At 36.0% G+C, this 72,089-nt stretch overlaps 2 protein-coding genes across 2 annotated transcripts in view; one reads left to right on the top strand and one right to left on the bottom strand.

The window, feature by feature from the left end:
- The window catches only part of CTBS (chitobiase), a 25,465-nt gene extending 695 nt beyond the window's left edge, over nucleotides 1-24,770 (top strand). The window contains exons 2-7 of the mRNA XM_036890278.2: nucleotides 9,201-9,339; nucleotides 9,847-10,055; nucleotides 19,510-19,678; nucleotides 20,445-20,542; nucleotides 20,913-21,071; nucleotides 24,108-24,770. Coding sequence (XP_036746173.2) covers nucleotides 9,201-9,339; nucleotides 9,847-10,055; nucleotides 19,510-19,678; nucleotides 20,445-20,542; nucleotides 20,913-21,071; nucleotides 24,108-24,299 — 966 coding nt within the window. The 3' untranslated portion in view covers nucleotides 24,300-24,770. The remainder of the gene's footprint in view (nucleotides 1-9,200; nucleotides 9,340-9,846; nucleotides 10,056-19,509; nucleotides 19,679-20,444; nucleotides 20,543-20,912; nucleotides 21,072-24,107) is intronic.
- Nucleotides 24,771-34,043: 9,273 nt separating this feature from the next.
- SPATA1 (spermatogenesis associated 1) lies at nucleotides 34,044-70,460 on the bottom strand. Its single transcript, XM_057499460.1, is given in 10 exon segments — nucleotides 34,044-34,126; nucleotides 35,177-35,299; nucleotides 36,326-36,432; nucleotides 40,814-40,870; nucleotides 41,606-41,723; nucleotides 49,657-49,882; nucleotides 49,977-50,030; nucleotides 52,667-52,784; nucleotides 60,208-60,314; nucleotides 70,452-70,460. Coding segments are annotated over 10 exon segments (1,002 nt in total).
- Nucleotides 70,461-72,089: the final 1,629 nt, after the last annotated feature.

The raw sequence follows: 72,089 nt of genomic DNA, 5'->3' as shown, positions 1-72,089 counted from the left end.
TGAGCATAATTCTTTTTGAGGATTAATAAGCCTATATACACAGCTGAGTGTAAGATTTTTGACCCAAGATTACATCGGCAAAGGAGGCAGATACAATATGGAGACAGATGCCAAGCTTTTTCAATGTGTTACAATTCCCCACTGTCAGTGGTCCATTCCACAATCTTGCAGGATCAGTGACAAAGGGAGGTTGTCGCCTGACTACCTCTGCACAGGGTGGGAGAGGGGTGTCTGTGAAACAAAACCATGTTATTTGATTTCTGAAATCTTTTCTCAATGCCTCATTCAGGCAGAGAGGACTGTGGAATGATTATATGCATCATCTCCTTAATAGTGTCAGTCACGTTTTTAGTATTTTTAGAATCAACTTTGGTTGGACAGAACATAAAGGGTTTGGCCATTATATAAATAAGAGCAGCAAGATCCATCTGAAGTATTCCCCCTAAGACCAAGCAAATCTTTTGGGAATCCACAAGAAGAGCTCTGTAGTTATAAGTACTTACGGATCCCTGGATTTTGTTTTCATAAAGATTGGCAACTTTGAGATTCTGGGCTAGGCTGGCACAGAAACAGTCCTGCCTTTGAAACTTGAAGAAGTTTTACCATCCAGAAGTTAAATTGACAGGGAGCTTTATATTTTATTGACCCAGTCTCAGTCTTGAGAATAGGTCAGTTCAGTGAATTGGTTGTGTCTCACTGCAGGAGGCAGTCTTGCAGGAGGGCTCCCAAAGGGAGACCTGTATTGTGTAACCAATCAGGTAGTACATAAGGGACATTTCTATAGAAACAAAAGAAAAAGAAGACTAATGGTTAGAGTGAATCACAAACCCAGTATCTAGTCCTGACTGCTACCAGTGAGATTTCTAGATGTCAGGCTTAGAGTGTCTTCAAATAGGGTGATGTGGCCCCTGACAGATTTTCCTGGCTTGTAGTTTGGATTCTCTGGTGATCCTTCTGAGTGGCCCATTTGACAATAGGCATCAAGACTGTCTAAATATGGGCTTTTGTAGCAGTTTCTTTGAATTTTATATCAAGTCATCTAGTTTCAGTTCGCTGGGCCTCAGAGCTTCCATTCTCAATGATTCCAAGACAGAATGATGGGAGAAAATTGGAAACATTAGTTTGGAGAGTTACAGTCTGATATCTGAGGAAACCAGAAGAATTTAGTTTAACAACAAATCCTCAAAGACAATCAGAACAAGAATTTAATATCCATAAAGGTCTGTTATTGAAACAATTTTTTTCTCTCTGAATCATCCTCATTTTTATCGAAGATAACCATTTGTTTGCAAATTATGTCCAACAAAAATTTGGCCTGATTATTTTCGTAAGTGCCCTAAGAATAGTTATTGTCTTTTAAATTTGCTCTGCTGGAACTTTTCATAAGGAATCTCAGATAGAATTTTCAAAGGCCTCATAAGGCCACGGAAGCCAAACCAAGGACTTGCCATCAGGCTTTGCCTGCAATACTTACAGATTTAGGCAAATTCCACTCTTCTTGAGGTCCCCCAAATATCTTGATATTAGTATATTAATACCCTAAATATTCCTTAGCTTTCCAGGAAGTGAACTTCCTTCCTTACCTGGTAAGGCTACTGGGAACCCAATAAGCAAAGTACCAGGCTGATTTTCCAAGGGTTTCTGTTGGCTTCATAATGTCAACTTTAATTCCTTAAAGCTGTCTGGACATATCTGAGTCTATGTATATTGCTCTCAAATATGACCTTTCAGTAAAAGTCTTGGTTATATAACCAATGTTTAAATTATCTCCTGTTAAAAGAAGAATATATATATTTTTAAACTTATGCAAATAACTATATTGCCATTAAAGTAGGAATACTCATGGAGAGTTACTGAATTCTGGGGGGATCAGGAAGAGAGAAAAAGATAAACGTTTCAATTCTGCTTATAATTTTCCCAATTGTTGTAAGTCATAGCTTAAGAGAAAGTTTCCTTAACTTTGGAAAAGAAAAACATTTTTTTAAAAATCAGCAATGTATCAAACAAAAAGTCATAGCAATTAAAAACACTTCCTCAGTTCACTCAGTCTCATGTTACTAATTCTTGTTCTGCTAGGATCCAGTTTTCCACTAGTTTCAGAGATTCTCACCCAGTTCAGTCTTATAATTTTAAGATTATCAGAAAATTGCATTTGTCAGATATCCCTTCCATGGATCTCTCTGAACATGGAGCATTTTTATAGGGACACTTTTGGAAAAGTATCTAAATAAAATAAGAACTGTCAGTAAATGACAAAAGACTTAAAAATGGTCTTGGTTAAAGATCTGGTGAGAGTTCATCATCATGCAATTGACAAGGAAATTTGGTTATTTCTGTAACATATAGCCTTTTAATAACCATATTTACAATTGATAACATACCAAAACATATCAGAGATCTAGGAGTTTCACACAACTTCTAGAACATTTGCATTATTAACAGATTTCTACACAAATATAAAGCTCTGCATCATTTGACACTGTTTCCTATATAGTTTAACATACTAAATAAATAAGAGAAGAAAATCCTCTGACATCTTCCAGGGTCCTTCTGGGAAATCTCAGAGTTAACTAGACATAAAAAGGTATTATGTAGAATCAACTCTGGGAACTGTGTCAAAAATATTGAAATAAGTTTTAAAGTACTTACGTAAACAGATCATTAGGAAACAATACTTAGTTAACTATTTAACCAAATGACAATAAAAGATTTTAAATTCATACACAGAGGGTTACATAGTGAAACTGAGCTTTTTTAATATTGAGAAAATTGTTTTACGTAAGATCACTATTGACATTAAAGCATATTTTTTACACCTTTATAACCAGTTCATTTAAATTTTAGCCAGCTTGATCACATATTAAAATTCCTTTTCCAGAAATCTTTTACAACTTCTTTCATATTCAGATTTATTTCCTAAGTTTTCCTTCTTTAAATAATGAGCTTAATTTTTAGGACAAAATTACTTTCTTTTCAACAAGAATGACTTCCCATTGTTCAGACCCTCCTTTACCAAAAGCATATATGTTACTTCTCTCACGTGCAGAGATGTTTTCCTTATTATTTCTAGTGGCTTTAATTACACTTCTTAGAATTATTAACTTATAGATATCTTAATTTCCAGTGAAACTAAGTTGTAAGCAATTGTGAATTGTAAGCAATTGTTAATCATTCTTTAGATTAGCAAATTTATAAATACATTTCATAATTTCTAGAAATATGTTTCTACATAGTACAATCTTTCAATGAGCACAAAACATATTGACTAACACCCAAATTTTTCTTTAGTTTCTCTGTAATAAGGAAGCCAAAAAAAGTAGATAAGTTTATATTTAGTAATTAATGTTTCATTGTTTTATCTTATTTGGAAATTATCTCGATATTCAACAAATTTAACTTAACTCACTTAGCTTACCGAAATTTTAAGGTTTCAGGTTACCAATTTTAAAGCTATGTTTAGGTACACACCTCACAACACATAATTATTGTTTAAAAGTTCACCTAAAACTTTACATACATTTATTTAATTTACTTATTAATAACTATGTTTTTATTACCTATAAAAAGTTCATGAGACAAAGTTAGCCATTCTCCCAAGCTATTTTTTTTTAACAGTTAATGTAATATCAACTTACATGACTTTAAGTAAACCCAGGCAGCATCAATGTTTTTATTTTAATTCTGATAATTCTAATGACATACTTTAATTAAACCAACTAACTTAAATTAGCTTTAATAGCAAATATTTTCCAAGGTCACATGACCTTCTTTTTATATTTCAGAGAATTTTAGAATCATCAATCCTTACAGGTTCTTGTCTTCAAATTAATTAGATTTTTTAAACACATTAATTTTAGCAATACCATCCATAGGTAAAAATACCACACATTTAAAACACATGGACAAAAATACAGATGCAAACAGAAGATACTTAAGGTTAATATTTGTCCATCACAAGCAAACTGTGGACTAGATTGTCAGGCAAGGGTGTTTCTATAGCCATTTGTATTTTAAAAAGGCCACTTTCTCTATTTTTTTCTTTCAGTCTCAGGTGATGGTGAGGCGTTCTTACATTTCAAGGACATGAGAAGACTAATGACATCAAATCATAGAGAAAGAATGTTTTTTTTCTCTGTATATCAGCTTTTTGTAACAAAACTTTTAATGAAGCTGTTTCTTACATTTTAAAGCCTTTGCTTTTAAGAAGGGCTTTAACCATTTCAGAAGCCTTCTCTGTTTGGGTGGGATGTGCTTCTACCCATCCTGATAAGGTGTTCACTAAGAAGTCAATCAATTATTTTCCCATTGTCAGTTTTACCCAGGGCTCTTGGTGGGGAAATATGAATTGGGTATCTTAAATCCACTGGGGCTTCTGGGCCTCTTCATTCACTATCTGAATATTCCTCCCTTCATTCACCGAATATTTTTCCCTTTCAAAAGGACTTCTGCCTTTTTGGTCGACACTTCTTGCTTCCTCATCTCAAGCATGGGGTGAGAGCTGGTGCCATCAGCAGTGCCAATGGTGGCTCTGGACTGGGAGGAGCCAAAGGAGGGGGCAGCACAGGCCACGGTGCCTCTGGCAAAACTGGGGGCAGATTCAAAGTTTGGGCTGAATTCCCTCCTCTTCATCCCTCATTCTCTCTCCTGCTCAACAGATTTTTTCCTGGTTGCTTCTCAGATTGCACTACAAGGAGGCTACCATCCCTTCTCTGTATCTAGGTGCAGCAGCTTGAATGCCTGCCTGTGTGGGATTTCATCATTGTTCTTTGTTCCTTCACAAAGCAACTCCAGTTGTAATAGAGTAGTTTAGTGAGCATTTTAACAGCCACTGTCCTGATCTCAGTATGCAACTGGGGCTATACAGTGTTACAACAACATACAATCTCTTTTCAATCTCTTTTTCAGTCAAAGGCTTATAACTGTAATCTGACCATATACTCAGAATGCATGGCATGGACTTTCTTTGGGGATAAAGCAGCATTCCCCATTCTTGAAGGTGAAAATACAGAAAAGAGTACAGAGAACATAAAACAAATGCCAACAAACTAAAAACAAATGCAAACAAGTCAGAAACAAATGCAAACGAACTGCTTCACAAATGGGGTTGAAGTCCAAGTGTTTCCCTTTCCAACAGGGTGCCCCAATCAAATGAAAAACAAACTGACTTATTTCCAAGAAAAAAGCTCAGATGGTCCTCCAGTTTGTGTCCAGAGTGTCCAGTTGTGTGCAGGGAAGCCACTTATCCTACTTCAAAGGTCAAGTCTGTGGACAGAGATTGTCAATTCCTTGCTCCAACAGACAGGCACTGGGGCAGTTGGTGCCATTTAGGGGGATTGGAGGGGAAGTTTCTGGAACAAATGGTCCTGGCAGCTGTTTGGGACTTACCTAAAGAATCCCCTACCAGGACTGACTGACCACGAGCAGCAGCTCCTGGCTGGCTTACCATTTTATTATTGAGTTCAAGGTGGTGCTACTCACCGAACAACATGCCAGTAAGTCAAGAGACAAGAAGTTGGGGCAAAGAAAGCGACTTTATTTGGAAGACAGAAAAGATGGCAGACTATGTCCTAAAGCGCCATCTTAACTTAGGGCTGCTTTCCAGCTTCTTTTATATTAGGGAAGAGGACAGTAAAGGGGCTTAAGTCAGGAGGTGACAGTTGACAGACATGAATGTCAGCAAGGGTCTGAGGAGGGAGAGAAACTCCTGTCCTTAGTTAGCTGACTCCAGTCATTTCCTTGACATGGGTCCGGCCATGATGTTCCTATAAGTGCTTGACAATCCAGTCATCATTTTTGTACATACTTCTTTATCCCCTTGGGGGAGGCAAGTTTCAGGTAAGGGGCTGGTTGCAGTAATCTTAAGATGTGAGCATAATTCTTTTTGAAGATGAATAAGCCTATGTACACAGCTGAGTGTAAGATTTTGACCCAAAGATTAAGCCAGCAAACAAAAAGATACAATCTGGAGGCAGAGATGCCACGCTTTTTCACTTGTTAAAGTAGGGGAGCTGAAACAAACCCTGACCCTTGCTGAAGAGTTGTAAACAGAAGGCCTTTCAGCTCACCCATTTCCCTCATTTTATAAATGAGAAAACAGTCCTGGAGGGGTAAAGTAACTCTTCCCAGGTCTCAAAGTCAAGTATTTAAATCCAAATCTGACTCCAAGGCACTCTTTCACTTCCCTGCTGTGGTGGTACTCCAGGCATATGAGGTGGGATAATGAGTTATTTCCTAAGTAGCAAGACCATTTGGTTTCCAAGACAATGAGGTTTTAGTTTGAAAGAATCTTAGCACTCCAACAGTACATGGGAGGCAGAATGTTCCACTTACTTTCACTTTTCTATACCTACCAGCCGTTGAGGCACCTCAAAACCACCAAAGAAGGGCAGTAAAAATAGATCTTTCAGTAAATTTTCCTTCTACTTACCTAACAAGTTATAAGGCCTGTGGCAATTTTGTTAATCAAACACCCTTTCTGAGGCAATATGAAAACAACCTGACTGCTTGTTTGGATGATTGCAAAAATTGGATGACATCAGGCAAGTTGAAAGGCTTAGTTCAAAGAGCAATTCTTTTGTAAAGAGAGGGGGAATTGCCAGTTCTTAATCTAGCAGATTAAATTTGAGGCAGAGGAATAAATTTAAATGCCAATTAAAAACTATATATATATATATATATCTCAACTGAAATCAACATGACTGTTAGATTTAAGAAAGAGTTTATTCATAGTCTTACTGAGGACCATGATCTGAGAGCAGCCCATCACTGTGCTCTGATAAACTTCCCTAAAGCCCCTTAGTTTGGAGACACTTAAATACTTTCTCTACAGCAGGGGATGCATGCAGAAAAGAGGTTACATTTATCAATATGTCAAGCAGTGGGCATAGATACATCTAGTTAGTGTCCTAAAAAATCATGTTATGGACATTCCAACACTGTCTATGCATGTGGGAGGAAGCAAAAATGAGGGTCTCTTTAGGTGGATCCCCTCATCTTCCTTCAGGGATGGAGAGAACATATTTGACATTGTCCTATCCATGATGACCAGAGAATTCCTGACAGACAAATTTCTGGGAGAAGTTGAAACTACAATTGTTAGATATTAAGCCCTGGTTTGGTGACTTGGCCTAGCAGATGTGACTCATGTTGGGCCTGTCTTTCTTTTTTAAGTATTCATTGCTTAGGAAAAAAAATAAAACTGGTTTAAGTGTTTATAGAGAGCCTGCCTAATATTGAAACCTACTATTTGAAAGACTTAATATAGCACCCAATATTTCTTAATAGGTCAGGCAGTATCTGTGTCCATTTGGAAAACCAATTATGCAAAAAAGCAAAATTTTATTCATTTCTATGTTCATGGTAAATGGCCTTTTTCTTCTAATGAACTCTATTTTTCAAACACAAAGACTAGACTACGTTGCCTTTTTCCCTTATATTTTTAATTGGTTCACCCAGCTTTATCTTTAGGATTTCTATTACATCATAAGTTCTCAGCATATTTTTTAACAAATTAAATCTTAATTACCAGGATTAAAATACGGAATAAAGTTTGCAATAGTATATATGTATCAACTGAAATCAACACAGCTGTTAGATTTAACAGTACTATACATCTGAAAACCCTAAAAATAATAGGCCATTCAATTTCACATTGTATAGTTTTTACTCAGTGGACAATTGCTTAGCAGAAAAATAGATTATGCATAATTATGAAAAGCAGAAAAAGACTGGAAAATTAAGCCATGGTTTAACTTTTATAACTAGTGTTCCCCACCACCCCTCTCCCATACATTCTCTCACACAGGCCCAGTGATCATTGATCTCTTTCTCTCTATCTTTTAATGCAAATCTTATTATGTTCCTCCTTTGTTTAAAACACTGCAATGGTTTCCCATTGATCTAAGGATAAAATATGAAATCCTCAGTGGTCTGCAAACCCCTGTTTGATCATGCCACCCCCTAACCTTTATAGATTTATCTGATTCCACATACTTTCAGGATTTCAGTGCTCCAGCCACACTGACCTTATTTTTGTTTCAGAAGGCCTTATAAACTCTGCTGAGAATACTCTTTTTTGTCCATCCATACCCCTCCTTAATCCTGTCTGGTTTGTTGCCCAGATGTCAGTCCTCCCCTAAACTGTGTAGTCCTCAGGGAAATTTTCCTGCCCTATCAGGGTGACAGTACCCCTGTATATGTTGTTAGGAACCCTGCATTCTCACACAGTCCTTAACAATATTGGTATTAAATAATTAATGCACCTGGTCTCTTTAATCTCTGAGTCACTAATGCCTAGCAATAAACCCTCCCTACACTTTGTTGGAATTCAATAAATATTTGCTGATCAGTAAATTAATACCTTATTTGGAATAAAATAAAAATGATCAGTGGGCCATTCATGATTCTAGAATTATTTGTGGGGGAAAAATACTGGAGAAACGTAACATCCACCACCTTTGAATTTAACTTGAGTACTATTCTAAGAAGTTAGGTTCACTAAAAATCATTCACAGTAAATGCAGTACCTATGGCTCCATCTAAAGCAGACAGAAACTTGAGTATTATCAGCTTGCTCTTACCCTATTCATTTAATCAGTCACAAAGGCTTGTTAAATTTTGCCTCTTTAGCATTATTCCAGATATGTTCATTTATCTAAATTATCTCTGCTGCTCCACAGCTTTAGTTGAGGTCGCCATCATCTCTTGCCTGGATTCCTCCAACATTTTCCCTGTTAGTTGTTCTGCCTTCAGTTTTACCTCCATTTTCCACTTCAGCTGAGGGGATTTTTCTGAAATGCATAACCTAAAATATGTTTTAAAACCTATCTTCTCAGAATAAAGATATAATTTCTCAAGAGAGTTTATAAGGCCTTTCATGATTTAACCCTGTCTACCACTCTGTCTTCACTGCTATCTGCCTCCAAATTCTAGGTGTGAGCAATACTCAATATTTAGTTGTACAACCACCATACTCTCTCTGACTCTAGGCCTTGGCACTTGCCACTGTTTCTTCCCTATTTTCCAGGACTGGTTCATTTCCCCTGCCACCAGTTATATTGGGACCCCTATCTTATTCACTGTTGCACTCTCAGTGTCCACCAGTGCCTGGCATATGGTCAGTGTTTAATTAAGGTTATTTTGAGTTGTCTGCATATTATCCCTGATTTAAGTGATGATGCTCATCCCTGTTGTTTTGTCAGGTCTTTGTGTTTCATGTTGGACAGAAAACTTGGAAATCTTATGATTGGTCACTGATTACAACTGTGGCAGTCTTTGGAAACTATGACTCAGAACTTATGTGCTATGCTCATTCACAAGGAGCCAGAGTAGTGCTAACAGGTGAGTTACACGTTTTGCCAGATGTGTCCAGCCAGTTGGTAAGTTTATTGCACTGTTGGCTATCCTGACTTTCTAAAAAAGTTCCTTTTTTTCATGTTTATCTGGTATATTTTGTAGAATCCTAAAATTAATCTTAGATACTGGTTAATTCATTTCACAGATACAGATTTTTTAAACTATTAAGTAAACCACTGTATGGTTTTGAGCAATATGTGATCCTAATTAGCATAATGACCTTTAGTTAGTCATAGTGCACAGTTTCTGCTTCTAATTTGAGAATGATTTTACAAATTATTCATAATGGTTATTTGGGAGATTGATGAATAATGACTTTCTATTATTTTGGTATCTTATTTCTCCATTTGGAAAACTTAAATTGGGGCTTAGCATTCTAAAATAATGAAATGTTTGAAAGATATTTTGATCTCTTTGGAATGGGTTTGTTAAGTGAATTTCATTAAACTGTGAAAAGCATATATGCACAAAAGATGTTTATTTCTTCCACAGGAGATGTATCCTTAAAGGATATCATTGATCCTACTTTCAGAGCATCTTGGATAGCTCAAAAAGTTAAGCTGGCCAAAACACAGTATATGGATGGAATTAATCTAGACATAGAGCAACGTGTTAAGTGTTTTTCACCTGAATATGATGCATTAACTGCTTTAGTCAAAGAAATAACAGAGTCATTCCATCATGAAATTGAGGGATCACAGGTAAAATTCATTATTATTTTTTGGAAACCCCTTATTTTTCCTTAAAAAATTTATTCATGAAGGCATGACTAATAGAATCTTGGTTTTATTGAGGAGGAAAGAATTTCAGCACATATATCCCCCAAAAAATTTCTTGAACTTTTGAGGTTCTTACAGAGATTCTACAGAATTTTAAGGTGCTAAATCTGTTCCCTTTTCATATCAAGATACAACACTGGGATTGCCTAACCTACTTGCCTTGCAGCAGTGTCAGAAACATTAGATAGGCAATGAGATCAGCAAGAATCAGGAACAGCTTAGCTGTCAGGACTGGCTTTAACCAGTGCAGGAAAAAAAACAACCCTTGTCTAAGAGTAGAGGTAGTTCTGGGGAAATGCATCACTTTTTCCATAGACTCTGAATTTCTTGCAAAGCATGCAGCCCAATAAGGCTCAAAGGACTAACTCCATAGAACTTGTCAGAGCTCTGAGAAAAGGTAGTGTGCGTCTCCAATGCCATAATGAGTATGACTAGAGAAGAATATCATAGCTTAAGGCATCCTGCCAGGCAATGTATAGGTGACAAAGAATAATGTGGCCCCAGATCAGTGATTCTCTGATCACATATTAGGATTATCAGGAATCTTTACAAAAGTAAACATACACACACACACACAGACTGGAACTTACTCCCAGAAATTATTATTCAGAAATGTTTTTGGGTGAGCCCAGAGTTCATAGTTTTAAAAAGTTTCAAAGGTGATTATGGTTAGGAACTTCTAATCTAGGAGAATCTGGACCAAATGGAGATATAGGAGGATCCTAGATTCCCTCCTAGCATGGGCACGTGGGATATACAGCTACACACAGAGCAATTTCCTCTGAGAGAAATTCATAAATTAGCTGAGTGACTTCTACACAACAGGTGACTGAGAAAACAACCACACTGAAATAGGTAGGAAAGGCTGAGACACACTCTTGCTATAAACCACTCTCCTGACATAGCACCCTACAATTAAGAGGGAACCTCCAACTCCCAGCTTTTCCCTGAGGAAGGAAGGGTTTGGTTCACATATTAAGTGCCCCTATTTTTAAGGCTCCTACAGGGACAGATCCCCAAAACATCTAGCTTTCAAAGTGAACGTGGCTTGTACCCACAAGTCTCATAGGACTGTAGCAAACAAGAAATAGGTTCTCAACAAGTGCTTGAGCACTCACCACAGCCATTCCCCAGGGCTCAATTCAGATGAAGCAGACAAAAACACCACCTCCCAGTCTATTCCTGGAAGGGATTTAGTGCATACTTCACAAATTGCTGCCTGAGGGTCTGGCTTCTAGTTAGCACACATTTAGGTAGTAATTGCAACATGAGGCAGGAGGTCCCCCACAGCTATACACCAAGGCTCAGTGCAGAAGGAAGAGGCAAAATTGTCCATCTCCCAGTTTCTTCCTGATAGGGTCTGCATACTTTCCCAGCTGCCTGAGGGTGTGTCTTCTAATAAGCCTGTGCTGATTGTGATTCTCCCCTTTGGGACACTGACAGATTGGCACACCCTCATGTACTGGTATCCACTAAGAACAAAGACAGTGGCTTGGACAATCACAAAGGTTTAAGAGCTAACTAGGAGCTCAGGCCAGGCAGAATGACAAGTTTCATCTGCATAAGACTAGCCTGTCAAAACTGAAAGGGGTGGATGTTTCATCTAATGTGAAAAAATCAACACAGAGTCAAGGGAAATGAACGGGAATATTTTCTAAACAAAAGAACAAAATAAAACTTCAGAAAAAGACCTAATGAAATGGAGATAAGTGATTTACTCAATAGAGAGTTCAAATTAACCATCATAAAGATATCACCAAGATCAGGAGAGCATTGTATAAATAAAGTAAGAATTTCAATAGAGAAAAATACCAGAAAGTACCAAAAAGAAGTTATAGAGCTGCAGAATATGACAGCTAAACTGAAAAATTCAAAAGAGACTTTAACAGCAGACTAAATCAGGCAGAAGAGAGGATCAACAAATTTGAAGACAGGGCAGTAGAATTCATCTAATCAGAAGAGCAAAAAGAACAAAGAATGGAAAAGAGCAAAAATAGCTTAAGGAATTAATGAGACACATCAAGTGGTCCAATATATACATTATCAAAGTGCCAGAAGCAGAAAAGAGAGAGAAAGGGGCAGAAAGCTTATTCAAAGAAATAAGGTGAAAACTTCTATAACTTGGGGAAAGAAATAGACACCTAGATTCAGGATGTCCAAAGAGACCCATGCCAAGACATATTATAATTGAACTGTCAAAAGCTAAGGACAAAGAGAGAATCTTAAAGCAGCATGAGAAAAGCAAATTACATAAAAGGGAACCCCCATATCAGTGGCTGTTTAGCAGAAACCTTGAAGGCCAGAGGGAGTTGGATGAGATAATCAAAGTGTTAAAAGAAAAAATGGCCAAGTAAGAATACCCTACCTGGCAAAGTTGTCCTTCATAATTGAAGGAGAAATAAGGAGTCTTTCAAACACACAAAAGCTGAAGTTCATGATCACTAAGCTAGCCCTACTAGAAATGTGAGAGGAACTTCTTCAAACTGAAATGAAAGGACACTAATTAGTAATATGAAAGCATAAAACTCATTGGGAAAGGTAAATTTACAGTTAAACTCAGAATACTGTAATATTGTATTAGTGGTGGATAAATCACTCATACTAGTGTAACAGTTAAAAGATAAAAGTAGTAAAAGTAACTATAACTACAATAATTTTTTAATGGATACACAATTTAAAAAGACATAAATTGTGACATCAAAAAACACAAAGTGTAGGGAGCTAAGGAATACAATTGTAGAGCTTTTGTATGCATTTTGAGTTGTTATTAGTTTAGAATATATGTTCTGTTTTATTTATATTATTTATGTATTGAAGTACAATTGATATATAACATTACATTAGTTACAGGTGTACACAAAATAATTCAATATTTTATATATTGTGAAATGATCATAATAATCTAGTTAATATTTGTCACTATACGTAGTTACAAAATGTTTTTAGTGTAAGCCTCAAGACAACAAAAAGATAGCAAAAGCCTATAGTAAATACACAAAAGAAAAAGAGAAAGGAATCAAGCATGCCACTACAGGAAATCATCAAATCACAAAGGAGAGAGTAAGAGATAAAAGGAAAAAAGGGATTACCAAACAGCTAGAAAACAATAAAATGGTAGTATTAAGTCCAAACCTATCAATAATTATTTTAAATGTAAATGGACTAATTCCTAATCAAAGGACATTCAGTGGCAGAAGGAATTAAAAAATAAGATCCAACTATATGCTGCCTATGAAAGACTCCAGTTTTAAGGACAGAGCAAGTAGGTAAGAAAAGTAATAAAAGGCATCCAAATTGGAAAGGAAGAAGTAAAATTGTTTGCATATGACATGATATATTGAGAAAACTCTACACAACTCTTAGAACTAATAAATTAATTTAGTAAAGTGGCACAATAAAAAATTCATTGAACAAAAATCAGTTGTTTCTATATGCTAACAATGAACTCTCAGAAAGAGAAATTAAAACAGTCCCATTTGCAATAACATCAAAAAGAACAAAATACTTAGGAATAAAATTAACCAAATAGGTGAAAGGTCTGTACACTAAAAACTATAAAACACTGGTAAAAGAAATTGAACAAGACACAAATAAATAGAAAGATATCCCATATTCATGGATTGGAAGAATTAATATTGTTAAAATGTCCATAATAACCAACGGGATCTGCAGATTCAGTGCAATCCCTGTCAAAATTCTAATGGCATTTTTCACAGAAATAGAAAAAATCCTAAAATGTGTATGGAACCATAAAAGATCTTAATAGTCAAAGCAATCTTTAGAAAGAACAAAGCTGGAGGCTTCACTTGCTGATTTCAAGCTATATTACAAAGCTATAATAATCATCATCATACGGTACTGGCATAAAAACAGACCCATAGGTCAACTGAACAAAATAGAGAGTCCAAAAATAAACCTGTGCATTTATAGTCAATTAATTTATGACAAATGAGCCAAGAATATGCAATGGGGAAATGATTGCCTCTTCAAAAGTGGTGCTGGCAAAACTGGATTGCCACATGTAAAAGAATAAAAACGGACCCTTATCTTACACTACAAAATCAACTCAAAATGGATTAAAGACTTAAACACAAGACCTGAAATCATAAACTCTTAGAAGAAAATATAGGGGTAAGTTCCTTAACACTGGCTTGGCAATGATTTTTTGGATCTGACACCAAAAGCAACGGCAACAGAAGTGAAAATAAATAAGTGGTTACATCAAACTAAAAAGGTTCTGCACAGCAATGAAAAACATAAAAATGAAAAGGCAACCTAGTGACTAGGAGAAAATATTTGCAAACACATATCTGATAAGGAGTTAATATCCAAAATATACCAGGAACTCATACAACTCAATAGTAAACAACAACAAAAATTTAAACACGGGCAAAGGACCTGAACAGGCATTTTTCTAAAGAAGACATAAATGGCCAACATTACATGAAAAGGTGCTCAACATCACTAATCACTAGGGAAATGCTAATCAAAACCACAATGAGACATCACCTCACACCTGTTAGAATGTCTATTTAATTTTTTTAAAGTGATAAGGGCACGTGGCCCGCCGCCCGCCGCCCGCCGCCCTGCCGCCCCACGGCACTCGCGCGGAGGCCGAACAGGGCGGCGCGGCGGGGCGGGCAGCTGCCAGAAGATGCGCGATGGCAGCGCCGCCGCCGGCCAGCGCCGCGTGCCGCACCACGGGCTCCACCTGCCTGCGCCCGCTCAGCAAGCTCCTGGGCATCCCGCTGGACCAGTTGCTGGACCAGCTGGAATATTAGCCAGTTGGAATATTAGCCAGTGCTAAAAAAAAAAAAAGGAAATCATGCCATTTGAGACCAGTTGCTGGAAGAATTGGAGAAGTTAGAAAAGAGCAAGATAAATGGTTATAAGGTGGAACAACTGAAGATTGCTAAACAGAAGGAAGTAAGCTTGAGTAGAAGAGCTGTCCAATGACGGGAAAAGCCACAGACGGTGGAGCGGCCATCAGCAAGGACCTTGACATGCTGGCTAGGCAACCACAGAGAAGCGAACCAGGGCTCCTTGGAGAAGTGGCTGATTCTAGGACTGGGGCAGGAAATACACAAGAGGAGCCTGCAGTGTCTCATGGTGCCACCCAGCAAGGAGGTGCAGAAGCAAAAACAAAAACTCATGATGATGAGAGTATATCAAATGGACATAGGAGCCAAATGAAACAGCTTCCAATGGCCAAAGCTGGAACAACTTGAGCAAGAAAATAAAGACATATTAGATCATAGAAGCACAGATTAAAGAGTTATAAATTATAGATCTATAATCTATAGATTATAAAGGTATTAGATCATAAGCCAAAGTATAAGATAAGCATCCATGCAGTCATACTGATATAAATAAGTGAGGGAAAATAGACAGATTTCCCTGTACAAGAATTCTAAATAATTCATGCAGATACTTTTCCCTCAATAAGGGGGAGTGTTCTCACTTAAGTGTGGGCTACTTATCATGACTTCCCTCCAAAAAGGACAGTATGGAAAGGGAAGGGGCGAAAGTAACCTTGGAGTGGAAGAACCTAACAAACGACCTCAGTCGAGTGGTCAAGGGCAACATCAATAGACATAGTTATAGTGCCAGCTTGTTATTCTTAATATGATGTGGCAAAAATAACACTTTGGTTTTGTGATCTCCCTCTCCAAACTCATAACTCTTGTCTAATTATGAGAAAAATATCAGACAAATTCCAACTGAGAGAGTCTAGAAAATATTTGACCAGTACTCCTCAAAACCGTCAAGGTCAAAAACAAGGAAAGCCTGAGACGTGAGAACTAATGTAATGTGGTATCCTGGATGGGATCCTGAACAGAAAAAGGGCATTTGTTAGACACTAAGGGAATCTGAGCAATGTATGGGCTTTAGTTAGTACTGGTGTATCAACATAGGTTCCTTGACTCTGACAATGTACCATAGAATATAAGATGCTAATAATAGGGCAAACTGGTTCTGGGTCATATGGGAACTCTGTACTTAACTATCTTTGTAATTTTTTTCTGCAAATCTAAGTGTTCTAAAAAATAAAATTCATTTAAAAACCAAAAAAAAGTGATAAGGGCTGGTAAAGATGTGGAACTATAAACTGGTACAGCCACTAAGGAAAACAGCTCCTCAAGAAATTAAAAAGAGAACTAATATATGATTCAGCAATTCCACTTCTGGGTAGAAACAAAATCACCATCTTGAAGAGATATTTACTCCCATGTTTATTGCAGCATTATCCACAATATAGCAAAGGTATGGAAACAGCCTAAGGATCCATTGACAGATAAATGGATAAAGAAAATGTGGTGTATATATATATATATATATATATATATATATATATATATATATATACATACATACACACACACACAATGGAATATTAGCCAGTGCTAAAAAAAAAAAAGGAAATCCTGCCATTTGAGACAGTACAGATGACCTACAGAGCATTATGCTCAGAGAAAGGCAGAAACTTCATGGTATCATTTATGTGTGGAATCTTAAAAAAAAAAAACATTGAACTCATAGAAACAGTAGGTGGTTGCCACAGGCTAGGAGGTGGGGGAAATAAAGCTGGCAAAAGAGTATAAACTTTGAGTTATAAGATGCATAAGGTCTGAGGACTTACTGGTGACTACAGTTGATAATACTGTATTGTATAATTGAAATTTGCTAAGAGGGTAGAATTTAAGTGTTATCACACACACATTAAAAAAGTAAATATGTGAGGTAATAGATGAGTTAATTAAGTCAATGATGGGAATCTCTTCACAATATATATGCATATCAAATCATCACATTGTACACATTACAATTTTATTTGTCAATTATTCATCAACAAAGCTGAAAATAAAAAGAACTATTAGGATAGAGAGTGAATTTTTTGAAAGCAGGGATCAGCTCCTTGATGTTTAACACAGTATTAAAAATATTTTGAGTGAATATATGCTACCTGCTTTTCAAAAATTTTAAATCTAGTTAAGTAGGAAATAAACATATATAATAATTATGTATTATATAAGTAATGACTCTAAAACTATATCAGAATCACATAGGAGTGCTTGTTAAAAATATCCCCAGAGATTGATTCAGTAGGTTTGGGATAGAGCTAAGGAACTGTATTTTTACCAAGCCAAGTGTGCTAGGTGAACCTGGTACAGTTGGTCAATATGAATTTGAGAATCACTGGAAAAATAATAAATGATATAAGGATTAGCATCTCTGCCGCTTTCTGTAAGTAGGGAAGGTTTGTCAGTGTGGAATTCAGCTTTTCAGAGGAGTACAGTTTAGATCAAGAATAGCAAATACCTGGTATGTAGGTCACCATACTCCTCTTCTCACAAATCTTTATCTCAGCAACTTTGCCTTCATTTTCTAGATTGCCGTTATTAATAGGTTGAGTTGGTGTGTGGGAAGCAACCTATTGCTTAAGCTATAGTGAAAGGGCAAGGAGGAAGAGTTTGAGCAAAGACTTGTAGTAGGAGTATCTATTTCCATGTTTGTGGGGGAAGTACAACAATTTGGGCTATTATGTCAAATTCATGTTAGGTAAATTAGTGTGAGGAACAGTTGCCATGATAGGACAGATTGTAGAAGACCTAGAATGTCAGACTGAAGAGTCTGCATTTTATTCTGTATGAAATGGGTTACATATACAGGAAGTGTTTGGGGAACATTATTCCTTACTAGTATGTAAAACAGTGTAGAGGAGAAAGGGAAGGCTAGTAAGGACTAACCCAATAATCCGGTAATTTTGGATTTATGGTTTGGATTCAGATGGCATAACCCTAATACTCAGTGAGTATTCAATAAATGTTTATTGAATTGACTAATTAATAGAAAGGCAGTAAAACAATTGTGAGAGGGCACAATTGGTTGTGGAAAATTGGTTATGGGGTGTGAGGGAAGAAGAGTCAGAAAATGGCCCAAAAGATTTTAAACTGGTGATCAGAAAAAAATGACTGAAATACAGTCTGGATGGAGACATGAGTTTTGGTGATTTAAGATTATAGAATCGTGGTCACAGAATTAAAAAGCTAGAAATGCTTTTGAAAAGTTCTTTCTACACACTCGTTTTTACAGGTGGGAGAAGATTCCGATGTTTTAAGTGACATAGACCTAGTTATAACAGAGCCAAGACTAGAACCAGTCATTTGATTTCTTGTCTAATATGCTAATACTGCCTTTTCAAAAACATGAGATTATCTGTGACAGCACATCTAGGTGAATACTTTTAATGCTCAGGAGAAAGGTAAGGACTTACAAAATGGATTTGAAATTTACCTGCTTAGAGGTAATCATTTAGTTTCTCTATTTTTATAATAAAGCTCCCATTTTGTAATAGGAGGCAGTGATAAAATGGGGTCTGATCAGTAAAAAATTTCACTTTATAACCTATTTTGCTGGAGAGCTTTTGAGGAAAACTTGTATTTATAAGGCAAAGCTTCCTTTAGTGTTAATACTTAGAAAATTATAGCAAGAATTTTGAGAAAGTACTAAAAAGAGCTATGTTAGAATAAACAGGAAAAAGTGTAAAAATTTTAACTGAAGTACATCATTTTTTAAAATAATCAGTGTTTATTGAGAGCCTAATTAAGAAAAAAAACAACCTTTAATGAAGCCTTAGAACATCTGCACATATAAATTAAGGCTAATATTTGGTTAAGCAATAAATATTTTAAAGAGACTCATCCTTGTTGAAGACTAGCTCACTATTCAAAATAAAAGATAATTTATCACTCAAGTTTTATTTGAATATTTCCATAAAATAAAACCACTTAAGTGATTTGCTCAATATTTCAAGTTGATTAATTTATACTTGTAGCCATAAAACACCACTATTCTTTAACTGTAATGTTGGACTAAACTTACCATGTAAAGTAATTATAAATCAGGGGCTCAAATTCCCAACACAGACCAGTCAGCTCGTGCCAAAAGGTGACCTATTTAGACAATATTTGAAAAATCATTTGCATTTAAATTGTTTTATTGTGCTTTGCTCTCTAGTTCCTTAGAGGCCTCACCACACCCTACTTTCATTGCACCTGTTTCTTTCAGTCATTTGAGTTGCCAATCTAGCTTCTGAAGACATATGAGTTTAAAACTTCTCTTCTACACAGTGCCCTACTCCTGGTCATTATATATATTCAAATATATGTCCATTATCCAAAAATATGTCTGGGTTGGTCCATGTAGGAAAAATATATATTTCTTAGGACTCTTGTAGTTCTATATATGTCAAACCCTATGTAAGCATTTCTTTTTTCTTGGGTAGCATGAGGCAAGAGAATATATAACCAACAAAAATCTGACCTAATATGCATATTTGATCATGTTACATAAAATGGTATGTGTTTTTCCACAGGTAACTTTTGATGTAGCCTGGTCTCCAAACCACACACGTAGGTGCTATAATTATACTGGAATTGCAGGTGCTTGTGACTTCCTCTTTGTGATGTCTTATGATGTACTAACTGGCGTCTGGTCAGACTGTATTGCATCAGCCAATTCTCCCTATAATAAGATATTAACTGGTAAGAATCTACAAGATCACTTATTAGTAATACTAATTCCATACACTCAAACATTCAGGTATATTTTAGCATTTTTAAGTCATTTGTATACCTTTTCTACTTGGAAAGCTTCCAGGATCTGAAAAGCTGCAACTTACTTAACATTCTAGATAATCTTGGAACATCTCTTAGCAGGCACACATATTTTGTAGCATTAGGCAAGAAAGAGATTTCAGCCAAATTTTGTGGATTTTTCTCTGTTTCTTATAACTATAGATTATCTACTGCAGAGTAAGAAGGGAACATTTTTTATCCCCAGTGGTAATTTATATTTACAGAATATTTATAAAACATGGACCAATTGTGCTTTCTGTAAGAAGTTCTGAGAGTATTGCTGCCAGAAAGCTTAAGACTTATAGAACTGTTTTGAAACTTTAGACTATGGAATGTCAAATGTATCATGTCTGAGCAGTTATAGCAGTTAGCCTGCTTTCTTGAAATGTGTCATTTTTCCTAGAATTAAATTTTGTAAAATTTTTTACTTAACTTGATCTTACTTGTTTTGTTTTCTGTTCTTCAAAAAGAAATGATTTAGAAAGTGATAGAATTTAGAGTTCTTAAAGGATAACTTCTATAAAATAATTTTAGGGAATCAGTATATGAGTATATTGCATAAATATGCCTATTTTTACAAACTTAAGATTCGGAATGGTTGCATAGCTCATATGATGACATTGGTAGACATATTAAGAGAAAAAGTATGCTTTTCCTGTCTCTGTTTGATTAGGATATGATAACTATATCAAGATGGGCATTGACCCTAAGAAACTTGTAATGGGCATTCCCTGGTATGGTTTTGATTTTACTTGCCTGAATCTATCAAAGGTAAGAACAGATCATTTCTATGTGATTTTTTTCTCTTTCTTTTATGTTTTTTAGAGTCTGTTTTGTCTCATACCTATAAAACTTATTTAGTCTATAAACTTCTCTATATAAAAAATACATAAACTTTAGAATTTCTCAAATATAGTCTGAGACTAAGAAGTAGAAAGTTTATTTTTATTTAATCCTATAAAAATTTCTGAATGTTGTATATTTCCATTTAATAATGAAATTTTATTTTGTGTAGTCAGGTCATCTATTTATAGTATATATATATATATATTTTTTTTAATAGTTTCTGACTACACTTTATGATTTGGCTTTAAGATTTACATAACTGGTAATCTATAACATGAAATTTTTGCATTTCTAGGATGATGTTTGTACCCTTGCAAAAATCCCTTTCCGGGGGTCTCCATGTAATGCTACAATGCATCAGGTGACCTATAAAATTATTATGAAGCAAGTAAACAGTTCTATTTCTGGAAACCAGTGGGACAAAGATCAGCAGTCTCCTTATTATAACTATAAAGTAAGACTTTTCACAAGTTATGAATATTTATTCTATTAGTTTTTAAATTGTATGTTTTTACAATGATATATATGATATTAAGAATCCAGTTTTCTTTTAGGGTACAACATACAGACTGCTGTTTACATAAGTAAACTTCTTTGAATCTGTGTAATCAGGGACTTTACTTCCCAGTGAGCAATTCAAGTCATGCTAATTGTGGGACAGCTCTGTATGGGCTGCTTGTCATTTTAGATGATGTAATGAAAACCTGCATATCACAACAGGATTTCCTTAATAGTTGACAATTATGATGACTGTAACTTTTAAAAAGCTTTGAAATAGGTTACTAGCTTTGAAGGCCTCCATTTCAGAGTATCTAAAAGTTCTGTTGATGCTCTTATATAGGGAGGAATGAGGCTGAGTACAGATGTGTCATCATAGACTTTACAATGGAAAATAGTATTTTTTCAAATTCGTTTCACAATTCAAACTATGTGATATTAGGCCAATTTTAAACAATGTTAATAATTAGAGACAGAAAAATGTTACAAACAGAAATTTGAAGAAATAGTAAATGACTAACAATCCTATCAGGTAGTGTTTGATAAATGGGAATTGCCATACAAAAGAGGCAAAAGTTATATTTTTCATAATTAGCTTTAATATAATGAAAACTTTTCATACCTCAAAAATCTAAGTGCAAAACATCTTTGAATTTACTTTGAACTCTATTATTGTCAGGGGAGCTCTAAAACTATATGTCAGTTCATTTCAACAAGAATTTATGTTCCTTATTAATAGTCTGATATCCATTTATAAAAAAATGACTGCAAACATACATATTTAATAAGCTAAAATTGAAATACATGGACATGCTTGTATGTCAATGATATAAAAAGCTTTAGTGTAGAACTCCCTAAATTTTAGAATCTGAAGTATATACCTATTAATTAAACTTGGATATACTGTAATCCTGTCTTTGCCAATAAGTATTTATGGAACCCTGTTTTGGGAATGGTTAATATTATACACATACACATACACACACACACACACACACACACACACACACACACACACACAATGTGCGCCCCCCACAACAAATACACACATATGTCATGGCCAAATATTTTTGGAGACCACTGCATACTGTATATCCCTCTTGGAAATTTATAAAGTACAGCATTATATTAAAAGATTTAAGAAATGCCGTAGCACATAAAGCTGTTTGCTCAACATAGACTGCAGTTTTCCACCACTCTTAGAAACATGCAGGAGGAACAGTGTTTCATAGATATCAATTTGGTAAAGGCTATATATAACTATTCATACATAATTTAGAAATATAGAATATAGAATAGTATTTTGCCCTATGATAGGTACTATGTTTTATAATTCCTGACTTTTTTTTTTTTTTTCCTTAAAGAATAAGACACATTCTTTAAAGTTTAGAATTCGGGAAACATTTTGATAAACCTTGAAGGGCATTCATTTAATGACTCTTTAGACAGTAATCTAATTATAATTATTTTGTTCCTCTTTTTCATTCATTATAAAATTCTGTAGCTACCAAAATCAAGTTTTTATTGTGACTGAAAAGAATGATTTGCTTTCTTATGCTGTCTCAGTAATGGTAACTTCATTTTACTCTTCATATTCTTCAATGTACATATGCCTTAATCATGCTCTTACCAACCTTACAAATCGTAGTTTTTCTTCCTTTGATCTTTCACTATTTTGAGGCATTTGAAATTTCTTAAATGCATCAAAAAGGCTCAGACTACCAGCTAGAATGATGGCAAAATTCAAAGGTTTATGTCTTTGGGTTTGCCATGGAATCTGCAAAAATAAATCTGTGTATTTAGGTACAGGATCTGCAAGTTGCCTTTTAATAGTGAATCACAGCTGTTATTACAGCATTCATTGCTTTTTCTAGCTCTACAGATTTACAGAATGGAGTATGATATTCTTTAAATCTGTGTGTCATTTAAATTACCTACATGCATATGTAGGTATTCTTGTACGTAATGAGTCCACTACACTTTAATATATCATAGCATATTCATTTACCAAGTGACTGTTGTCCCTCAAAATAGTCACTCTAGAAGACTATTTTAATTACAGTGGTGCTACCATAAATAAAAACATTACTAGCATTTACTGAGAATTGCCTTTAAAAAGTTTCCCATATAATCAGTAAATTATTTCAAATCACAGGTTTTACCTCCTATCTTTACCCCTTCCATTACCTTTTTGCTCCTTTGTCCCTTATCCAGTAGTTTCTGTGCCCTCTAAGAAACTGTGTTAGTACTAGATAGAGGCAAGTGATGCAGGGTGGAAGGTGAGCATAAGACCATTTTCTAGTTAATGGTTCTTAATCAGGTGTGTGCATAAGTTATCCATGGAGTCCAGACTGACAGGCTCTTAGAATCAATTTTACAAGACCTAGAAAAGGAAGTATTTTCTTTGTCCTTTGCCATTACCTTTTGATTTGGCTGATTCATCATAAACAAAGTCATCTGTTGAACTCCTAACTAGGCACATTCCCAGGAACTGTAAAAAACACAAAAAAGTATATAAGCCAGCTTTAGAGGATGAAAGCAGTGATCCTCCTAACCTTTGCTGTCTATCAGACTTACTAATGAAACATATGAACACAGACAAACCAATAAATTTATGTCGTAGCACCAGCCCGGGAAGATTTTGATTCGGTGGGTTTCATATGGTGTGGGTCCAGGAATCTATATATTTTTTAAAGCCCCACAAGTGACACAGATGTACATCTTGGTTGATAATCATCAGGTAAGAGCAAGGAAGGAATCTTAGGTCAAGAGAACAACTTTAAATAGAATATTTTAGGAGGTTCACTTGTAAAAGTGCCATGAGCAATGATATCTAAGGAAGTACCACAGAACCATGGAATCACAGAGCTGGAAAATACTGTGCCCCAAATTTTTATTATTTCTTTGTATCCTCTTTGAATCACTGGACTTAAGAAATTTCTTTTCTTCTTATGGTATTATTTTAAAATTCCATTTTAATTTATTCACATAGGATCCTGCTGGCCATTTTCATCAAGTATGGTATGATAATCCTCACAGCATTTCTTTAAAGGCAGCATATGTACAATACCGAGGCTTACGTGGCATTGGCATGTGGCATGCAAACTGTCTTGACTACTCTGGAAATGCTACAGCCAAACAGCAAACTGAAGAAATGTGGAAAGCCTTAAAACCAAAGCTGTGACAGAGATGAACATCTTCTGTCTATTAAGATTTAGAAAAATGACCTGTATAAATAGATCTAGTTTCTTGAAGAGATAAAAAATGTATACATTTTTGTCACATTGGCTATATGTTTTAGTCATTTGTATACTTAAAAACAGATAAAGAATAAAGAAATGCTTTGTTTAAAGTTGAAAAATAATACATATTTATAGTTTCAGGGTGCAGAAACATAAAGATAAGAAACAAGTCAATTTACTATATTAAATATTCCTCTATGTTTAGTACTCTAATTAGGAGCAATTACTTTCAGAATTTCATTATGCTAGTTTTTTCCTTCATTATATTAAAATATAAAATTAATGCTAATTTTTAAAATATATATAATTTTCAGTGGAAGTTCTTTGCTTAGAATAGATTTTTAAAAATCAGTCATTGAGAAGCAGTTACCTCTGTACTTTTTGTTCAATAAATCCAAATTTAAAACCTATAATTTAGTGTCTTCTCTTTAGGTTCATCAAACTGATGCAAACAATTTTTCTGTTTCCTGACTCCTTATAGTATTCATGTTCTTTGAAACACTTGAATTAAACTAACTTTTAAGCCTCCACAGAAAAAAAGGATTAAAATACAAAAAAAAAAGAAGATAACTTGGTTATATTTTGAGTTAGTAGGTTAGAGCTACCTAATATTTTACAACTAAATTATTTTTATGAGGCTATTCCTGATATTTTTTAGGAAAAATTTGGTGTTGAACCTGATTCTATTCTTGTCATCTACCCTTTCAATTATTAATATTCCTTCATTTATGGACATCTATAATTTAATTATTGGCTAGTAACCTTTTCATGTTTTCTTTCTTTTTTTTGTAGAGGGCATCTCTCATGTTTATTGATCAAATGGTTGTTAACAGTTAATAACAATAAAATTCTGTACAGGGGACTCAATGCACAATCATTAATCCACCCCAAGCCTAATTCTCATCAGTCTCCGATCTTCTGAAGCACAACTAACAAGTTCTTACATGGTGAACAAATTCTTACATATTGAATAAGTTCTTACATGGTGAACAGTGCAAGGGCAATCATCACAGAAACTTTCAGTTTTGATCACGCATTATGAACTACAAACAATCAGGTCAGATATGAATATTCGTTTGATTTTTATACTTGATTTATATGTGAATCCCACATTTCTCCCTTATTATTTTTTTAATAAAATGCTGAAGTGGTAGGTAGATACGAGATAAAGGTAGAAAACATAGTTTAGTGCTGTAAGAGAGCAAATGTAGATGATCAGGTGTGTGCCTATAGGCTAAGTATTAATCCAAGCTAGACAAGGGCAACAAAACATCCACGGATGCAGAAGATTTATCTCAAAACAGGGGGGGTGAGGTTCTAAGCCTCACCTCTGTTGATCCCCAATTTCTCACCTGATGGTCCCCCTGCAACTGTGCCTGTCTTAGGTTGTTCCTCCCTTGAGGAATCTTACCCGTCTCTGGCTAACCAGTCATCTTCCGGGGCCATACAGAGAAATGTAAAGTTGGTAAGTGAGAGAGAAGCCATATAGTTTGAAAAGGTTAGCTTTTTACTTCTTTGCAGATTTATGCCCTGTGGGTTTTATGCCCAGCATTTGTCTTGAGGTATCTTTACCACTTGGAAGAATTATGATACTCGGTAAATTTGATATGAGGCACAAATTCTATTTAAGGGTTGTAATTAGGAAGGAAGAAGAAAAGCTATAGAAGTAGCAGATGGAAGAAAACATGGGAAGATTGGTTATTTCTTTGACATATCTTCTTGTAGAGTAACTTAAGCATGTATAGGTTTTAAACTACTAATTAAATTGCACACACACATTTACATAATAGGAATACAGTTACATAACCAAAGCAGACTTACAATTACCAGCCATCTCCAGTGAAACCAAGAAAACCAGTTAGGCACCCTAAGCATTTGTGAAAACTTACCTATGATATGATGGATATTGTCTAACTGAATTTGAATAGTTTGAGAAAAATCAGACAATTTAAAACAACACATTCCTGGGAACTGTTCACATCCCATATGTTCTTTTAACAGTAGATAGTCTGTAGTCTCAAGATTTTGGAGCGCTGCAACTTGCACTTCTCCTCATTCTTGGTTGAGTTCCAACAGTATAGATCCAGTCAAATTTGTTATTTTACTGTATGCACAGGCCAGCTTAGATATCTCCCCCTTCATTCCAATGGCAATTCCAGGAACCAGTGGGATGAGTGCAGCTACAACTGCAACAGCGCTAGGATCTTTGTTGACATTTTTTGATGATCATCTTCTGGAATGACTCTTGCAGAGTATGTTGATGTTGGAACTTCTTCTTCATATCGTATCTTATTTCGTTTTCTGGGTAGCCAAATTGGGCTTTGATCCTCTGTATAAACACAAACAGACCCTTTGCCCACACTTTGATATGCCCTTTATACCATTGTGAAGAACTTATTGGAGGTCACCACACAGTAACTGCTTTTTTTTTTTAAGAGAAAGGAATATTATCAGAAAACTGTACTTCCATAGCTGATCATCTGACACCCTTTAAATGATCAAAATTAAGGATATTTAAAGCATGCATTAATCATTGATTTACAGTTAGTTTTATCCTACCAGGGAGTAATCCCCCCCTTTTTTTGTTGTTATCATTAATCTACAATTACATGAAGAATATTATGTTTACTAGGCTCTCCCCTATACCAGGTCCCCCCTATAAACCCCTTTACAGTCACTGTCCATCAGCATAGCAAAATGCTGTAGAATCACTACTTGTCTTCTCTGTGTTGTACAGCCCTCCCCTTTCTCCCAACCCCCCTTTATGCATGCTAATCTTAATACCCCACTTTGTCTCCCCCCTCCTTATCCCTCCCTACCCACCCATCTTCCCCAGTCCCTTTCCCTTTGGTACCTGTTAGTCCATTCTTAGGTTCTGTGATTCTGCTGCTGTTTTCTTCTTTCAGTTTTTCCTTTGTTCTTATACTCCACAGATGAGTGAAATCATTTGGTATTTCTCTTTCTCCGCTTGGCTTATTTCACTGAGCATAATACCCTCTAGCTCCATCCATATTGCTGCAAATGGTAGGATTTGTTTTCTTCTTATGGCTGAGTAATATTCCATTGTGTATATGTACCACATCTTCTTTATCCAATCATCTACTGATGGACACTTAGGTTGCTTCCAATTCTTGGCTATTGTAAATAATGCTGCGATAAACATAGGGGTGCATCTGTCTTTTTCAAACTTTAGTGCTGCATTCTTAGGGTAAATTCCTAGGAGTGGAATTCCTGGGTCAAATGGTAAGTTTATTTTGAGCATTTTGAGGAACCTCCATACTGCTTTCCACAATGGTTGAACTAATTTACATTCCCACCAGCAGTGTAGGAGGATTCCCCTTTCTCCACAGCCTCACCAACATTTGTTGTTGTTTGTCCTTTGGATGGTAGCCATCTTTACTGGTGTGAGGTGATATCTCATTGTAGTTTTAATTTGCATTTCTCTGATAATTAGCAATGTGGAACATCTTTTCATGTGTCTGTTGGCCATCTGTATTTCTTTTTTGGAGAACTGTCTGTTCAGTTCCTCTGCCCATTTTTTAAGTGGATTGTTTGTTTTTTGTTTGTTGAGGTGGGTGAGCTCTTTATATATTTTGGACGTCAAGCCTTTATCGGATCTGTCATTTTCAAATATATTCTCCCATACTGTAGGGTTCCTTTTCGTTCTATTGATGGTGACTTTTTCTGTACAGATGCTTTTCAGCTTAATATAGTCCCACTTGTTCATTTTTGCTGTTGTTTTCCTTGCCCGGGGAGATGTGTTCAAGAAGAGGTCACTCATGTTTACGACTAAAAGGTTTTTGCCTATATTTTTTTCTAAGAGTTTTATGGTTTCATGACTTACATTCAGGTCTTTGATCCATTTTGAATTTACTTTTGTGTATGGGGTTAGACAATGGTCCAGTTTCGTTCTCCTACATGTAGCTGTCCAGTTTTGCCAGGACCATCTGTTGAAGAGACTGTCATTTCGCCATTGTATGTCCATGGCTCCTTTATCAAAATCCATATAAGTTTGGGTTAATGTCTGGAGTCTCTAGTCTGTTCCACTGCTCTGTGGCTCTGTTCTTTTGCCAGTACCAAATTGTCTTGATTACTATGGCTTTGTAGTAGAGCTTGAAGTTGGGGAGTGAGATCCCCCCTACTTTATTCTTCTTTCTCAGGATTGCTTTGGCTATTCGGGGTCTTTGGTGTTTCCTATGAATTTTTGAATTATTTGTTCCAGTTCATTGAAGAATGTTGCTGGTAATTTGATAGGGATTGCATCAAATCTGTATATTGCTTTGGGCAGGATGGTCATTTTGATGCTATTAACTCATCCTAGCCATGAGCATGGGATGAGTTTCCATTTGTTAGTGTCCCCTTTAATTTCTCTTAAGAGTGACTTGCAGTTTTCAGGGTATAGGTCTTTCACTTCCTTGGTTAGGTTTATTTCTAGGTATTTTATTCTTTTTGTTGCAATTGTGAATGGAATTGTTTTCCTGATTTCTCTTTCTATTGGTTCATTGTTAGTGTATAGGAAAGCTACAGATTTCTGTGTGTTAATTTTGTATCCTGCAGCTTTGCTGTATTCCGATATCAGTTCTAGTAGTTTTGGAGTGGAGTCTTTAGGGTTTTTTATGTACAGTATCATGTCATCTGCAAATAGTGACAGTTTAACTTCTTCTTTACCAATCTGGATTCCTTGTATTTCTTTGCTTTGTCTGATTGCTGTGGCTAGGACCTCCAGTACTATGTTAAATAGCAGTGAGGAGAGTGGGCATCCCTGTCTAGTTCCCGATCTCAGAGGAAAAGCTTTCAGCTTCTCACTGTTCAGTATAATGTTGGCTGTCGGTTTATCATATATGGCCTTTATTATGTTGAGGTACTTGCCCTCTATTCCCATTTTGCTGAGAGTTTTTATCATGAATGGATGTTGAATTTTGTCAAATGCTTTTTCAGCATCTATGGAGATGATCATGTGGTTTTTGTCTTTCTTTTTGTTGATGTGGTGGATGATGTTGATGGATTTTTGAATGCTGTACCATCCTTGCATCCCTGGGATGAATACCACTTGGTCATGGTGTACGATCCTTTTGATACACTGTTGAATTCAGTTTGCTAGTATTTTATTGAGTATTTTTGCATCTACATTCATCAGGGATATTGGTCTGTAATTTTCTTTTTTGGTGGGGTCTTTGCCTGGTTTTGGTATTAGGGTGATGTTGGCTTCATAGAATGAGTTTGGGAGTATTCCCTCCTCTTCCATTTTTTGGAAAACTTTGAGGAGAATGGTTATTATGTCTTCTCTGTGTGTCTGATAAAATTCCGAGGTTAATCCATCCAGCCTGGGGGTTTTGTTCTTGGGTAGTTTTTTGATTACCGTTTCAATTTATTTGCTCGTAATTGGTTTGTTTAACTTTTGTGTTTCTTCCTTGGTCAGTCTTGGAAGGTTGTATTTTTCTAGGAAGCTATACATTTCTTCTAGGTTTTCCAGCTTATTGGCATATAGGTTTTCATAGTAGTCTTTAATAATTCTTTGTATTTCTGTGGAGTCTGTCATGATTTTTCCGTTCTCATTTCTGATTCTGTTGATTTGTATTGATTCTCTTTTTCTCTTAATAAGTTTGGCTAGAGGCTTATCTATTTTATTTATTTTCTCAAAGAACCAGCTCTTGGTTTCATTGATTTTTGCTATTGTTTTATTCTTCTTAATTTTATTTATTTCTTCTCTGATCTTTATTATGTCCCTCCTTCTGCTGACCTTAGGCCTCATTTGTTCTTCTTTTTTCCAGTTTCGATAGTTGTGATGTTAGACTATTCATTTGGGATTGTTCTTGCTTCTTCAAGTGTGCCTGGATTGCTATATACTTTCCTCTTAAGACTGCTTTCACTGCATCCCACAGAAGTTGGGGCTTTGTGTTGCTGTTGTTGTTTGTTTCCATATATTCCTTGATCTCTATTTTAATTTGTTCGTTGATCCATTGATTATTTAGGAGCATGTTGTTCAGCTTCTATGTGTTTGTGAGCCTTTTTGCTTTCTTTGTACAATTTATTTCTAGTTTTATACCTTTGTGTTCTGAAAAGTTGGTTGGTAGAATTTCAATATTTTGGGATTTACTGAGGCTCTTTTTGTGGGCTAGAATGAGGTCTATTCTGGAGAATGTTCCATGTGCACTTGAGAAGAATGTGTATCCTGTTGCTTTTGGATGTAGAGTTCTATAGATGGCTATTAAGTCCATCTGTTCTACTGTGTTGTTCAGTGCCTCCGTGTCCTTACTTATTTTCTGCCTGGTGAATCTGTCCTTTGGGGTGAGTGGTGTGTTGAAGTCTCCTAGAATGAATGCATTGCAGTCTATATCCCCCTGTAGTTCTGTTAGTATTTTTTTCAGATATGCTGGTGCTCCTGTGTTGGGTGCATATATATTTGGAATGGTTATATCCTCTTTTTGAACTGAGCCCTTTATGATTATGTAGTGTCCTTCTTTATCTCTTGTTACTTTCTTTGTTTTGAAGTCTATTTTGTCTGATATTAGTACTGCAACCCCTGCTTTCTTCACGCTGTTGTTTGACTGAAATATGTTTTTCTATCCCTTGACTTTTAGTCTGTACATGTCTTTGGGTTTGAGGTGAGTTTCTTGTAAGCAGCATATAGATGGGTCTTGCTTTTTTATCCATTCTGTTACTCTGTGTCTTTTGATTGGTGCATTCAACCCATTAACATTTAGGGTGACTATTGAGAGATATGTACTTATTGCCATTGCAGGCTTTAAATTCATGGTTACCAAAGGTTCAAGGTTAGCCTCTTTAGTATCTTACTGCCTAACTTAGCTCGCTTATTGAGCTGTTATATACACTGTCTGGAGATTCTTTTCTTCTCTCCCTTCTTATTCCTCCTCCTCCATTCTTCATATGTTGGGTGTGTTGTTCTGTGCTCTTTTTAGGAGTGCTCCCATCTAGAGAAGTCCCTGTAAGATGTCCTGTAGAGGTGGTTTGTGGGAAGCAAATTCCCTCAGCTTTTGTTTGTCTGGGAATTGTTTAATCCCACCATCATATTTAAATGATAGTCGTGCTGGATACAGTATCCTTGTTTCAAGGCCCTTCTGTTTCATTTTTTAAATATATCATGCCATTGTCTTCTGGCCTGTAGAGTTTCTGTCGAGAAGTCTGATGATAGCCTGATGGGTTTTCCTTTATAGGTGACCTTTTTCTCTCTAGCTGCCTTTAAAACTCTTTCCTTGTCCTTGATCTTTGCCATTTAAATTATTATGTGTCTTGGTGTTGTCCTCCTTGGATCCTTTCTGTTGGGGGTTCTGTGTATTTCCATGGTCTGTTCGATTATTTCCTCCCCCAGTTTGGGGACGTTTTCAGCAATTATTTCTTCAAAGACACTTTCTATCCCTTTTCCTCTCTCTTCTTCTTCTGGTACCCCTATAATACAGATATTCTTCCTTTTGGATTGGTCACACAGTTCTCTTAGTATTGTTTCATTCCTGGAGATCCTTTTATCTCTCTCTCTGTCAGCTTCTATGCGTTCCTGTTCTCTGGTTTCTATTCCTTCAATGGCCTCTTGCATCTTATCCATTCTGCTTATAAATCCTTCCAGGGTTTGTTTCACTTCTGTAATCTCTTTCCTGGCATCTGTGATCTCCCTCCGGACTTCATCCCATTGCTCTTGCATTTTTCTCTGCATCTCTGTCAGCATGTTCATGATTTTTATTTTGAATTCTTTTTCAGGAAGACTGGTTAGGTCTGTCTCCTTCTCAGGTGTTGACTCTGTGATCTTGGTCAGCCTGTAGTTTTGCCTTTTCATGGTGATAGAGATAGTTTGCAGAGCTGGGACGAGTGACGGCTGGAAGGACTTCCCTTCTTGTTGGTTTGTGGCCCTCCTCTCCTGAGAGAACAGCGACCTCTAGTGGCTTGTGCTGTGCAGCTGCGCGCAGACAGGGCTTCTGCTTCCTGCCCGGCTGCTATGGAGTTTATCTCCGCTGCTGCTGTGGGCATGGGCTCCGGCTGCTGCTCCAAAATTGTGGAGCCCCATTGGAGGTGGAGCGGCCGGGAGGCTATTTATCTCCGTAAGGGGCCTCCGTGCTCCCTGCTGCCCAGGGGGTTAGAGTGCCCAGAGATCCCCAGATTCCCTGCCTCTGGACTAAGTGTCCCGCCCTGCCCCTTTAAGACTTCCAAAAAGCAGTCACCAAACAAAAACAAAAACAAAAAAAAAACCGCACAGTTTTCTTTGTCCTCAGGCACCAGCCTCAGGCACCCGCTCACCGGTCCTGCTGCCCTGTTTCCCTAGTATCCAGGGCCCTGCACATGCACTGTGTCTGCGCTCTGTTCCGGATGGCTGGGGCTGGGTGTTCGGCAGTCCTGGGCTCCGTCTCCCTCCCGCTCTGACTATTCTTCTCCCGCCGGGAGCTGGGGGGAGGGGCGCTCAGGTCCCGCCGGGCCGGGGCTTGTATCTTACCCCCTTTATGAGGCAATGGGTTCTCACGGGTGTGGATGTGGTCTGGATGTTGTCCTGTGTCCTCTGGTCTCTATTTTAGGAAGAGTTGTCTTTGTTATATTTTCATAGATATATGTGGTTTTGGGAGGAGATTTCCGCTGCTCTACTCATGCCACCATCTTGGCTCCGCCTCCGCTTATGTTTATTTTTTAAGATTATTAAAGAAATGAAGGCCCTCAATTTTTAAATTTTATATAATAAGGTGACTTGATTAAAATTATATAACTATATGGGTCTTCAACTCAAGATTTTAACTATTTATTCCTTATGTCCTATATCCAATTCCAATTCAGCATCTGGCACATTCTACCATCAATACTACATCTTTAGTCAATCCATTGTCACCTTTCTAACTGATGTCTCTGCTTCCATTCTTGCCCTTCTACAGGCTTTCCATACTGCAGTCATTCTGACCTTTCTAAAATATTTTTAAATCATGTAACTCATTACCATAAAAATCCTCCAAAGGCTTCCACTTTACTTAAAATAAAGTATAAACTCCTTGAATTGGACTATGTGTTCCTTGCTCATCTTCTGATTTTATCTCCTCCTTATTATCACACTCCAGCTACACCGGCCTTATTTCAAGTCCTCATACTGAAAGCTTATTCCTATTTCTGGACCTTTACATTTTAGTGCTCTTCCAGTTCAGTTTGCTTTTCTCCTATCTCTTTACATGTCTGCCTCTTTATTAATGAAATCTTAATGATAACTCCTCAGAGATGCCTTCCTTGAAAACCCAAGCTAAAGCTTCTCTCTTGCCCCATCACTCTTTACTGTGCTTTTGTAAACTGACTTCTCAACTCTAAGCAGTAGCTGACACTGGCTTACTTATTTATGTGTCTGCCTCTTCCCATTAGAAGCAAGGTCCCTAAAGGCAAGGCCAAGTCTGTCTTGTTTACTTCTTGTGTCCTCGTTATTTAAAACAATGCTGGAACTGAGGCACATAGTAGGCTCAATAAATATTTGATGGCTAGACATGCTTTTTATCTTGAAACATTCCTGTTGAAATAGAAAGTGACTCATCATTCTCATTTTATAAACAGAAAGAGTGAGGCACCTTGAGGAGAATAACTTGACTATGTAAAAGATTGATCTGGCTTTAGAATCCTGGCCCTGTTTCTAGTTCATTTCTAGATTCTAGTCCACTACTCAAATCTATCTGGTACACTTGCTCTTTTAGCAGTACAAGGCTGAGTCATTGCCGTCACTTCCAGGACACTTTAATATGAGGAACAACCTTCAGAAATGTCTCCTGACATTGCCTGTAACCTTCAGTCAGTTCTAACACTGAAGAAATAATTTTACTTATACTGACAATCTTAAAACCAGTTAATTCTGTATATACCTTTTATAATCCTCAAATACAATCCAAAATGCAGGTCTCTTAAATCATTTAACATCTCTCAAACCATTATCCTATACTATCTCCACCCTGGCTCATTTTTCCAGTTCCACCAGTCCTAACAACACATTCTCCTTCTATTGTAAGAGAACAACCTAATTTTTTTACCTGATTTCTCTTTTAGAAAATTTCAGTTTAGCAAAGCAGACCGGCACACATACCAAAAAATTAAGCACCTAGGAGAGGTTAGGAAACTGAAGACTTCTAGAGTAAGTAATACATAAGCTAAGATTGAATGACTAGGAGGAAGTAGCCAGGGGAACTGGGAAGAAGTGGATAGAAGATAGGAAAAGAAGATGTAGATGGCAAAGGAAAAATCAGGCCTGAAGGCCTATACTCAAGAAGAGGTACACTTCAGATTCTGGCATATGTAACAGTTTTCCTGGAAGCCTTTTTAAATCTCTTCCACCTAATTTAGATGTACTCCTATGCACACAGCTCTGTAATTCCTTTATCATCGTTGGTATGTATCATTACTGCTTATCCTGTATCATCAGGATGTATCATTACTGCTTAACTTGATTTTCATTTTTTTAGTGGACTGTAAGCTCCTTGAGGGTAGGGACAAGATTGGAACCTGCCTATTAGTATCTCCTCAGCCCCTAGAACAGTGGATAAATTCAGTAGTCACTTAATAAATACTTAAGAAATAAATGGAAGAATGAATAAACAAAGAAATGAATATCAGTTATAAAAAGTATTTGAATTTTAATTTAAAAACTCCTATATAAAGCAGGTTGCATTTATTGTACAAAATAAAGAGTTGAATAATTTCATGTTTTCTATACTGAACTTGTATCAATACTGTGTACTACTTTAAACATAACAGTAAAACAGTAAGTACTGGCTATAATTTTATTATGTATTCCAAAAGCAGAGATTATGTAAAACTTAAGTTTTCTTTATAGTGATAAAAGATATATAAAAAGTTTTACCATGATATTGCCTCAATTTACTTTGTTCAAATAGCTTTTCAACTTTTTTTATTAGTTCTTCTCTGATTCTTTCTAGGTATCTTCTTTCTTTCTTCACTTGTTTCATTTGTTCAATAATCTCTCCTAAAAGTTCATAATCCATACTCTGCAATGTCTAAAAGCTAAAAAATTATTCATATCCTAAAATATAGAGTATAAAACTTAAAAAAACTTAAAGGTGGTTAAAACAGCAAGAGTAGATTTTACCCAAAACTCTGGGGTTTTTTGCTATAGTATAGCATCTGCTACTATGGGAAACCCTAAAAAGTCATTTCAATTGCCAAGAGTGATGTATAAGGAGATTTACATATATGTAAAGAACACAGTATGTCTCTTCTGCATTTACATATATGTGTAGAAACTAAGTAAAGCTCAAGTAGTTATACTTCTTGGTTTAATTCTTTTGGTAAATTTATCTTGGGCTTAAGTTATTGTACTTAAATATTACATCAGAAAAGTATATTTTAGAGTGCAGTTGACTTAAGCAACATGGGTTTGAACTGCAAGAGTTTACTTATACACTGATTTTTTCTAATAATATCTTGGAAAAATGTTTGTATATATGCAACAATTTGAAAAGCATTTTCTTTTCTCTAACTTACTTTATTGTAAGAATATGGTGTATAATACATATAACATATAAAATATGTGTTCATCAACTGTTGATGTTATTGTTAAGGCTTCCAGTCAACAGTAGGCTATTAGTAATCGAGTTTTAGGGAGTCAAAGTTATATGTGGATTTTTTATTGTGCAGCATGTGGAGGGCTGGCACCCTTAACCCCCACATTGCTCAAGGGTCAATGGTGTATTTTTATAATAAATAGGATTAGTGATTAAAGATATGCAGTAATCAATATAAATTTCATGTACTTTAACTTTTGTGGTAAAATATACATAATAAAATTTACCACTTTAACCATTTTTAAACATACAGTTCAATGGCATTATATATACTTACAATGTTGTGCAACTATGACCATCATCCATCTCCAGATCTTTTGTTATCTCCCTAACTGAAATTTCATATCCATTAAATAATAACTTCCCCATTAATGTTATTAAACCTCACTTCATAGAATCATCTGTACTTATAGTGTCATCATACTTACTCTCAATCCGTAATAAAGTTAGTCCTGGAGAAGGAGTAGGTTGACAAGGACGTGAAGGAAAATCAATGAGATCTGGTAGGGTGATGGATTCTTTTTTACCTATCTGTAAGCAAGCATGACAATCAGTAAGGTCTGGTAGAGTGACTCTACCAAGCATGGACAACATCTACAAAATGCTCAAAATACTCACCTGTCTATAAGCATCTGATAAGGCACAATAGCAATGCAGTTTTTCACTTACATGGTGATGAACTCCCAAATCTGTATTTATAATTACAAATTCTTTCTTGTGCTATAGCTTCTCCATTTCACTACTATTTGGACATTATATATAGGCATTTAAAACTTAACATTTAAAAAAAATCTGTTATTCCTTTCTAAACAGTATTTCTTTTCAAGATTTCTCAACTGTTACTTGTTATGATAATTTAAAATTTTTTCTAAGACAGCTTCTGATTTTTTTCATCTTGAGCCAACTGTGATAATTTATATTTACTTAGAAAATTTTTACATTTTCTATATGTTTTCTTATATGTTTATTTGTAAAAATATTTACATTTTAAAATTTTAGAATATACTTTATTGTCATATATTTTATCTTCTCTGTATTTGTGTTATATCACCTTCATCTTTCCTAATTTTTTGATGTTTCTATTGTTTTTTGATAAAATACCTTAAGATTTACCATTGTTAATGTTTCTTCCACTACCACTTTATAGATTTTAAATGTTTTCAATTCTGCTAGGTTTTTTACTTCATTTTTGTCTTCATTAAGCTCTTACTCCTAATTTGTTTATTTTATTATTATTATTCTGTTTTTTATTATTTCATTTCATTTCATTTTAACTGATAAGGTCAGGTTGCCACAGGATAATGGTAACACCCCAATAAGAATCTTTCACACATCCTCCCAACGATAAAAGGAAAGTAAATAAATCCTTTAATTTACACATACTTTCACTTACATGTAAGTGAGGAAATAAACACCCTAGAGCAGCAGTAGCTCTCAGGAACCATGTTGGAGCAGAGTCGATGTGGACTCTGCATTAGAGAGCGCTATACACAGATAACACAGTAAACATCAACCAAAGGAGAAGGGAGAGTCAGACTGTAAGGAAAGGATCCTGCCTGCGATGGAGAAATATGCTGAGAGCAAGGATAAGATCTGGTACATCAGATGTACTTCCTATGAGGAATCCAAAAGAGAGGGGCTTGTAAAATATAGGGGGCCGGAGGTGGTAATTATGGGAAGATAAAGCTTCTGGGAGAGAGGAAAATGCTCTAGAAGTGAGAGGTGCTCCTTCAGCGCTGCTTGATAAAAGAAGAAAGTGGCCAAGTTATGGGCTCTGATGAATTAAATTAGCAGAAGAGAATTAAAAGAAAATAGAACCCCTTCTCCAAAAGGCTCTATTTATTTAAAATTAAATAAACAACTGCATTTCACTATACCAACAGAAGAGGGTGCTCCTGATTTAAGAAGCAAAATAAACCACTAAAACACCCTGTTCATCTGTAGGAACACCTGTTACTACTGACACAGAAGAATCCAACACAAATAAGTATGGACAGCATCTACAAAACACTCAAGCATCCAATACAAAGTTACTTTTTAAAAACCCTCAAATTGACAACTAAGACAAACCCAAAACATGCATTTATTAAGAAAAGAAAAATTTAACAATAGTCCCAACATAGATTAAATATAATTAAGCAAGAATTTGCAGATGTTAACAAGCACCATAAATCAGAAATTTTACAGCACAGAATAAAAATGGAAAAACAAGAAGATGCGAAATGGAAGTTGGCCAAACCGTAAAAAGAAATTAAAGAAAAAACAAAATTGTCTTCGAAATTAGTAAATTAGCAGGTATCCAAGAAGGAACAGCTGTGACCAAAATTCAGAAAGGATAATGGAGAATGAAATAAAAGAAGCAAAGAAATGAAACATAAGGAAAATAGTAAACTAGATCAGAGAGAAAATAATAGATATAAGAGGTAAGGAAGATCTAAGGTGAGGCTAATTGTTGATCCCTGAAAAAGAAAAACAAAACAATGGAATGGATCTGCTATTTAAATTATAATTTTAGAAAACATTCTTGAAATAAAAGAAGTCCTGACTGTCATACTGAAAAGGCTCATCTTGTACTCAGATAAACCTGACCTAGAATTCTCAACTGAGATATAGCCTAGTAAAAGCTATTACACATCAAAGAAATCCTCTGGCCTTCCAGACAAAAACAGCCAAGTCAGTTTATGAGGAAAAGAAAATTGGGTTTGCATCATAGTTTCTAATGGGAACATATAAAACAAGACACCAGTACAGCAACACGTGAAGAAACTCAGTGGCAAAAAGGTATAAACCAAGCAGTTACAGCAAATCAAGCTATCTTTCATGTATCAAGGCACTAAAGCAGGAATTAGTCATTTTTTTCTGTAAAGGGCCAGAGAGTAAATAATTTAGGCTTTGGAAGCCACATCTGGTCTCTGTTATAATTCTTTCTTTAACTTTTTAAAAATGTAAAAAATCATTCTAGTCCCAAGCCTTACAAAACAGGCCTGGTTTGTCTATCCTTGCCCTGGACAAGTTTTAAATATGGAAGAAGTAAGGGAATATTGTACCTAGGAGCTTTTTGTATTAGTTGAGCTCAATCCAACTAAGAGATATTAAAAAAATCTCCTGCAAAAGAATTGGCAATAAGTGTTGAACATATTAAATTATAGGTCTGAGATTACAACAAAGATGAAGGGGATGAGGGTAAAAGCATAACATATATTGCATATAATGCAAATGTTATATTCTTTGGCAAAGTAGAAATAACAACTAAAAATACATGAGAGGAGAAAGGAGGGAAAAAGGTGATTATTTTATTGTCCTGATTATAGCAGGTAAGCATCAGAGAATAATTTTAGAGGTAACAAATTGAAAAACAGAGGCATACGTTTTTAGAAAGGAAAAAGGAGGACTAAGAATACTAGCATAAATGTATTAATATAAAGGTAAACAGCAGAACAGAAATATATTCTTTGTAAATATCATGATAAACCACATAGTAACTATAACATAAAAGGACAAATATGAGCTCAAACATATCAGTCCTATCAATAATGTAAATGGGCAAAACTCATCTACTAAATGAAGAAGATTCATACTGGCTCACAAAGCAAAACCCAAGTCTAAGCTGTATGTGAAAGGCATACATAAAACAAAGTAATTCCCAAAGGCCGGAAAAAAGTGGGGGAAGAAGGCAGGAGTATACCAAATAAATGAAAACAAAAAGAAAGCAGAGGTTAATATTTTAATATGTAACAAGGGAGAATTCAGGCCAAAAAAGCACTAAATGAGTCAAAGAAGGACACTTCATAATGTAAAAGTTACAATATTAATATTACTTAAGAACAACTTTGTACCAAATAGCACATAGATATCTAAAACAATTAGAAACCACAGGAGATAAAGGGATAAACAGTACACACAGTAACAGGAGATTTTAGTATGCCATTCTCAGTCCTAGACATAGAGGATGTAGAGAAAAAATAAGGATGTGGAATAGTTAAGGTATTCAGCAAGGTAGACTACAGATGAGGCAGCGAGGAGGGGAAGATATCTGCAACATACAAAAGCATCAAAGGATGATCTGTAGAGTATATTAAAAACTCACAATAATGAGAAATATTTGGCAAATAACCCAATAAAAATAGTTGGAAAGGTATTTTCCCAAAAAAAGTTACGAAAATGGCGTCCATAAAATGTATAAACATGATCAACTTTACAGGTGATCTGGGAAATTTAAATTCAAATGACAGTGAAACAGCCACAGACAGAGACAGTGAATTAAGCATTCACCAGACTGTCAAAAATTTTAAAGCATGCAGATAGCACATGTTATTAATATCCAGCAAAAATGGAACAATTATCTGCTGAATATTGCATGTCTTTGCTCCAAAACACACAGGTTCCAAGCTGTGACTCTCCTACCAGTCTGTCTTAGATTCCATTCAGCATTCCACTCCAGCACCCATCAGCATTCCTGGGTCAGCGGGACACATAAACTCAAGTGACAGCACTGTTGTGGCCCTCTTGGACCACACTGTGAGCTTTCTCTTGCTCTGGGCCCACTCAGTGTTGTCAGTCTTTTAGATTATTTGATTTAAAAAAAAAAAAAGGATTGGACAGGCATGTCCAAATACAGTAAGTCTCTCCCCAAACTCCAAAGAGGTCCATCAAGGGACTCATTTTCAATAGTAGCTGGGGCAAAATACAAAAACCTGGCTTTAACCTTAAAGGGTATACTCAATATGTCCCAGGCCATGAAACCCCCAGAAATCTCACTGAAATGTCAGGCCCCTGAATTTTCTTGAAGCTTATCCCCCACCCTCTACCCTCTAAGGTTAGAAAACATGGACATTTTAATCTGCAATTTCATTTCAATTTCAGTATAAATACTATGTTGCAATGCCACACTTAAATAAAAATTTTTAAATCATCCCTGATTCTCCTTTCTTCTAATATTAACTCTGTCATCTTCATTTTCCCAAAGAAAATGACTTAAAGGGAATGATAGATTTGAAAGTCATATTAAAAAATTATTCCATGAATATTACCTTTCATATTTCATATATTTTATTTAATATTCTGTAAACACAAATACAGCATCAACATTTTTAAAGTCAGCCAGAGACAATTATCATATTATCTTTCAAACTCATTAATAATCAACAAAACTACATTTAGTGTGAGGAATAAAATCATATTTCATTATATTATAGCTAGATTCAAATCACAGTCTAATGTCTATATAAGGTACAATAACTTGAAATTTCAAAACATATTTTATTTGTAGTTCTTTTGTTTATAAAATCCCGCATCTTATTATCAAAAGACTATATGCAAAACTATTGTTTAATCCTACAATTTTGAGTGAAATTATTCAATGTGAAACTCAAGCATACTGAGCAGTTTGCCCAGAACCAAGAATCTAAAAGACACAGAAAAATTAGTTCTAAGAAAGGCAAAATGAAGACAGAAGTTTTTCTGTCATTAGGTTCCCTCTGACGACAAAATGACTACAATAGAAATAAATTTAAGCAGTAAATTATCCCTGATTATATTGGAAAGGAATGTTAGTATATAACAATAAAGATCCAAGGTAATTTTAAATTAAAATGTCACTAATGTCTCTCATATCTTTTTTCTAATTAAAAATCCTTATAACAGTACAGGGATATCTCACTCTTTTACTTATAGTTTAGATCATAACAAGGGAATCAACATCTAATTACCTTTTTTTTTGCTGCTAAAATAACTATTAATTTGAATCTTCTGGTGATCCTGTCAATTCAGAATTTCCAATTTCATTTTTCCCAGTCATGTTTTCTTTTGGAGTGGGCTTTCTCCCAGCTGTTCATCCCAGTTGACGTTCATCCATGACAAATAAAGTTTGTAATATTAAGAATATACTAAAGTGAAATTTTGTTTTTATAAGGACACATTATAATCTTATCCTATGTTTCAGAATCTCCATGAACTTCACTATACCTGACATAAGGCAACAATTTCCAAAGTGAATTTCACAAAACATTAGTTTACATAAAAGGAGAATTCTTTGGTCAATTCAGTTTGGGTAAATTGGATTAAGCAACCCTAACATGAATACAACCCCCCGCTTATCCCCCAACACATCCCACTGCAAGATTTCTCTGACAAATCTTGCTATGACAATGTGAATCTGTAAGAGTAGTGTTGATTCAAAATTGTCTACAGAAAGCTTCTGCCAAAAGCATCTTTTGAAATAGTATTCTGAGGACTACTCAGGAACATGCTGGGAGTCAATGCAGAGCATATAATACCATTTGTTATTTCATATACATTTCTATTTATAAAATTTCCCATCATTATAACAGAATTTCTCCATCTAGGAAAATTATACAATCTATCTTTAAAACATTAGCACTAACATTCTATACAATCTATATGAACAGAAGATCCATGAATGTGGCCATGTTAATGCAGATTTTTTCCCCCATGGAGAAATCATTTTTTTCTCATTTAGGAAAAAAAATCAATGAGTCATATTCATATTTGAAAAGTTATTTTATAAAGGTTGTGACAATATTTTGCAACCTGAAGCCCATATTGGTTTAATTTTAGTCTGGCTGCTACCATTTATTTCCTAGCTTTCACTTAAGGACAACAAACAGAGATTTTCTAAAAGATATATAATGCAAAATGTCCAAAAAATGGATATACCAGCCATTTAAAAGCTAATAGTAAATACCTCTCCCTACCCACACCCACCCCTCACCCACCCCACACCCAAAACACACACAAAAAGAAACAATAGAACAACTCAGTAGATTCTGAGTTACACTTTGACAGGAATAGAAAACATGTATCTTTTATTCCTAGTAACAGTTTAGAGCATGATGCACTGTACCATTCAATACCTATGCAATTTAATGACAAAAACAATGCAGGCCTATTTATTGTTAAAAAAATCATAATACACTGTTTTGAGAGCTATACTAAATATATGTATAAAATGTTATAGATTCACAGAAAGGGAGTGAAGACTATGAAACTGTTTTGAATTTTGAGATATTTGCCTGGCCAAGAAGAGAGTAAGAGGAATTTAAGCAAAGAAAATGGCATTTGCAAGGCAGAGTACTAACGTGTGAAGCATTTTTGGCAATAGTCAGAAGTTCAGTGTAACTCCACACAGTGTTATAAAGCTCAGGCTTTAGTCGAACACACAACAGTTCCAGTACTGGCATTGTCACAGTATGTGTGACTTCTGGTAAGTTATTTCTCTAACTTCAGTTTATCTCTAAAATGGCATAATGCATGTAAAGCTCCGAGTACAGTACCCAGTCTTTAGAATTCTCTTGACTTCAAGTTCTGATTTCCATTTCACTGCATTTGTTAATTCAGATCTTTATTACACCTCAGTCTATTCTCTATTTTGTCACCTAAGTTGTTTTTCTAGAACTGAAATCCAATCATGCTAAAAACCTCAGATGGCTTCCCATTGCCTATAAAACTCCTTAGCTTTGCAAGCAGTGTTCCTTGAAGTTCAAGTCCCTACCTATCTCTCCAATTGTACCTCATGGTACTTTCTTCTCCCCTTCCTACCCCTGAACTATAATAATAACAGTACTATTATTGATAATAGCAAAAAATCATTGAACCAGCCACCACATTAAGCAAATCCTGAAGACTCCACTCATAGCATGATCGACGTGAAGGAAATCTTCTGAAGTTAGACAATAAACAATCTGCCTGGCCAAACCTTCACAACTGTGGGTTTGAAGTCAGAGTATGAAGAGCTCTCTATACCATTTTAAGGAATTGGGCTTTAAGTAGTAATCGATGAGTATTTCAAAGGTCTTTAAGCAGGGAGATAAAGAATCCAACTTGTAGCAAGAATAATGTTGCTGACATCACTCTAGAGGATTGATTGGAAAGGAGATTATAAAGAAGGTAGTCAAGATGTTTTTAAGGTTCCTTTACCCTAAGAATGTTATTCTACAATGCAAAATTCCAAAGCTTAAAACCTGAACAACTAGAAGAATAATGAAACTGAAGAAAGAAGTCAAGAAAATATACTGGCTTGGGGGCAACAGTGGAGTCAAGTATTAAACATGTTAAAGTTGAGGTATGTCAAAAATGTGATGTGTAGCACAGATCCATGGTGAAGAACAGGAGATAACTGGTGGATTTTGCACTCTCATGCATGACTAAAGTGCAATTGTGAAATTTGGCAATTTCAAGAGACTACACAACTATCATCAATAAATGGCAGTGTATATGCAGAAAAAAATCAAGGAACTCCATCTCACATCACATTAATAAAAATTAATTCCTGGTAATTAGTTAACAAAATGTGAAAAACAAACCATAAAATGTTTGCAACTTAATATAGAGCTCCATTTTTAAAATCTCAGAGTAAAAAAGGGAGTTTTTAAATAAGACATAAACTGTAAAAGAAAATTCCAATAAACGATTACATTAAAATATAAGAACTGTAGTTCTACTTCTGCTTAGGATGTAAAAAGACAACAGTGCTTCCACCTGAATAAGGAGAAAACAGTAAAAAATCTATAAAACGGTAATTCTTCTTGAACTCTTCAAAGAGTTGAGGTTACAAAGAATTGAATTCTAATTCTCATTAAGGAGAAAAAAACTAATTGTTTCACCTTTAGCAGAGCATAAAAGGAAGAGGTAACTAACATTAAAAGAAATTAGAATAAAACAGCTAAAATTTTTATGAATTCTAAAGGCTAACTGTTAGGCTGGAGGAAGGAAAAACAAGGACATGCAAACAGAACAGGGAGATGCCATAAGGGGAGAACAGACCAGACCCCAAGGTCCGTGCCTCATATGGAAAGGGGACAGCTTGTCCTGAATTCCATCCTTCAGATGTGCCAACTAAGACCCGGATGTCAGCCTCCTCCCTCTTGGAAGGAAAAAAAGTTTCTAGTTGTCTATTATGTCACCTTTAGCCAATCATACCTCTCCACACCCCCTAGGATAGCTTGCCCACTCCTCCCCCTCCTAACCCCTTATAAGCCCCCACCTCCCTGACTGGGTGTGACTTCCCCAGCCTGTAATACCCAGACCGTGGAACATCACCTGGGAGTTGCACTCAAATAAACTATTTGGCCCTTTGTTGCCTCTCTTTGCCTGCTTATTTCGGCTAGAATTTATTGGAATTTATCTTACACTAACAAGTCTACCAAGATAGTTTGGAATCTCCAGGGTCCCAAGAGACAGAGGGGTCCATACTTAATACCAAGTTCCTTTCCATATGCCTCTATCATATGCACAAAAGAAAGACTTAGGGGCCAGTGCAGGAGACCTAAAAGGGCTATCAGTGAACATAGGTATTAAATGCTCTCTCTTCTCTCTCACAAAACAAAAGCCTTAAGGCAATGGGGGAGGAGCAGGAAATTCTCCCATCACAGGGTCTGGGCAAAAATCCACTGGTGCCCAAGGAGGGACAGAGCAAAAGCCATCTGCCCTAGGGAGAAGAATAGGTAACTCCACTCCTACCAATAGTGGCCTACAACAGCCTTGCCTCTAGGAGAGGGGAGGAAACCCTCACAGCACCAGTCTTAGGCAAAGGCTGAAGAAAGGGTGGAAGCAAAAGATGTCAGCATTATCTTGGCCCCAGGATTATGCAACAGATACAAAACATAGATATAGTAACACCGGGTGAGAGAAAACAAACTCTCCTAACTATAAAATGTCATTTTCCCCTGATTTTTAATCTCTTTAAAAGATGACTGACAGTGCAAAGTAAAAATGCATTGTGGATTTTATATGTGGAAGTAAAATATATGACAATAGCACAAAAGATTTGAGGGAGGAAATGGAAGTATATTGCTATCAGGTTCTTATATTATGTATGAAGTGGTACACAATTTCAAAGGAGACCTAAAATTAAGGATGTACCATTATATAACCTAGAGCAAGAGTCAGCAAACTTTTTCTCAAAGGGCCAAACAGTAAATATTTCAGGCTTATGGCCTTTGTCACAACCACTCAAGTCTGTCACTGTAGTGCAAAAACAGTCATTGACAATATGTAAATGAATGGGCATAGCTGTGTTAAAAAAAAAGTTTATTTATTAAAAAACAAGCAATTGGGCATGGATTAAAATAAAGTAAAAATAATAGGTGTTTGCTGACTTCTACCCTGCAGACCATTAGAAGTTCTTAAAAATGAGGAATAAGTAATAAGTCAATAGTGGAAATAAAATTGAATAATAAAAAACTACTCAATCCAAAAAAGGTCAAGAAAATAGAAAAAAAAACAATATAATAAATAAGAAAAATAGACAACAAGTAGCAAGATGGGAGATTTAAAACCAACCACATCAATAATTATATTAAATGTAAATGGTCTAAACACCCCAATTAAGAATCATAAATTGTCAAGTTGGATTAAACAGTAAGATCAAAATACATATTGTCCACAAGAAACCCACTTTTAATATGAAGTCATCAGTAAAAGTAGAAGAATAGAGAAAGATACACCATACAAACACTAATCAGAAGAAAGCGAGAGTGGCTATATTAATACTAGAATAAGTAAACTTCATAAGAAAGACTATTACCAGAGATAAAGAGAAATATTACATAAAAAACAGGGTTCAATTCATCAGGAAGACATAGTAACCCAACATATGCTGCATCTAATAACAGAGATTCAAGATACACAAAGCAAAACTGATAGTTGAAGATGTTAATTTCCTCTCTGTAATTGCTAGAGCATGTTGATAAAATTTCAGAATTTCTTTCATCAAAGGAAACGCAAAGAGAATGTTTAAGAAACATAAAGAGAACAAAAAGACAAGCCACAAACTAAAATATGGAATTAATTATATACAAATACACATATGTGTGCCCATATATATATATATAAGTCATAAATATTTAAATGAAATGGCAGAAAATGGGCAAAACACTTCAATGAAGGCAAATTCAAATGGCCACTAAACTTATAAAGATATGTTCGACCAACATATCTCAGAAAAGAAAAAAATATTTGGAGTTAAAAATTCACTGCAAGGATTTAACAGAAGATTAGACACAGCTAAAGAAAGAATTAGCAAGATAAATTTAGAAAAAAGATCTGAAGAAATTATCCCAGAATGCAGAACAGAGAAACAACAAATGTCTGATAGAATGGCAAGATTCAGTAGGAACTTTCAGATGTCGCTACTGGGTATAACCACTTTGGAAAACACAGGGACATTATTTAGTAAAGTTGAACATGTGCATACAATGCCAATCTTAAGTATATTCCTTTGAGATCCTCTTGCACGTGCATTTAGGAGTCATGTACAAAAATGTACAAAATAGCTTATTTGTAATAGCCCCAAACTGGAAACAAACTGTTAGACTGGAGGAAGGAAAAACAAGGACATGCAAACAGAGCAGAGAGATGCCATAAGGGGAGAACAGACCAGACCCCAAGGTCCGTGACTTATATGGAAAGGGGACAGCTCTTCCTGAATTCCATCCTTCGGATGTGCCAACTAAGATCCTGATGTCAGCCTCCTCCCTCTTGGAAGGAAAAAAAGTTTCTAGTTGTCTATTATGTCACCTTTAGCCAATCATACCTCTCCACACCCCCTAGGATAGCTTGCCCACTCCTCCCCCTCCTAACCCCTTATAAGCCCCCACCTCCCTGACCTGGTGTGACTTCCCCAGCCTGTAATACCCAGACTGCGGAACATCACCTGGGAGTTGCACTCATATAAACTACCTGGCCCTTTGCTGCCTCTCTTCACCTGCTTATTTTGGTTAGAATTTATCTTACACAAACAAAATGACCATCAGCAGAATAGATAAATAGATTATGATATTGTCATATAATTGTCAACAATTAAAATATTAATCCCATAGTATATGTGACAACATGGTTGAATCTTCTAATTACAATGTTGAGTAAAAAAAGGAAGTCCAAAATAAAATGCTTTCAATATTATTCCATAGAAATAAAATTCAAAACAAACTAAATTTTGTTAAGGAATACCTGTTCAGGTTATAAAATTGAAAGAAAAACAAGAAAACAATTATTTAAAAATATCAAATAGTTGTTACCTCCACTGGGAAGGAAGAAGATGTGACCAGTGAGACATACACAAGGTTGGAAAGGTCTTTTGAGAAGAAGAAAAACAAAAAGAATTACCTTGGAAACAGTCATTAAACTTCTAAAACAAATATCAGGACATATGTATGAAGCTGTATTTAGAAAAAAGTTGCTTGTTGAACTATTCATAATAGCAAAAACATTAATACAGGGTTGAATAAATAAATTATACCACAAGGGAATACTATAATGATGTAGATCTAAATTTATTGATATAACTGTCATATATTCTAAAATAAGAGGCTTTTAATGGGTTTGCATGTGTCCTCATTTTTAGAAGTTAAAAAATACTGATTACCTACAAGAACTGACAAAAGTAACTAGAAAAATAGATACCAAAATACTAACAGAAGCTATCTCTGGATGGTGAAATTATTGTTAATCTTTATTTTTGTCTTTATACTTATTGATATTTCTGAACTTTTTAAGGTGAGCATACACTGGCCTCTCATTTATAATTGTTTAGGAGTGAAGCAACAAGAAATTAATACCATTTAAAAACTACATTTGCACAAAATTTGTAGTATTAGATACTCCCACAAAAGATTTTTGGGGGGTTTTGTACAAGTTCCATAGTTAGGAATTTGGCCAGTCAATGGTATGAAATAATGACACTACTCATAGCTTTATGTAGGGTAATTGCCCACTTCATTCGCCACTTGACTCTACTTTTCAGGAACACTGGGATTCCCCTCTTAATTTTTTTCCCCAGGTGTCCTTTTCCATTGATAGTAAAGTCAAAGTCTTTCTAATCATGACTAGAAAGCAATATTTAACACTGCAGAGAGATGCCTAGATAAAGAAGGAGGTAGACTCTCAGCATCTCACTGGCATCAAGTGGCAAAATAGGTGGATTTCATCCAGGTCTCATCAGAAATAGTAAATCACATCAGAACAGTAAATATTACACACACCTGAGATTAAAGAAGGTGCCAAATTTGACATATCTCTGGGTATAGAAAAAACAGACTACAAGAATTGCTTTGACTAAAGGTGGAGGAAAAAATGCAATTGACTTAAGAACAAGAGTATGTTACAGCTGTAATGGATGCTGCCCTTAGTTTCAGGGGGATTCATTTTATTTATAAACATTTAGTGTATTTGCTTCTCTACCATAGTTTATTTCCTGTATGCAATAAGGTGAAAGAAAACAATGATTTTGCTTTCAATTGATTCTTTGAGTGTAGTATGAGCTTTATATATTAACTTTCATTTCTTAATAACCTATCACTTTTTAAGAACTGAATTATAAGTAAATTGATGGGTGTGATCATATAAAAGATTTAAAATTCTTTGAAATACAACTGTCTCCCAACATTAAAGTTGTTTTGCTTTGGTTTGATAGCTTTCCTGGCTAAGATCCTTCTGGACTTAAAATATCAAGTTTTTACTCAGTAATTACTTGTTTTCTCTTCTCCTTTAGCCTTAACTTTATCTGAAACTGTTACAAGAAAAATAAAGGTGGTAGAATTCATTCAAGTACCATAGGTATTTTGATTTTAGCATGGTACTTAAATTGTTTTTTTCCTCCCACCTGACAAAACTATTTTTTTAATTCTCCAAACTGAATTTTTAAATGCTCATATTTTGTAAGGCTACCCAGAACTTGCTCAGACCTGACTGCTAAGATGTACTACAATAACCTCTCTGTCTTTCCCATTCCAGTTGAAATTACCTTTTTCCCAATTCTTGTTAAGAAGCTCTTCCAAAGTGTTTTCTAAAAAACTGGGATCTGTTCCAGGTTGTTCCTTGGGCAAAACTATACTAACTGGTCTATGGATTATTCCATCAGCTGCAGCAACATCGTTAGTCTGCTGCCCATCTAAAGAAACTGTTGATGCTGAATAAATATTTCCTAAGTGATCCATTACAGGAAGCAAATATAACTCTGGTTGAAGAGCCTAAAAACATATAGGAAAAAATTTTTAATTAGTTTGTAATTTAAAACACAGTGAGTTAAAGATTAACACAATTTTAAAATGTCACATTACGTACATATGGAGGAGCAAATGATTTGAGTTTCAGTTCTGATTCTTGCTTTGCCTTTACCTAGAAATAAAGATTTGAGAAAAAATTAAAGCTTTTGTAACATTTTTCAATTACTTTAACACTTACATCTTTTTTTTCACAGAAGGTACATATCTGCAACACAGAAATCAAATTTAAAAGCTGATAACTAAGGCTAGATTCTAGGAAATGTAGATTATAACCCTATTTCTATTCACCATACTAAACACAGAAATTCTATGTTATTTAACAATAATAATTATGGCTATCACTTACAAGGACTCACTATGTGCCAGACACTATTCTAAGTGCTTTACATATATTAGCTCAGTTAATCCTCACAATACAGATCATAGGCACACATAGTATATGTAGTTCACCATGAGACTGAGGCAAAGAGAAGTTAAGTAACTTGCCCAGGATTTTATAACTAGGAAGTTTCCACGCTGGGATTCAAAATCAGATCATCTGGCTCCAGAGTCCAATTTTGTAAACTTTATTTCCTAAATATTCAACCCATAAAGTTCATTTGTCATTCATTCATTGAACAAATACTCTGAAGGCATACTTTGGGTCACGCAGTGTTCTATATGGTGGGGGAAACAATGGTAAACAATGCAAAATCCCTGCTCTCATGTAGCTTACATTCTATTTGGGAGAGCAGATGTTAAATAAAAATGATTTAAAATAGTGAAATGTGGCTTATGAAAATAAGACAGCATGATATAATACAGAATAACTTAGAGAAAGAATGTCTAAAAACTAGGTGGACGAAGACCCTTTAGGAAAGATAATACTTGAGCTGAGAACTGAATTAGGAAAAGAAGCCACGAGGTATTAAAATATCAGGGGGAAGTGATTTCCAGGCAAGTACAAAGACCATAAAACAGAAATGATTTGGCCGTATTTGAGAACCAAAGAAAGATTTTTTGTGGCTGAGGTGTGGAACCAAGCAGATAATTATAGTAGATGAAATCTGAGAGGCAGTCTATTCCTTAAGCCCTCCTTTTCTCTTGCCTAACCACTGAACAGCCTACTGTTTACAGTCTCTGCCAGTAGCCTCTGAAGGCTCCTATCATGTCATCTTTTGTTCAAAAACTCTAATGCTTCAGAAGAAAATCCAAACTCTTTAGTCTGGTCTGCAAGACCTTCAACAAACTACTTTTTCAGCTTCTTCTCCACTATTCCCTCTCACACAGTCAATGCGCCAGTAAAAGATGAACCACGTACTCTTTCTTAGTTGCCCATTTTTCCACTTCTGGGCTCATTCTATTTTCTCTACTCAGAAAGCTTTTCCCACCCAACATCTTTGCAAGATCAAATATTTATCTTTCAAGAGCCAAATTGAATAAAGTTTTTTTCCTCAAAGTTCTCCATCTCCTCTTTTCCTAAAAGTAATCTCTTTTTCTTCTGAATATACAAAATATGATCTAATTATTATTATTTTTTCTCCACCACTATACTGAATATTCTTTAAGGATAGGGTCCATATCCAATTCTTTTTTTCTCATTTTGCATATAAAAAACATCAACAGATAAATATTTGTTGAAAATAATGACATATTTGAAGGATTTTAGAAGTTGTCTTAAATTACCTTTAAGGTCCCTTGCAACCAAGGATTCTGTAATTGATATTTTGTAATTTTACATATCATGAAAAAGAACAAACAATTAAAGGAGCTGTCCCTTTTCTTCCCTTTTTGAGGAAAACTCAAAGATCAGTTAATTAATACCCTGGCATATTAAATAGAACTAATGACAAAAACGCCAAGTCTAGTTGCTGGTCCCAAGAATTCCACATAAAAAATCATCTATAGTATTACTTTGCACAGAATGTTTATCTTTTCCATCATCATTCATTATTTAATTTGTTCAATAAACATTTAAATACCTCTAAATGCTAAACACTTTGTTAGGCACTGGCTATAAATACAATAGTGAATAAAATAAAGTCCCTGCTCACATGGCAGAGTTTGATGTTAAACAAAAATCACATAAATACATAGTAATGATAAAACATGTTAACTAGAATGGAATAGTAATATACTTCATTCTCAAAGAGCTTCAATATGGAAAAATCTTGATTAAATAAACCTTATGTAGATATGACAAACCTGAAACATTAAGATCTGATGGTTTGCTGGATTAAGAATTTCAGTTAGGAAAACTCTCTACTTAGAAAATCTACCACTAAATCATAGCAACTACAAATAGGAGTGTTCAACAGATAATACAAAAAGTTTTTAATGTTGATACAAAAAAAAAAAATGTTGGCGTCACATCATTTCATACCAAATGAGGTTAGCTGTGGCATAAGCAAAGAGAATCCATATTTCTACAAAAACAACTACTTGTTTAAAAAGCTTTTAACATTATGATTTATTTTAAAATGCATTGTTATTTATATGATCACATTTTAAATCTGTCTTCCTTTTCTTTCCAAGGAAATTTACATGCATTTTTTTATGCCCTCATTGTTTTAATGCCCAATAATATGCCAGTAAGACCCACCTTTTCTTGATGATCTGGGTGCATAAGTGATATTTCCACTTCATTTTTATTGAGGTTACATATCTCATAGCATGTTAAGGAGTTGAGTTGATAAGCATTTAAGAAACATAATTTGTTAAGGTATGCTTGTCTTTAACCAGAGGAGAAAAAAAAATAAGAAAATTTACCACAGCTAGATTGTTTCCAATGGATTTCAGAAACAAAAGTTTTTCTGCAATAGCATCTTCACCAAGGAACCCATAGAGATGCTCCCTCAGGGCTTGTAAAGTAAGGTGAGGAGATACTCTGAAATAGCATGACATTGCCTTATAATGTAAAACAAAATGTTTCAGATCTACTAGAGTTTCAATAACTTTAGTCAGCTATCTCAAACATCATACTAATTTAATGTATCACATATCGTTTAATATGTTTCTACATTGCCTGACACTTCATATGCCTTCAGTAAATATTACTTTTTAAATAAATGATTAAAAGTCTGCCTTTTAAAATTATGCAAATGAATAGTTTGTAAAAGTCCTTTTCACACCAAAAAGCAAAATGCTTATCTACTTTTCTTATGCACCTCCAAATTTTATTGTTAAAACAAACATTTCCTATGGAATTTATATACTTTTATACATATTTTAAAGAATGATTTAATCTCAGATATTTATTTTGGAACTTTGACTGTATTAACTAATGTTTAAAAATTTCCTTGATTATCAGTTGTTGTCAGAGTCCACATCTTTGCTCATTAGGGATAGTTCATTCCTCAACATTTAAAATCTAAAGCTATCACTTATGCCATTGTTCTGAGTTCTCACTTTCCTAGGATCTTATGGGAGACAGAATTAATTTATTCAATCAACAAATATTTATTGAAGACCTACTATGTGTCAACTATTGTTCTAAGGGGTGGGAATATAACAATCAACCAAACAAATCTTTGCACTTATAGATCTTACAATCTAGCAATGGAAGAGAAAAATTAACAAAAAAGAAAAATATATAATTCATAATACACTGCTAAGTACAATGGAAAAAATAAAGCAGGGAGGGGAAGGTAGCTGCAATTTAAAATACAGTAATAAGAGAAGATCTAGAGGTGGAGCCAAGATGGCAGCATGAGTAGGACAGTGGGAATCTCCTCCCAAAAACATATATATTTTTGAAAATACAACAAATACAACTATCCCTAAAAGAGAGACCAGAAGACACAGGACAACAGCCAGACTACATCCACACCTGCGAGAACCCAGCGCTTGGTGAAAGGGGTAAGATAGCAGCCGCAGCCTGGCGGGACCCAAATGCCTCTCATCTGAGCTCCTGGTGGGAGGAGAGGAGTCAGAGCAGTGAGGGAGAGGGAGCCCAGGACTGCTAAACACCCAGCCCTAGCCATCCGCACCAGAGCGCAGAAACAGTGCGTGTGTGGGGTGCTGGATACTAGGGAAACAGGACAGTAAGACCTTTGCATGGGTCCCAAAGCCGGAGCCCTTGTGACAAAGAAAAGTGAGTGCTTTTTGAAAGTCTTAAAGGGACAGGGCCCCCATAGCTGAACAGAAGCATCCTGGGTCACAGTCCAGCAGCTGGAAATTCCAGGGAATTCCAGGTGCACTAACCCCCTGGGCAACAGCTCTGAGACCCCTCACGGAGGTAAACAGCCAAACAGCCCCCCGTCCATTACCCCTCCAGGGCCCCGCCATAGCAGAACAGCAGCCTGAGGCTGGCCATGCCCACAGCAAGGGAGCTTCCTCAATACTGGCCAGGCAAGATACAGAGACCCAGTCTACACGCAATTGCCCAACACAAGCCACTAGGGGTTGGAGTTGTCCCAGTAAAGAAAGGCCAGGAGCCAAGTAGAAAGAGGCTTGACTCTCCCAGCTGATAGATGCATCAATAGCACTCCACTGCACCTATCAACATGAAGAGGCAAGAAAATTTGATCCAGACAAGACTAACCCAGACAGCTTTGACATCTTCTATATCTTCCCCTGAGAAGGAACCTGGGGAGATAGATTTAACCAGTATTCCTGAAAAAGAATTCAAAACAAAATTCATAACCATGCTGATGGACTTGCAGAGAAATATGCAAGAACTAAGGAGGGAGAATACAGAAATAAAGCAAGCTCTGGAAGGACTTCAAAACAGAATGGATGAGATGCAAGAAACCATTAATGGACTAGGAAACAGAGAACAGGAATGCAGAGAAGCTGATGCAGAGAGAGATAAAAGGATCTCCAGGAATGAAAGAATTTGAAGAGAACTATGTGACCAATCGAAATGGAACAATATCCACATTATAGGGGTACCAGAATAAGAAGAGAGAGAAAAAGGGATAGAAAGTGTCTTTGAAGAAATAATTCCTGAAAACTTCCCCAAACTAGGGGAGGAAATGGCCTCTCAGACCACAGAGGTACACAGAACTCCCATGACAAGGGATCCAAGGAGGGCAACACCAAGACACATAATAATTAAAATGGCAAAGATCAAAGACAAGGACAAAGTATTAAAGGCAGCCAGAGAGAAAAAAAAGATCACCTACAAAGGAAAACCCATCAGGCTATCATCAGACATCTCAACAGAAACCCTACAGGCCAGAAAAGAATTGCATGATATACTTAATGCAATGAAACAGAAGGGCCTCAAACCAAGAATACTGTATCCAGCATGATTATCATTTAAATATGAAGGAGGGATTAAACAATTCCCAGACAAGCAAAAGTTAAGGGAATTTGCCTCCCACAAACCACCTCTACAGGGCATCTTACAGGGACTGCTCTAGATGGGAGCACTTCTAAAAAGAGCACAGAAAAAAACACCCAACATATGAAGAAGGGAGGAGAAGGAATAAGAAGGGAGAGAAATAAAGAATCATCAGACCGTGTTTATAATAGCTCAATAAGTGAGTTAAGTTAGACAGTAAGATAGTAAAGAAGGTAACCTTGAACCTTTGGTAACCACAAACTTAAAGCCTGCAATGGCAATAAGTACATACTTTTCAATAATCACCCTAAATGTAAATGGACTGAGTGCACCAATCAAAAGACACAGAGTAATAGAATGGACAAAAAAGCAAAATCCATCCATATGCTGCTTACAAGAGACTCACCTCAAACCCAAAGACATGCACAGACTTAAAGTAAAGGGATGGAAAAAGATATTTCATGCAAACAACAGAGAGAAAAAAGCAGGTGTTGTAATGCTAGTATCAGACAAAATAGACTTCAAAATAAAGAAAGTAACAAAAGATAAAGAAGGACATTACATAATGATAAAAGGCTCAGTCCAACAAGAGGATATAACCATTATAAATATATATGCACACAATACAGGAGCACCAATATATATGTGAAACAAATACTAACAGAATTAAAGGAGGAAATAGAATGCAATGCATTCATTCTGGGAAACTTCAACACACCACTCACTCCAAAGGACAGATCCACCAGACAGAAAATAAGTAAGGACACAGAGGCACTGAACAACACACTAGAACAGAAGGACCTAATAGACCTAATAGACATCTACAGAACTCTACATCCAAAAGCAACAGGATACACATTCTTCTCAAGTGCACATGGAACATTCTCCAGAATAGACCACATACTAGGCCACAAAAAGAGCCTCCATAAATTCCAAAAGATTGAAATCCTACCAACCAACTTTTCAGACCACAAAGGCATAAAACTAGAAATAAATTGTACAAAGAAAGCAAAAAGGCTCACAAACACATGGAGGCTTAACAACACGCTCCTAAATAATCAATGGATCAATGACCAAATCAAAATGGAGATCCAGCAATATATGGAAACAAATGACAACAACAACACAAAGCCCCAACTACTGTGGGATACAGCAAAAGCAGTCTTAAGAGGAAAGTATATAGCAATCCAGGCATATTTAAAGAAGGAAGAACAATCCCAAATGAATGGTCTAATGTCACAATTATCGAAATTGGAAGAAGAAGAACAAATGAGGCCTAAGGTCAGCAGAAGGAGGGACATAATAAAGATCAGAGAAGAAATAAATAAAATTGAGAAGGATAAAACAATAGCAAAAATCAATGAAATCAAGAGCTGGTTCTTCAAGAGAATAAACAAAATAGATAAGCTTCTAGCCAGACTTATTAAGAGGAAAAGAGAGTCAACACAAATCAACAGAAACAGAAACGAGAAAGGAAAAATCATGACGGACCCCACATAAATACAAAGAATTATTAGAGATTACTATGAAAACCTATATGCTAACAAGCTGGGAAACCTAGGAGAAATGGACTTCCTAGAAAAATACAATCTTCCAAGACTGACCCAGAAGGAAACAGAAAATCTAAACAGACCAGTTATCAGCAACGAAATTGAAGCGGTAATCAAAAAACTACCAAAGAACAAAACCCCAGGCCACATGGATTTACCTCAGAATTTTATCAGACATACAGAGAAGACATAATACCCATTCTCCTTAAAGTTTTCCAAAAAATGGAAGAGGAGGGAATACTCCCAAACTCCTTCTATGAAGCCAACATCACCCTAATACCAAAACCAGGCAAAGACCCCACCAAAAAAGAAAACTACAGACCAATATTCCTGATGAACGTAGATGCAAAAATACTGAACAAAATATTAGCAAACCGAATTCAAAAATACATCAAAAGGATCCTACACCATGACCAAGTGGGATTCATCCCAGGGATGCAAGGATGGTACAACATTCGAAAATCCATTAACATCATCCACCACATCAACAAAAAGAAAGACAAAAACCACATGATCATCTCCATAGATGCTGAAAAAGCATTCGATACAGTTCAACATCCATTCATGATAAAAACTCTCAACAAAATGGGTATAGAGGGCAAGTACCTCAACATAATAAAGGCCATATATGATAAACCCATAACCAACATCATACTGAACAGCGAGAAGCTGAAAGCTTTTCCTCTGAGATCGGGAACAAGACAGGGATGCCCACTATCCCCACTGTTATTCAACATAATACTGGAGGTCCTAGCCACGGCAATTAGACAAAACAAAGAAATACAAGGAATCCAGATTGGTAAAGAAGAAGTTAAACTGTCACTATTTGCAGATGACATGATATTGTACATTAAAAACCTAAAGACTCCACTCCAAAACTACTAGAGCTAATATTGGAATTCAGCAAAGTTGCAGGATACAAAATTAACACACAGAAATCTGTGGCTTTCCTATACACTAACAATAAACTAATAGAAAGAGAAATCAGGAAGACAATTCCATTCACAATAGCATCAAAAAGAATAAAATACCTAGGAATAAACCTAACCAAGGAGGTGAAAGACGTATACCCTGAAAACTATAAGACACTCTTAAGAGAAATTAAAGAGGTCACTAACAAATGGAAACTCATCCCATGCTCGTGGCTAGGAAGAATTAATATCGTCAAAATGGCCATCCTGCCCAAAGCAATATACAGATTCGATGCAATCCCTATCAAACTACCAGCAACATTCTTCAATGAACTGGAACAAATAATTCAAAAATTCATATGGAAACACCAAAGACCCCAAATAGCCAAAGCAATCCTGAGAAGGAAGAATAAAGTGGGGGGGATCTCACTCCCCAACTTCAAGCTCTACTACAAAGCTACAGTAATCAAGACAATTTGGTACTGGCACAAGAACAGAGCCACAGACCAATGGAACAGAACAAAGACTCCAAACATTAACCCAAACATATATGGTCAACTAATATTTGATAAAGGGGCCATGGACATACAATGGGGAAATGACAGTCTCTTCAACAGATGGTGCTGGCAAAACTGGACAGCTACATGTAAGAGAATGAAACTGGATCACTGTCTAACCCCACACACGAAAGTAAATTCGAAATGGATCAAGGACTTGAATGTAAGTCATGAAACCATAAAACTCTTAGAAAAAAACATAGGCAAAAATCTCTTAGACATAAACATGAGTGACCTCTTCTTGAACATATCTCCCCAGGCAAGGGAAACAAAAGCAAAAATGAACAAGTGGGACTATATCAAGCTGTAAAGCTTCTGTACAGCAAAGGACACCATCAATAGAACAAAAAGGTATCCTACAGTATGGGAGAATATATTCATAAATGACAGATCCGATAAAGGGTTGACATCCAAAATATATAAAGAGCTCATGCACCTCAACAAACAAAAAGCAAATAACCCAATTAAAAAATGGGCAGAGGAGCTGAATAGACAGTTCTCTAAAGAAGAAATGCAGATGGCCAACAGACACATGAAAAGATGCTCCACATTGCTTGTCATCAGAGAAATGCAAATTAAAACTACAATGAGATATCATCTCACACCAGTAAGGATGGCTACCATCTAAAAGACAAACAACAACAAATGTTGGCGAGGTTGTGGAGAAAGGGAAACCTCCTACACTGCTGGTGGGAATGTAAATTAGTTCAACCATTGTGGAAAGCAGTATGAAGGTTCCTCAAAATGCTCAAAATAGAAATACCATTTGACCCAGGAATTCCATTCATTGGAATTTACCCAAAGAATACAACTCCTCAGATTCAAAAAGACATATGCACCCCTATGTTTATCACTGCACTATTTACAATAGCCAAGATATGGAAGCAACCTAAATGTCCATCAGTAGATGAATGGATAAAGAAGATGTGGTACAGATACACAATGGAATATTATTCAGCCATAAGAAAAAAAAAATCCTACCATTCGCAACAACATGGATGGAGCTAGAGGGTATTATGCCCAGTGAAATAAGCCAGGCAGAGAAAGATAAGTACCAAATGATTTCACTCATATGTGGAGTATAAGAACAAAGGGAAACTGAAGGAACAACACAGCAGCAGAAGCACAGAACCCAAGAATGGACTAATAGTTACCAAAGGGAAAGGGACTGTAGAGGACGGGTGGGAAGGAATTGATAAGGGCAGGAAAAAAAGAAAGGGGGCATTACGATTAGCATGTATAGTGTGTGTGGGGGGCACGGGGATGGCTGTGCAACACAGAGAAGACAAGTAGTGATTTTACAGCATCTTACTATATTGATGGACAGTGACTGTGAATGGGGATGTGGGGGGGACTTGGTGAAGGGAGGAGTCTAGTAAACATAATGTCCTTCATGTAACTATAGATTAATGATACCAAAATAAAATTATAAAAAAAAAAAAAGATAGAATATCTAAAAAAAAGTAATATCTGAATAAAGACCTGAAGGAGATGAGATAGCAGATGTAAAGGCACAAAGAGTGTTCTAGACTGGAACGGCAAATAGAGGGTCATGAGGTAGGGCCATATCTGATGTGTCAGAGCAGAAAGGAGGTTAGTGTGCCTGAAGAAAGTGATGGAGAAGATTAAAAAGCTCAGGAGAAATAACAACAGGCAGTCAGATCATATAGTGTCATGTGTTTTTGTGAATGTGAAAATATATATGCACATACATACAGGTGTACATGCACATATACATATATTCTGTTTCTATTTTTAAACAGTTCAGTGCAAAAGTCATTGTGGATATACTGTTTTTCCAGCTCTTCAACAGGTTTATAAAATCTGATAAGCTCTCTCTTAATTCTCTTTGTCTATAAACATAGTAATATCCAGCTTATACCTTGTTTTCTGGGTGACAGTAACATGGCTAAGTGACATCTTTCCTACAGAATTTTTTATTTAACTGTTATATAGCACTACTTACTGACAGTATTCAGTTATAACATGACCACAAAATAGTTGCCTTATAAATCTAGCTGAAATGAATTTGTTAACAACTTCTATTGAAATGGTATTTAACTTATAGTTCCACGATCCTTCAGGGACATAGAAAACATGAAGTTCCACCAACTGAATAAATTGAGAAGAACATCAGTTAAAATATTTTTAAAGTGAAAAAAATTAATTGATGTCCTCTAGAGTTTTAAGTTTAATAACCATAATTGAAATAAACATGTAACGCATGCATCCTTCCTAACAAACACAAATAAACAAAATGAAAAGCCAAAATATTGTTCTTAAGTTAGATATTTGGCACTTGGAACCCATCTCCCTTTCGAAACAATGTCTTAGATGTGGTCCTAGATTACCCTAACATCTCTGACATACCAGTAGTGTTCTTTCTGTGGCTTGCCATAAGAGTGCTAGACTGCCAAGATCAGTTGTTTTATACCAACATTTTCTCTCCCTCAATCCCTACCTATTCAATTTCCTGGGGGTGACCTTGTGGAGTCCTTATCCTTTACATATTGCCTCCCTAAAACAGTTGTAATGATTATTAGCTCACAGCACCTGCAAAAGTGTGAATATTGTGGTTTGGGAAATGTCTTTGTTTTCCAGAATTTTAGGTAGAACTTATTCCTGACGAGTGATGGGGAAAGGAATACTTGTTCTTACACAGGGCCTGATTGTAAGTTTAGCTTGTTTTTACCATCTTGTTTTCTATTATTATTTTTTTATGACCTCAATTAGAATCTATTTAGAAGAATGTTTTGATTATTATAACAGAAACAGAACAATTACAGCAACTATAGCCTTATTGTTTAGTCTAATGAAGTTTGACACTCACTGCATATTGAAAGTCAAAGAACTTAAATAATTATACTCTACAATTTAAAATCTGAAAACTTAAAAAATTTTAAGTAAATATGACCTATTAATATTAGTAAATTTATAGGCAATGAGAATGATTCTTTTTTTTTTTTTTTAAATAATTATTTTTTATTGAAGGGTAGTTGACTCACAGTATTACATTACATTAGTTTCAAGTGTACAACACAGTGGTAGAACATTTATATACATAATTCTAGGTTCCAGCTATCACCCTACCAAGCTGTTACAATATCTTGACTATATTCCTTATGCTATACATTACATCCTGGTTACTTATTTATTTTACCATTGGAAGTCTGTCCTTTTTTTTTTTTTTTTTTTTTTTTTGTGAGGGCATCTCTCATATTTATTGATCAAATGGTTGTTAACGACAATAAAATTCTGTATAGGGGAGTCAATGCTCAATGCACAATCATTAATCCACCCCAAGCCTAATTTTCGTCAGTCTCCAATCTTCTGAGGCATAACAAACAAGTTCTTACATGTAGAACAAATTCTTACATAATGAATAAGTTACATAGTGAACAGTACAAGGGCAGTCATCACAGAAACTTTCGGTTTTGCTCATGCATTATGAACTATAAACAGTCAGTTCAAATATGAATACTCATTTGGTTTTTATACTTGATTTATATGTGGATACCACATTTCTCTCTTTATTATTATTATTTTTAATAAAATGCTGAAGTGGTAGGTAGATACGAGATAAAGGTAGAAAACATAGTTTAGTGTTGTAAGAGAGCAAATGTAGATGATCAGGTGTGTGCCTGTAGACTGTGTGTTAATCCAAGCTCGACCAGGGCAATAAAACATCCACGTATGCAGAAGATTTCTCTCAGAACAGGGGGGGTGAGGTTCTAAGCCTCACCTCTGTTGATCCCCAGTTTCTCACCTGATGGGCCCCCTGCGACTGTGCCTGTCTTAGGTTGTTCCTCCCTTGAGGAATCTTACCCGTCTCTGGCTAACCAGTCATCTTCCGGGGCCATACAGGGAAATGTGAAGTTGGTAAGTGAGAGGGAAGCCTTATTGTTTGAAAAGGTTAGCTTTTTACTTCTTTGCATATTTATGCCCTGTGGCTTCTATGCCCAGCATTTGTCTTGAGGTATCTTTACCAATTGGAAGATTTATGATACTCGGTAAATTTGATATGAGGCACAAATTCTATTTAAGGGTTGTAATTAGGAAGGAAGAAGAAAAGCTATAGAAGTAGCAGGCGGAAGAAAACATGGGAAGATTGATTATTTCTTTGACATATCTTCTTGTAGAGTAACTTCAGCATATATAGGTTTTAAGCTACTACTTAAATTGTGCACACACATTAACATAATAGGAGTATAGTTACATAACCAAAGCATATCTGTAATTACCAGCCATCTCCAGTGAAACCAAGAAAACCAGTTAGGCACCTTAGGCATTTGTGAAAACTTATCTATGATATGGTGGATATTGTCCAACTGAACTTGAACAGTCTGAGAGAAATCAGACAAATTAAAACAACCCATTCCTGGGGACTGTTCACATGCCATATGTTCTTTTAACAGTAAATAGTCTGTAGTTGTAAGACTTTGGAGCACTACAATTTGCACTTCTCCAAATTCTTGGTTGAGTTCCAACAGTATAGATCCAGTCAAATTTGTTGTTTTACTGTATGCACAGGCCAGCTTAGATATCTCCTTCCTCATTCCCATGGCAAGTCCAGGAACTGCTGGGATGAGGGCATCTACAGCTATAGCAGTGCGTGGATCTTTGTTGGGGTTTTTTGATGATCATCTTCTGGCATGAGTCTTCCAGAGAGTGCAGATGTTGGAAGTTCTTTTTCATATCGTATCTTAGTTCATTTTCGGAGTAGCCCAATTAGGCTTTGATCCTCTGTATAAACACAAACAGACCCTTTGCCTACACTTTTATATGCCCTTTATACCCTTGTGTAGAACTCGTTGGAGGTTACCACACAGGAAGTGCCCCCTTTTTTTTTTTTTTGCTTTGTTTTTGGTATCACTAATCTACACTTACATGACGAATATTATGTTTACTAGGCTCTCCCCTATACCAGGTCTCCCCTATAAACCCCTTTACAGTCACTGTCCATCAGCATAGCAAAATGTTGTAGAATCACTACTTGCCTTCTCTGTGTTGTACAGCCCTCCCTTTTCTCCTACCCCCCCATGCCTGTTAATCTTAATATCCCCCTACTTCTCCCCCCCTTATCCCTCCCTACCCACCCATCCTCTCCAGTCCCTTTCCCTTTAGTACCTGTTAGTCCATTCTTGAGTTCTGTGATTCTGCTGCTGTTTTGTTCCTTCAGTTTTTCCTTTGTTCTTATATTCCACAGATAAGTGAAATCATTTGGTATTTCTCTTTCTCCGCTTGGCTTCTTTCACTGAGCATAATACCCTCCAGCTCCATCCATGTTGCTGCAAATTATTGGATTTGCCCTTTTCTTATGGCTGAGTAGTATTCCATTGTGTATATGTACCACATCTTCTTTATCCATTCATCTATTGATGGACATTTAGGTTGCTTCCAATTCTTGGCTATTGTAAATAGTGCTGCAATAAACATAGGGGTGCATCTGTCTTTCTCAAACTTGATTGCTGCGTTCTTAGGGTAAATTCCTAGGAGTGGAATTCCTGGGTCAAATGGTAAGTCTGTTTTGAGCATTTTGATGTACCTCCATACTGCTTTCCACAATGGTTGAACTAACTTACATTCCCACCAGCAGTGTAGGAGGGTCCCCCTTTCTCCACAGCCTCGCCAACATTTGTTGTTGTTTGTCTTTTGGATGGCAGCCATCCTTACTGGTGTGAGGTGATACCTCATTGTAGTTTTAATTTGCATTTCTCTGATAATTAGCGATGTGGAGCATCTTTTCATGTGTCTGTTGGCCATCTGTATTTCTTTTTTGGAGAACTGTCTGTTCAGTTCCTCTGCCCATTTTTTAATTGGGTTATTTGTTTTTTGTTTGTTGAGGCGTGTGAGCTCCTTATATATTCTGGACGTCAAGCCTTTATTGGATGTGTCATTTTCAAATATATTCTCCCATACTGTAGGGATCCTTCTTGTTCTATTGATGGTGTCTTTTGCTGTACAGAAGCTTTTCAGCTTAATATAGTCCCACTTACTCATTTTTGCTGTTGTTTTCCTTGCCCGGGGAGATATGTTCAAGAAGAGGTCACTCATGTTTATGTCTAAGAGGTTTTTGCCTATGTTTTCTTCCAAGAGTTTAATGGTTTCATGGCTTACATTCAGGTCTTTGATCCATTTTGAGTTTACTTTTGTATATGGGGTTAGACAATGGTCCAGTTTCATTCTCCTACATGTAGCTGTCCAGTTTTGCCAGCACCACCTGTTGAAGAGACTGTCATTTCGCCATTGTATGTCCATGGCTCCTTTATCAAATATTAATTGACCATATATGTCTGGGTTAATGTCTGGATTCTCTAGTCTGTTCCATTGGTCTGTGGCTCTGCTCTTGTGCCAGTACCAAATTGTCTTGATTACTAAGGCTTTATAGTAGAGCTTGAAGTTGGGGAGTGAGATTCCCCCTACTTTATTCTTCTTTCTCAGGATTGCTTTGGCTATTCGGGGTCTTTGGTGTTTCCATATGAATTTTTGAATTATTTGTTCCAGTTCATTGAAGAATGTTGCTGGTAGTTTCATAGGGATTGCATCAAATCTGTATATTGCTTTGGGCAGGATGGCCATTTTAACGATATTAATTCTTCCTAGCCACGAGCATGGGATGAGTTTCCATCTGTTAGTGTCCCCTTTAATTTCTCTTAAGAGTGACTTGTAGTTTTCAGAGTATAAGTCTTTCACTTCTTTGGTTAGGTTTATTCCTAGGTATTTTATTCTTTTTGATGCAATTGTGAATGGAATTGTTTTCCTGATTTCTCTTTCTGTTGGTTCATTGTTAGTATATAGGAAAGCCACAGATTTCTGTGTGTTGATTTTGTATCCTGCAACTTTGCTCTATTCCGATATCAGTTCTAGTAGTTTTGGGGTGGAGTCTTTAGGGTTTTTTATGTACAGTATCATGTCATCTGCAAATAGTGACAGTTTAACTTCTTCTTTACCAATCTGGATTCCTTGTATTTCTTTATTTTTACTGATTGCCGTGGCTAGGACCTCCAGTACTATGTTAAATAACAGTGGAGAGAGTGGGCATCCCTGTCTAGTTCCCGATCTCAGCGGAAATGCTTTCAGCTTCTCGCTGTTCAATATAATGTTGGCTGTGGGTTTATCATAGATGGCCTTTATTATGTTGAGGTACTTGCCCTCTATTCCCATTTTGCTGAGAGTTTTTAACATGAATGGATGTTGAACTTTGTCAAATGCTTTTTCAGCATCTATGGAGATGATCATGTGGTTTTTGTCTTTCTTTTTGTTGATGTGGTGGATGATGTTGATGGACTTTCGAATGTTGTAACATCCTTGCATCCCTGGGATGAATCCCACTTGGTCATGGTGTATGATCCTTTTGATGTATTTTTGAATTCGGTTTGCTAATATTTTGTTGAGTATTTTTGCATCTACGTTCATCAGGGATATTGGTCTGTAGTTTTCTTTTTTGGTGGGGTCTTTGCCTGGTTTTGGTATTAGGGTGATGTTAGTTTCATAGAATGAGTTTGGGAGTATCCCCTCCTCCTCTATTTTTTGGAAAACTTTAAGGAGAATGGGTATTATGTCTTCCCTGTATGTCTGATAAAATTCCGAGGTAAATCCATCTGGCCCGGGGGTTTTGTTCTTTGGTAGTTTTTTGATTACTGCTTCAATTTCGTTGCTGGTAATTGGTCTGTTTAGATTTTCTGTTTCTTCGTGGGTCAATCTTGGAAGGTTGTATTTTTCTAGGAAGTTGTCCATTTCTCCTAGGTTTCCCAGCTTGTTAGCATATAGGTTTTCATAGTATTCTCCAATAATTCTTTGCATTTCCGTGGGGTCCGTCATGATTTTTCCTTTCTCGTTTCTGATACTGTTGATTTGTGTTGACTCTCTTTTCTTCTTAATAAGTCTGGCTAGAGGCTTATCTATTTTGTTTATTTTCTCGAAGAACCAGCTCTTGGTTTCATTGATTTTTGCTATTGTTTTATTCTTCTCAATTTTATTTATTTCTTCTCTGATCTTTATTATGTCCCTCCTTCTGCTGACCTTAGGCCTCATCTGTTCTTCTTTTTCCAATTTCGATAATTGTGACATTAGACCATTCATTTGGGATTGCTCTTCCTTTTTTAAATATGCTTGGATTGCTATATACTTTCCTCTTAAGACTGCTTTTGCTGTGTCCCACAGAAGTTGGGGCTTTGTGTTATTGTTGTCATTTGTTTCCATATATTGCTGGATCTCCATTTTGATTTGGTCATTGATCCATTGATTATTTAGGAGCGTGTTGTTAAGCCTCCATGTGTTTGTGAGCCTCTTTGCTTTCTTTGTACAGTTTATTTCTAGTTTTATGCCTTTGTGGTCTGAAAAGTTGGTTGGTAGGATTTCAATCTTTAGGAATTTTCTGAGGCTCTTTTTGTGGCCTAGTATGTGGTCTATTCTGGAGAATGTTCCATGTGCACTTGAGAAGAATGTATATCCCGCTGCTTTTGGATGTAGAGTTCTATAGATGTCTATTAGGTCCATCTGCTCTACTGTGTTGTTCAGTGCTTCCGTGTCCTTATTTATTTTCTGCCCAGTGGATCTATCCTTTGGGGTGAGTGGTGTCTTGAAGTCTCCTAGAATGAATGCATTGCAGTCTATATCCCCCTTTAGTTCTGTTAGTATTTGTTTCAGATATGCTGGTGCTCCTGTGTTGGGTGCATATATATTTAGAATGGTTATATCCTCTTGTTTGACTGAGCCCTTTATCATTATGTAGTGTCCTTCTTTATCTCTTGTTACTTTCTTTGTTTTGAAGTCTATTTTGTCTGATATTAGTACTGCAACCCCTGCTTTCTTCTCACTGTTGTTTGCTTGAAATATGTTTTTCCATCCCTTGACTTTTAGTCTGTATATGTCTTTGGGTTTGAGGTGAGTTTCTTGTAAGCAGCATATAGATGGGTCTTGCTTTTTTATCCATTCTGTTACTCTGTGTCTTTTGATTGGTGCATTCAACCCATTAACATTTAGGGTGACTATTGAAAGATATGTACTTATTGCCATTGCAGGCTTTAAATTCGTGGTTACCAAAGGTTCAAGGTTAGCCTCTTTAGTATCTTACTGCCTAACTTAGCTCACTTATTGAGCTTTTATATACACTGTCTGGAGATTCTTTTCTTCTCTCCCTTCTTGTTCCTCCTCCTCGATTCTTCATATGTTGGGTGTTTTGTCCTGTGCTCTTTCTAGGAGTGCTCCCATCTAGAGCAGTCCCTGTAAGATGTTCTGTAGAGGTGGTTTGTGGAAAGCAAATTCCCTCACGTTTTGTTTGTCTGGGAATTGTTTAATCCCACCGTCATATTTGAATGATAGTCGTGCTGGATACAGTATCCTTGGTTGAAGGCCGTTCTGTTTCATTGTATTAAATATATCATGCCATTCTCTTCTGGCCTGTAGGGTTTCTGTTGAGAAATCTGACGTTAGCCTGATGGGTTTCCCTTTATAGGTGACCTTTTTCTCTCTAGCTGCCTTTAACACTCTTTCCTTGTCCTTGATCTTTGCCATTTTAATTATTATGTGTCTTGGTGTTGCCCTTCTTGGATCCTTTCTGTTGGGGGTTCTGTGTATTTCTGTGGTCTGTTCGATTACTTCCTCCCCCAGTGTGGGGAAGTTTTCAGCAATTATTTCTTCTAAGATACTTTCCATCTCTTTTCCTCTCTCTTCTTCTTCTGAGACCCCTATAATACGGATATTGTTCCTTTTGGATTGGTCACACAGTTCTCTTAATATTGTTTCATTCCTGGAGATCCTTTTGTCTCTCTCTATGTCAGCTTCTATGCGTTCCTGTTCTCTGATTTCAATTCCATCAATGGCCTCTTGCATTCTATCCATTCTGCTTATAAACCCTTCCAGAGTTTGTTTCATTTCTGCGATCTCCTTTCTGGCATCTGTGATCTCCTTCCGGACTTCATCCCATTTCTCTTGCGTATTTCTCTGCATCTCTGTCAGCATGTTTATGATTCTTATTTTGAATTCTTTTTCAGGGAGACTGGTTAGGTCTGTCTCCTTCTCTGGTGTTGTCTCTGTGATCTTTGTCTGCCTGTAGCTTTGCCTTTTCATGGTGATAGGAATAGTCTGCAGAACTGGGACGAGTGACGGCTGGAAGGACTTCCTTTCTTGTTGGTTTGTGGCCCTCCTCTCCTGGGAGAACAGCGACCTCTAGTGGCTTGTGCTGTGCAGCTGTGCGCAGACAGGGTTTCTGCTTCCTGCCCAGCTGCTATGGAGTTAATCTCCACTGTTGCTGTGGGCGTGGCCTGGCTCAGGCAGCTACTCCAAAATGGTGGAGTCGCGTTGGAGCAGGAGCGGCTGGGAGGTTATTTATCTCCGTAAGGGGCCTCCCTGCTCCCTCAGCCCAGGGGTTAGGGTGCCCAGAGATCCCGGATTTCCTACCTCTGGATTAAGTGACCCGCCCTGCCCCTTTAAGACTTCCAAAAAGCACCTGCCAAAACAAAACAACGCCCACCAAAAAAAAAAAAGAGAAAAAAAAATTTTTTAATTAAAAAAAAAAAAAAGTTTTTAATTAAAAAAAAAAAAAAAAGGTGGTCGTTCGTTTTTCTTTATTCTCTGGTGCCAGCCTCAGGCCTCTGCTCACGGGTCTTTCTGCGCTTTTTCCCTAGTATTGGGGTCCCTATCCCTTTAAGACTTCCAAAAAGCCCTCGCCAAAACAAAACAGCAAAAAAGCAAAAAAAAAATGGTCGCGCGCTTTTCTTATGTCCTCTGTCGCCCAGCCTCCAGAGCCTGCTCACTGTTCTTGCTGCCCTGTTTTCCCAGTATCGAGGGCCCTGCACTCTGGCCCCGATGGCTGGGGCTGGGTGCTCGGCAGCCCTGGGCTCCGTCTCCCTCCCGCTCTGCCTGCTCTTCTCCCGCCCAGAGCTGGGGGGAGGGGCGCTCGGCTCCCGCGGGGCCGGGGCTTGTATCTTACCCCCTTCGCGAGGCGCTGGGTTCTCGCAGGTGCGGATGTGGTCTGGATATTGTCCTGTGTCCTCTTGTCTTTATTCTAGGAAGGGTTGTCTTTGTTATATTTTCATAGATATATGTGGTTTTGGGAGGAGATTTCCGCTGCTCTACTCACGCCGCCATCTTCCGCCCCTCCTCCCGAGAATGATTCTTGATCCAAATGTTTTGCTAAAGCTGTTTTTATATACCAAGTAAATTACTTCTATACATTTGGTGACAGAATATTAACCAACAATTTAAGATGTTTGTATAGCTCTGATAGTGAAGTTTGCCATATGCTGCATTTTGAACACCAGAGCATTTAGATAATTCCTTAGATATATTATATATTAATAGTTCACACTATACTATTAAAACTATAATATTTAGTAGCTACACTATCAAAATTTGTAAAACCTACAGAAGTCTGAGGTAAAAATAACCTTACTGTTTGTATAAATGTATTAATATTTTACAGGAGAAAAATATTTCTTGAACTTATAAACCAAGTAAATTACTTCAAAAATTGTTATAATAATTCATGAACTATAATTTAAGCTGTTTGTAAAGATTTAAATTCCATAACTGAATGGATAGGCAATATAAAGAAAATAGTCAATAAAACATTTCTTGGCCTCTGAAATATTTTTTCATGTAAATTAAATTATGGTGAATTTTTATTTATTCATTCATTCAACAAATATTCACTGAGTGGCTACTATCTGCCAGCACATTCTAGGCACTAAGCGATTATACATTGAAGAAAACAAAGATGCTTGCCTACATGTAGTTTACATTCTAATGAGGTATCAGACAAGAGGGTGAGAATAGTGATGCACCTACCTCAAGTGCAAAATTTAAGGGGGCACCAAAACCTCAGTAATCAAGTAACAATTAAAAAAATCTATTCCATGCAAAAAATTCATGAAGAGCAAAATTTCATAAATTTAAATACAGTACTAATGGACCCTGAGGCCAAAGGCAAAATATGAATCCCTATATAAATATTTCTAAAAAAATATATTTTTAAGTGGTTAATTTATTACAAAATGACACAGTAGTTGAAAAAATATTAAAAAGTATATATTAAAACTCACATTATTTAAAGGGTAAATATTACATTTATATCAAAACCTGAATTTATTATAATTTTACTTTCTTGGCTTTAATGAAAGCAAACTCATCAATAATATTTTCATTAAACTATTAACCATTTTAAAAATACATATTTTGCCTTTTGCTTCAGGCTCCTAAATGGCTATGTATAGCACTATTGATTCATATTTTTGCTTAAAATGTTACCTTGTTCATCATGGATTTTTGCATTAATTCATTTTTTAAAATCTTGTATTAAAATATTTATCTTAATTACTGAATTTTTTGATGCCCCTTTAGCTTTTGCACCCAAAGAAAGTAACTCATTTGCCTTAGATTAGTCCCTGCCCTGTGAGGGGCATAGACAGTAAACAATAAATTTAAAACACTGATAAATTATGTAGTACCTTAGAAAGTGGTAAGTAGTACAACAATAGAACAAGTAGAGCAAGGTAAAGAAAGTTGGAATGATCAATGAGGGAGCAGGTTTCAGTTTTAAATAGAATAGTCCAAATAGGTTTCATGTAAAAAGTGAGATCTGAGTAAAGACTTGCATGTAAAGAAGGAATTAGCCAAGTGAAGATATAGAGGGAACAAGTTCAGGGCAAGGCTAAAGCAAAGGCCTTAGGGTGAGACAGTACAAGTGCAACTGAAGCAGAAAGACTGGGGGAGAGAGTAGTAGTAGGAGGTATGGTAAGAAAAATGAGGAAGATGGAGGACAAATTAAATAGGGCCTTCCAGGCCATTGTAAGAGTTTCATCTTATAAAATGGGAAGCCAAATACAGGATTTTAATAGAAGCATGACAACATCTGACATTTTATGTTTTTATTGTTTGAATATGAAAAATTCTAAACACACATACAAATGAATGGAATGCTATGAATGTTCAAAAACCTACTATTTAGATTAAAAAGTTTACAATGTGCCACATTTACTTTCTTTCCCTCAGTCTTGTTCTCGATAAGACATTCAAAGTAAATCAGACATTATGACAAAATACTCCTAGTTTGGCATCTATCTCCTAAAAATAAGGACTTCTCTAACATAATCAAATCATCATTTTCACATATAAGAAAATGGCCAATTCTTTATTGTCAACTAATATCTATTTTATTCAAATTACCCCAGTTGTCCAATTGTCCTCAGAATGTTTTTTCAATCTAGAATTCACACAAGGATAACATATTCATTTGGTTGTTATGTCTTTTTAAAAACCTTAGTGTCGAAGAGTTTTCCAGTCCTTCTTTTTTTCTCTTCCCTACTTTTTAAAGGGACTGGGCCAGTTCTTATAGAAGGTTCTGCATTCTGAATTTACGTTATTAATTCCTTAAGATGTCACTTAACTTTTTTCTCCAATCACACTATCTCCTATAAACAGTTAACTGTATAGCCTGCAACTGACACAAATCAGTAATCTGGGGCAAGGATACTTTGTAAATGGTGCTCTGTATTTCCTATTGCTTCACATCAAGACACACATGATGCTCTACTTCCAAATCTTGCTGTATTTCCTAACTATTAAAGGGATAATAGAACAGGCTACCAGGGACCAGAAAATGGAAACTGTTAAAAATCCATCTGAATAATTAAAATGTGAGATGATGCTGGCTTAGGCCAATGTGTTAGCAACAGAAGTGATGGGAAATGGTCACATTTTGTATATAATTTGAAGCTAGTGTCAATCTGTGGCAAATGAAGTTTGAGAAAGGAGTCAAGTACAACTTCAAGGTATTTGGCCTCAGATACTGAAAGGATAGATTTGCTATGATCTGAGAAGGGGGAATTCAGTGTAGTACAGGGCTTGGGGATGGGGGAAAGATCCATAGTTCACTTTCAGACATAC

The sequence above is a fragment of the Manis pentadactyla genome, chromosome 4 (genome assembly GCF_030020395.1).
Source record: "Manis pentadactyla isolate mManPen7 chromosome 4, mManPen7.hap1, whole genome shotgun sequence".
In the NCBI taxonomy this organism is placed as follows: domain Eukaryota; kingdom Metazoa; phylum Chordata; class Mammalia; order Pholidota; family Manidae; genus Manis; species Manis pentadactyla.
Note: the sequence above shows the minus strand (reverse complement) of the source record. Positions and strands in the feature narration are given on the sequence as shown.